This window comes from Siphateles boraxobius, unplaced genomic scaffold (assembly GCF_051911475.1).
Source record: "Siphateles boraxobius isolate OS27281-9 unplaced genomic scaffold, OSU_SipBor_1 1, whole genome shotgun sequence".
NCBI classification, from domain to species: domain Eukaryota; kingdom Metazoa; phylum Chordata; class Actinopteri; order Cypriniformes; family Leuciscidae; genus Siphateles; species Siphateles boraxobius.
Window position 1 is genome coordinate 1,189,446 of NW_027508699.1, and position 72,089 is coordinate 1,261,534.

The following is a 72,089-nucleotide window of genomic DNA, read 5'->3' on the forward strand; positions in this document are numbered from 1 at the left end:
GTTAGAAAGTGTTGATTCTGGTGTTGATTTGAGTGACATCAACACTTGCCGTGTAAATCAGTGGTCGGAGTCAGTGTAATTACAGTGAGTTGACATAATTGACACGGGGGATGAGTTGATCCAATTTCCGGTCATTGCACATCGTTTTATTGGCGGACGACCAAGTGGAGAGGACAGTGTTCAAACAAGTATAATATTTTTAACCACTTAATTCTTCACTTTACATTTCATTCAGAATAATATTTGTACGTTTTTCAACATTGTCGGAGTGCTAACATTATTTTTTAGATTACGGGGCAGGCCCCCGATAGGAGCCACGAGGTCATCTTGCAAATTGAGGCAAGATTTACATAGTTAATGCTGATCAGTTTGCACATTGGACCTGAGTTCTGTTATATATCTTTTTTTAAAGTACACCCCTCTCGCAGCTTCGGATAGTCAGGAATTTACATGAAACACATGCAAGTCAAGTCACCTTCATTTATATAGCTCTTTTAACAATATAGAGTGTTTCAAAGCAGCTTTAGAGTGATAATAGTAAATTAAAGTAACAGATATTATTTTGGCTTTACAACAGCTCTAGAACAAAATTATTGTACAGCTAAATTTAGTCTTTGATTGATTCACTTCCATTGCAAAGATCATTAGTTAACTTGTGGGCTGCTTACACGACACCTTTTCAAACTAAAACAGAAAACTGCTAATGCTTTCCGGCCGCTCATTTGCACGACAACAGTGTTTGGTGGGTCGAAAACGTAAACCGTGAAACAGGTTCCAAGGTTCCAAGGTGCAAGTTTTGAAAAACGTTATCATCTCTTTTTAAACTTCAACACATGCATATCATGTGTTTAGTTTATAGGTATGCGCATTTGAATATGTACACAGGTCCGTAGTCTTCCTTTAGTTATTGACATCGCCAAATTACTTGTCCGGCTTGCATAAAACAGAATTTTTAGTCGTTTCCACATATCATTGCAAGCAGGAATCATTTTGATAATGTTTCATCTTTACAGAGGTAAATAGAAGGGAAGGGAATGAGGCCTTCACAGGGGAGAGACTAGTTGACACTTCAGGGCTGCATTGTTGTCGTGTCCAGGCGCAGGTCCTTCATCAGATCTGGAGACGGCCTGGATAAGGTGGACTACGGCAAATCTCGGGATAAACAGAGAGACTAATATTAGTGTAGATGCCATTCTTCTTATGATGTAACGAGTACATCAGGTGTTAAGGGAAGTGTTCCCGGTTCCGTCTGACCAAGTTTATGTAGCCTAACATTGCATTATAGAAGTTAATAATAAGTTGTGTTTGCTAGGTTAAAGAGATGTGTTTTTAGTCTAGATTTAAACTGACAGAGTGTTTCTGCTTCCCCGACAATGTTAGGAAGACTGTTCCAAAGTTTAGGTGCTAAATAGGAAAAGGATCTACCGCCAGCAGTCGATTTTGATATTCTAGGTATTATCAACTGGCCAGAATTTTGAGATCGCATTAGACGTGAGGGACTATAATGCATTAACAGCTCGCTCAAGTATTGTAAGTACACTGTAAAAACGGATAAGTTAATATAACTCATTAATATAAAATAGTTTAAACTGATTACATCGAAAATTTTAAGTGATACTAACTAAATTTTGTAAGTTAAAGAAACATCCTTTTTTAAAGTAAACGGTACTAGGTAATTTTAACTGATACTAACTTAATATTACAAGTTAATGTAACATTATTAATCAAGTAATTTTACAAGGGAGTTTTTGGGTTCACATAACCTATTAAAATTAATTTAATTTTGTTACAATACAATTTATTTTACCTTCATAAAACATTTTAGTTTTAATTTCTCAGTAATAAATTACTCACTTTATTCATTTTTGTAGGTTTTTAGATTTACGTTATCAAGTAACTAAATTTCTAACTATAATTCTGAAATAAAAAAAACAGGTTAACACAGACAATTTAAATGCAAGTTACTCTTTTATTAAGTAACCACAAAACATCAACAATAAATTGTTTGCCAAAAGGAAATGCTCCAATACAGTGCAAGGCCCTTGAGAAATGGGCTGAGATAACTATCCCCTTTATAAGTGGACAATATGGATATCTGTGTAACGCGCGTGAGTTATCCTCTGCCTTTAGTTCTTACCCAGCGCTGTTCCGTGGGTTCTTGGCCTCGTTCTGTTATCACCACAATAGGGAGGGCACTGACAAGGAGCTCCAGTGACTACAACACTTGTTTATTGAACATCTCAATATCGTGAAAATGGCCGCAGCCGATTACATAGTGCATCTCGTGTCTCTCTCCGAACACAACCCCCCCACTTTTCCTCTTCTCCCGCGATCTTAATCGCGGGGCACCGTTCTCGCGATATTAACCTATTTAAAGTCACAGAACATTATAACCCTTGAATTTCACTTCCTACATAATACTCCCTTACCCAACAAGAAATGTCCTCATTTCTATAACACAGTATAAGGCACAAAACAATTTCAATAAAATGTTTCCCAACATCTTTATCAAAAGGGGGTCGAAATTAACAAAAACATGTTTAGCAATACTGAAACACAAATGAAATAGACCCCTAAAGACATCAGTATATGATCATACTCTAAAGAGAGAGTCACATTGATTCCACTTTGCACATCAAATAAAGAACACATGAGAACAATGAACATTTAGCAAATCAGTAAAGTGCAAAGTCCTTCAAATGGTGAGGCAACCGACGTGGGGGCACATTCCGAGTGGACACCGGAGTGTCAGGAAACTCAGAAACACCTGTTGACGGTCCAGCTTCCGGTGTGCACCGTGTCAGAGGAAACCGTTCAGAGTGCAGGGTAACACGGCTGTCCTGTGCGTTTTGCGTAGCGCTGGAGGGTTGTGGAGTGCCATGTTGTTGGACGTGAGGTTGCAACTGGGGCAATGGTATGGGCTCCAATGGAACCTGGGGTCCAGGAGGAAGTCCCAGAGACACCGGTGTAGTGAGGGGCGGGAGGAGCCCTGATAATGTGGTCAGGTTTAACAGTGGAGGAAGGGGGAGTGAAAGCAAGTGAGTTCTTTGAGTCTGTGATGTAGGGTTTCATGCGATTGTAATGAATGTCGCTTTCGCACACGGTCTGGATACATCACGAACTTCAAAATTAACAGGGGTGGAAATACCTGAGGGGCATATTGGTTGCAAAACCTCATAGGGACCCACCCAACGTGGACACAGTTTATTGTGGCGGCGGGCGGGGTCATTCACTAACACTAAGTCACCCTGGCTATACGGAGTGTACTTTAAGTGACGATCGTAGTTCAGGCATTGCTGATCTTGTGCCCTGTCTCTGTGAGCGGTTGCAAAACGGTAAGCAGAGGTCAATCTTTTCCGCAGCTTGTTAGCATATGCTGCTGGCGTGCCCGCTGTCGCTGGACTGACAGCAGTACTATCCTGGAGCAGGGTGTCCAGGGAAATGCGCGCCTCACGGCCATGAGCCAAAAAGAAGGGTGTCAATCCCGTACTAGTGTGCTTGGTGGTGTTATAAGCCAATGCAACCTGTGGGAGGTGCTCATCCCACTCTGTGCCCGATGCAAAAAGATGTTTAGAAAGTTCATCTTTTAGAGTACGGTTAAAGCGCTCAACAGCCCCGTCACATTGAGCGTGATAAGGGGACGTACGAAGCTTCTTGATTGATAACAATTTACAAAGGTGCTTTATGAGGTTGGATTCAAACTGTCTGCCCTGGTCAGAATGTAGGGCCTCAGGAACACCATGTTGTGGAATATAGTGGTCAAAGATGCAGCCTGCCACTGAGACAGCAGTTTGATCCTTCAATGGGTAGAGATTGACAAACTTAGTGTATAGGTCCATTATTACCAGAACATAACGGTTGCCTATGGTAGAAATAGGTAACTCTGTTATGTCTGCGGCCACTATTTGAAATGGACGGTCAGGAGACATAGGAATGAGTGGTGCCTGAGATCGGGGCACCGGAGAACGCCTAGACTGACAAGCAGCACACTGGGAGCAATGTTTGGCAACGTCTGACGACATGTAAGGACAGTAGAAGGACCGCATGGCTCTGTCCAAAGTTTTGGCCAGCCCATAATGACCCACTGAAGGGTGTCCATGAACGTGATTGAGGACTTCAGGAATCAACAAAGTAGGAATGACAACTTGTAAGGCATTGTCCCCAAAAGAGCTGCGTGAATGTCTGCATAACACTCCATTATGGATAACTGGGCGACTAAACTGTGCCCATAGTTTCCTGAGGTATGATGAAGCGTCACGTAATCTCCATAAGGGTGGTCTACGTCCTGTTTCCATCCAAGAGAGCACAACAACTAAATCTGGGTCTGACCTTTGTTGTCCCATGACGTTCCACTCACTTCGGAATTGCACAAGATTTGATGTTGTGTGGTTTGGAACAATCCCGGGCAAAGGGGCATTCGCGTCCCTAGACAGTGTTTGGGAGTGTGCTGACATCGGTTCAGCCTGCAAAGCTATTGATGTAGTCTGAGTTGCTACAGAGACAATAGACGCGTCACTCTGAAGACACCCGTCTGGTTCCTGAAGAACGGTCTCTGGCCGTCTGGACATGGCGTCTGCATTAAGGTGTTTAGCGCCATTACGGTGAATGACATGCCAGTCATAAAGGTCCAGTTCTATGGCCCAACGAGCCCTTCTACCTGTAGGGTCATGGTCTAACGGAAGTTTCTTGAGACCGACCAGAGGCTTATGATCAGTAATGATGGTGAATGGATGACATGCAAGATAGTGTCGGAAATGACGGACCGACCACACAATGGCATACAATTCCCGATCAAATGTAGACCATTTTCTTTCTAAAGCAGACATCACGTGGCTGGCATATGCAATGACATGCTCTTATCCTTCCACGTGTTGTGAAAGAACAGAGCCCAGTGAATGAATAGAAGCATCAGTGTAAAGGATGAAGGGAATTGAAAAATTTGGAAATGCCATAATTGGTTGTGACGTCAGTTCCTGCTTCAGTACACTGAAAGCTTCATTTGCTTCTGCTGACCAAGAGAATGATACTCCTTTGTGTGTGAGATGGTACAAGGGTTCAGCTGTGCGTGCAAAGTTTCTAATGAATCGACGATAGTATGAGCACAGACCCAGAAAATCCCTGACCTGCGTGGCTGATGTTGGAATTGGCCATGTCTTGACTTTGTCTATGTTAGATGGGTCTGGCTCGACACCGGCACTCGAAACACGGTGGCCCAGGAAAGTAACAGAAGAACATGCCAGATGGCACTTGGACGGCTTAAGTTTGAGTCCAGCAGTACGAAATCGCTGAAAAACTTCACGCAGATGCTGAAGGTGTTGTGTGAAATCAGCACTGTAGACGATAATATCGTCTAAGTAGATCAAACAAATACTCCAGTGCAGACCCCGAAGCACAAGCTCCATTAAGCGCTGGAAACTGGGTGGAGCATTCGAGATCCCCATTGGCATCATACAGAATTGATACAGGCCGGTACCAGTGGAGAAAGCCGTTTTCTCTTTGTCCTCTGGATTGAGTGGTATTTGCCAGTAACCAGCAGTTAAGTCAATTGTGCTAAACACTCTGGCCCCAGAAAGTCTATCAAGGGTATCATCCACCCGCGGAAGAGGGTGTGAGTCTTTGATTGTGACATCATTAAGACGTCTGTAATCTACACAGAACCGGTGTGTGCCATCCTTTTTCCGGACAAGCACAACCGGAGCTGACCACGGACTGTGAGATTCCTCGATGATGTTGTGGTCCAAAAGCCTCGACACCTCTTGTTGTAATACAGCCTGAGTAGCTGGTGACGTTCTATAAGGGCGCAGTTTTATTGGAGCGGCGTCACCCGTGTTGATACTATGTGTAATCAGGTTGGTTTTACCATAATCATACGGATGGGAGCTAAAAATGTTAGAGAACTCTGTCAGCAGGCTTTTGAGCAGTGCCTGTTCTTCAGCGTTTAGGTGTGTGTCCTCCAAATGCACATCAGGCACTGGAGGGACATCTTCTGTGGAAGTAGACACAGCTGAGACTAATGCATACTCATCAAGTGTATTGCCAGTGATAGAGAAAATCTGACCTAATGGGCATCCAGCCTCAAGAGAGACCGTTTCGTTAGTCGGGTTAACAACTCTAACAATGCCCATCCCCTTTTGAACTGATGTCAGTGTTCGAGCGATGCCTAAAGTCACGACTGGAGGGGGCTGAGGTTCCAGTATACCCACATACGTGTCCGTGAAAGGATTCGCTACACCATTATCTTTGACAGAAATTGGGATTGCCATCTCTGACATAGGCGGAACAGTCACCTGAGCGACACTGATAGCAGAACTTTGAACCGGAATCAGTGACTGGGGCGGTGAAAGAGGCACTGACGTGTTGTACAGATGTAAACGTGCATGTGGTATGTCAACAGTGACGGTGTGTTCAATCAAGAAATCCCATCCTATTAGAACAGGATGAGTAGCTGTGCGTACCACATGGAAAACATGAGAAAATTTTACATCTCCAATATGTATGGGCGCTATCACAGAGCCAATTATGTCCAATAACTGTCCCGTTACAGATGATGCTAACACGAATGACTTACTGATAGACTGGGTAGACAAAGCTGGAATCGACCTACGACAGTCATCTGTAATGAGGGACAGACCTGACCCAGTATCGACCAAAGCATGAAGGTCTGTACCCGCCAGTGCAATTTGAATGAACGGTGTAGGTGGGGAAGATTTAAGACTGACTGTACTAGGATGGACCACTATAGGGGATGAAGCTGGCATTTGGTCCCCAATGACAGCTTCTACTCGTTTCCCCGCTGTGGTGAGGAAGGGGCCGTCCCCTTGCGAGATGGGAAGAAATGTACATGTCGTGTGGGTGATCTTGGTGAACTTTGGGAATGGGGGGGTAGTGATGGAGAGCTGTGTCTGTGGTAAGTGGAAGTTCTGTACTGTGGGTTTGGTGAGGGGGAACGAGCATAACGGTCTCTGTATTCATATTCAAAATCAGACCGGCGGTCTCGTGTAGGCGAGCGGCTAGAGCTAGAGCTACCATAATGATGTCTATGGGGGGGGGGGGGGGGGGGGGGGGGGGTATTGGTCATATTGTGTAGTGTGAGGAAGTTGTGACTCACGACCTTGGGAGGAAGGGGAGTAGCTGGAATGTCTTTGGCCGGAGGAGTCATCCTTTGGAAGTGCTCTATCAGTTTCTGCCCGGCCCTGGTAGCGTCGTGGAGGACAACAGTCATCCTCAAAGTGTCGTTGTCGATCTCGCTGTGTGCGTTGTGAAGAACAGCAGCAATCCCGGTGGTAGTGATGATCATTCCGATCAGGCTGGCGATGGCGTGCTGTGATGTCGTAGTGCACGGCTGCGCATGTCTGATGTGGAGAGTGTGTGGAAGACGTCACCTCGTCTTGAAGGCTGGAAATCCGCCTCGAGAGCTGGTCCATGCGTTCATCAGTTCGTCGCAGGTGAGATTGACGTAAGTCATGCAGGTCGGTTCGGAGTTCAGCAATGGCTGCTGCTAATTCAGTGACGTGAGTTGCAGTCACTGAGTTGGCCGATGGTGGTGAATTTACTGTCACAGGCATAACAGCTGAAGGGTTGGCAACACTAATGGCCAACTGAGCACGTTCACACTGTGTGGCCACTTTCAAAGCATTGTCTAAAGTAGCAGCCCCGTGCTCATGAATTTTCAGTTGAAGTGATGGATCTAGGCCAGTCACAAATCTGCGAAAAATTTCACAATTCCGTGCTGCTGTATCGTAATGAGGAAATGCTTCAGTAACTAGATTTGTAAGCTCAGCAGCATAGACTTCAAGAGGTTCTTGTGGTTTACGCGGACGAGCATTCAAAAATGTCTGAAATGTGGCCAAAAAAGTTGTACGTCCAAAAACAGTGCTCAAACTAGCTTTAGTCAACTCATAGTCAGCTTTCACCGCAGGGGAGAGAGACTGCCAGTATGCAAATGCTGAACCAGTAAGCTTTACTGGGAGAAGTTTGGCCTTATCCAGTGGTACAGCTGAGACATTTAGTGCTACCTCAAATCTCTGAATCCATGCACTAAAAGGCTCTTTACCATCTCCAGAAAAAGGAGCAGGGAGGTCAATTTTAAATGGTAGATGTGAACTTGCGTCCTCTGCTGCGTGTCTGTCTCTCTGCATAGGAACTGCGTCATTCTCGTCGTCCGCCATTTTAAGCGAGAGGAAAAAAATTAAAATAAAATGTACGTAATCCGAACTTGCAAAAAGAGCACGTGAAAAAATTAAACAGTATTTAAACGGCTCTGCAGGTTAAAGCGGCGAAATTCACGTCGTTCAATACAGGGGAAAAAACAAGCGTCCCAACAAAACAAGCCAACCAGCGCTGCCACCAGTGTAACGCGCGTGAGTTATCCTCTGCCTTTAGTTCTTACCCAGCGCTGTTCCGTGGGTTCTTGGCCTCGTTCTGTTATCAACACAATAGGGAGGGCACTGACAAGGAGCTCCAGTGACTACAACACTTGTTTATTGAACATCTCAATATCGTGAAAATGGCCGCAGCCGATTACATAGTGCATCTCGTGTCTCACTCCGAACACAACCCCCCCACTTTTCCTCTTCTCCCGCGATCTTAATCGCGGGGCACCGTTCTCGCGGTATTAACCTATTTAAAGTCACAGAACATTATAACCCTTAAATTTCACTTCCTACATCTGGATATCACCCAGCTGTAAACACTTCTGTCAAGTAGGAACACTATTCAAAATTCACGCATAGCAATAACCTTAGAAATATAAAAGTTATACTAGAATACAATATAAAAGAAATTTTTTTTTTAAAGTGTTTTAAATTGTCATCACTATGAGTGGTATATGGAACTTCTACTGTGGTAGTCATTTTTTACATAGTAAATGAACTGAGAAACTGTTCTCCAAATTACATAATAGAAAAATAGTGTAAAAATCCAATATTGCCATAAACATTTTGCTCAATGATTTGCTAAACTGCAAATAATGACGTATGTACTATGTAATGTACTTTGTATTAGCACATCAAAGATATGATTACTAGTAGTGGTTGACCGATATATCTCCACGGCCGATAATTTTTTCTGATTGGGCGATGTGTTGGAAGCGGGACTTTTATTTTGACGGCGCTGCAGACTTTTATTTTGACGGGCGGCGCTGAGAACACCAGCTCCTGAGAAGAGAACGGCAGCGCCTGATCACACAGCGCTCACTCACATTCTCTGTCTTCATTATGATCTCTGTCAGTCAGATCTAATACTTTGTTAGACAGAACCGGTGGCTACAGAACTGGTCAAAGAAAGTAAGTGGTATGCGAAAAAGAAATACGTTTGCTTTTATATTATTTGTAACCGAAAAAGCAAACAATCAGCCTAAAATACTTTCTCATTTACCGTCAACATTCAGCAAATGCGCATCTACATCATTTAAACAAATCTCTGAATATCTAATAAACATTTAATTTCACAAACCTTGCAGATTTAATCGAATCCAGCTGTGATATCTTGTGAAGTGTGCATTTGTAGCCTGCATAAACGTGTTCCTGCGAGTGACGGTCCGTGCGCAGTGAGTGAATGCGAACAGAAGATCAGCTTCAAAGGAGACGCGATCGAAAAACTTTAAATCCTTCATTTTAAAATATGCTGTGCTATATCCAGTTGCCCACTGTGTCATATTCATGTCGTTTTCACTGTGTGCTGTATGTAAAATTAGCGTTACCTTGTCAAAAGTCAAAGTAAAAAAAAAAGTCTTTATTTGAAAAAATATGATTATCAGTGACTACTGATTAATTACCAGATTACTGAGTGCCCTGGTACAGTGTTTACTTCCTTTTTATTCACATATTCATATATTTTTAAACAATTACTTTATTTGTGAAAAATTCTGTAATAGGATTGCAGATTCAAGAAGTTGCCATCTAAAGTATGGGGCCTAAGCATGTTTATTTGAAAGATTTTTAAATATGTATTAAATTTATCAAATTTATCAAATATTGATTTATATAAATATAAAGTGTGTGTGTGTGTGTGTATGTATATATATATATATATATATATATATATATATATATATATATATATATATATCGGCTTTATATCGGCCATCGGCCACCCTGCTCTCTAAGATATCAGCATCGGCCATCAAAAAACCCATATCGGTCGACCACTAATTACTAGAGTGTAAACTGCAATGCACTGCATTGTCTGTCGTACTGTAAGACACATCAATACAGTGCAAACATGCCAACTTGAACAGCAACATGTCACCGGGTGAACAAACCAGGAACCAAAAAAATGTGTTGACTTGTTTCCAGGGGGAAGAAATGCCGGTGTAACACCGGGCCGGCTCTGGGTTTACACATCATGGCTGCCGACCATAATGAGCGCCAGCTGAAGCCAATGATTAGCGCTTCATTGAACCACATGCCCGGGAAAAAGGAGTATAAAGAAAGGGGCTTGAAGCACAGTAGGGGAAGGGAAAACATTTTCTGGCAGTAGGATAACTCCGCACGAGTGCTCGGGTGGATTGCAGCAGTGACAGAGGGCAGCGCCAAGTGAGGAAAGCTGAGGTTTAAGGCCTGATCGTTGTTCCATGTTGGGTCCCCCGAGGCATGCTCATTAAGTGAGTCTTTTAGAAACCATGAACAGCAACGCAACGAAGTAAGTGAGAGGATTATACGGAGGAAGAAAGAGAGGTACTGGCAAAAGAGAGTGCAAACCCGCTGTAGGATTCATGTGATTCACCAAGGGAAAGTTAAGTGCACCCTTTTATGATTTACCTTCTGGAGAAAATCACATGTAAAGATTTACCATCACCAGTGTAGGACTAACCTGTGTTTGTTGGCAGTGTGTTATCCTGTTGACAGAGCAAAGAACCGTAATGGTAACGGCTGGGAAGATCGCTGAATCCATGTTCATCTTCTGAGACCACTATTCCTTGGATCATCCACCCTATGAAGAGAAACGAGTTGATTAATCACTGTGAAGGTAGAGTGAGTTTGCAGTGTCTGAAAGAGTGAAACAAACATGTGTGGAGATTTACAAGAGTGATTTATGCACAAATGTGGTGAGATCATACAACTGTTTTCTCTGAGTCTCTGGCGGATAAAATTGACCCATAACTTTGAAGATTCGTTCAAACTGATCTGTCCCCTCTGCTGTTCTGTGAACAGAGAAATTCTGCCTTCCGCTGCTGCATTCTGCTAATGTTGTCCTGTGGTAAGCGAAGACTCAGTTATTAACTTTTTGGTTCTGTACTCCCCATTGCTGTTCTGGGAACAGAGAGTCTACCGCTGCATTCTGCTATTGCTGCCCTGTGGTAAGCGAAGACTCAATTAACTGTTGGATTCTGTACTCACCATTGCTGTTTTGTGAACAGAGATTCTGCCGTCCGTCGCTGTATACTGCTATTGCTGTCCCGTGAGTCTTCTGACTGCTGTGTTTGATCTGCTGCCGCTCTATGAGCTGATTCCAACGTGTCTGACGACGAGAAAAGCCACTGTTCGTCCCACGAGCTTATTCAACGAGTCTGACGACGAGAAGTCACTGTCTGTCCCACGAGCCCACCCAGAGAGGAATATACTTACCTGAAGAACGGAAAAGTACCTACCAGCACTCCCCTCCCCGTATCTCACCAAAGCTACAGCCACGAACGTCCCTGCCCCTGCTTTTATCCTTTTACTAAATAGTACTCCCCATTGCTGTTCTGGGAACAGAGAGTCTACCGCTGCATTCTGCTATTGCTGCCCTGTGGTAAGCGAAGACTCGATTAACTGTTGGATTCTGTACTCGCATTGCTGTTTTGTGAACAGAGATTCTGCCGTCCGCCGCTGTATACTGCTATTTCTGTCCTGTGAGTCTTTTGACTGCTGTATTTGATCTGCTGCCGCTCTGAGCTGATTCCAACGAGTCTGACGGCGAGAAAAGCCACTGTTCGTCCCACGAGCTTATTCAATGAGTCTGACGACGAGAAAAGCCACTGTCTGTCCACGAGCTTGTTCAACGAGTCTGACGACGAGAAAAGCAACTGTCTGTCCAACGAGCTTGTTCAATGAGTCTGACGACGAGAAAAGCCACTGTCTGTCCCACGAGCTGATTCAACTAGTATACTGCTATTTCTGTCCTGTGAGTCTTCTGACTGCTGTATTTGATCTGCTGCCGCTCTGAGCTGATTCCAACGAGTCTGACGGCGAGAAAAGCCACTGTTCGTCCCACGAGCTTATTCAACGAGTCTGACGACGAGAAAAGCCACTGTCTGTCCCACGAGCTGATTCAACGAGTCTGACGACGAGAAAAGCCACTGTCTGTCCCACGAGCTGATTCAACGAGTCTGATGACTAGAAGTCACTGTCTGTCCCACGAGCCCAACCAGAGAGGAATATACTTGCCTGAAAAACGGAAAAGTACATACCAGCACTCCCTTCCCCGTATCTCACCAAAGCTACAGCCATGAACGTCCCTGCCCCTGCTTTTATCCTTTTACTAAATAAAAACTTGCCTTTTAAATTCACTTTGGTTGTCTGCCTCTTGGTGTCTGCTCCTCCGCAGTGTGGTAAATAACCCTTGGCCTTAACATCGGTAACACATTTAACCTGTTGAACAATCATACTGTACTTTAAAACACATGTAAGCTGTTCTTCAAAAAAATTATTTCCTTGCACTATGGTGTGCATTAAAGTGACAGAAGTGAAATTTTTAATGAAATGTCAAATGAATGAGCACCTTTGTAAACGTTGTTCAAACACTGACTGTGCGTTCACACCGGACGCGAATAGCGCGTCAAATTCGCGTCTACCGCGTCTAGTTTGACGCTTGACCACTTTGTGTTAATTCGCGTGTCAAGAGTGAAACTGACGCGCGTAAAAACAAAAGTTTGAAGCGAAATTTACGCGCGTCAGAATCGAAACCCGTTGGCGGCCATCTTTTTTATGTTGATCGAGCATTCATCGGAGAGTCACCCCTCTGTATTTGCTCTGGAGAGCAGAACGGCGGCGTAGGGGTAATCGTCGCCGTATTTGTGTCCATCAGACCCTTCGAAGGCGAACCCAGTGTGGCGAGTTTCACCATTGGCTCGCTCCAGGAGCTGCGCCTGGATGACGGCGGCTTTCAGCGGTACTTCCGCCTGTCCCGCGCCCAGCTTGATGACCTGTTGTCCCGCATCGGAGCGAAAAGCACCCTCGCCCTCATCCACCTAATCTGTCATTTATTTTTGTTTTGATGATAAATGGAGCCAGCCTCCAAAAGTGATTAATCTGTCCTGTGATTTCTCTCTCTCTCTCGAACAACACTGTCCAGACACGAACTTATGCAGTATGTTGGTTGTCTTTACATTAATAATATTTCATATATCTAGATATGGAATAAATAGCATTCAATACAAAATGAATATGTCTCATATATTGAAATCAAGTTTTATGTGATAAAATATTTGGTTTGTTGTGCATTAGAACCAGTCATATTACAAAATAATTTATTGAAGCCTCCAGATACTTCACCACATGACAGCAGCATGCAGCTAGGCTCCGGATTGGTTAACGCGGCGCGAATTGATGCAGAAGTTCAGATTTTTCAACTCGGGCGGCAGACGCGAATTCGTGTCAAACGCGTGAATGCACAAATAGCACTAACTAAATCATTCGCGCGTATTGCGCTTAACGTGTCAGCCGCTTAATTCGCGCCATTCGCGCGAACTTGACGCGCGAATGAGGCGAATTCGCGTCTACCGCGCCGCAGGAATTTTTTACGCGCGTAACGCGTCTTTGCATTGACTTAACATTGAAATCACTCGCGCCTGACGCGCTATTCGCGTCCGGTGTGAACGCACCATGAGGTTACTCCACTGCAAAAAGCTAATTTTTATGACTCAACACTCTGGGCCTTAGCTTCCCATCCTCCAGACCCATCAAGTCAAATGTGTTGGCCAACTCTTTTGGGTAAGTTAGTCCAAAAAGCATGACAAATGCATCTAATGTGGGAAAATTGATAACCATGTTACCCTGAAGTACAACTGCAATCTTCTGAGCAGAAGAATGTGGCATCTGTTGAATTGCCACTAATGGAGTGGAGACCAAATGGTATGTCATCACTGATACCATTTTTTTCAGAACTGATCTGATACCAAAAATTCTGAGTATCGACAGATACCGATCCGATACAGCGCAGTTTTTTTTTTTTTATCAAGTATAATTTCTATAACAGTGTTGAACTGATAATCACTCTTTTGTGTCTTTAACACAATCTACTTAATACAGACAACTTCGTTATTGAAGCAACACGGAGTCGCAGCGCGTCAAAACACTAAGGCCCGTTACATAGTCAATGCATCAGTACACATACGCCTCCGCAAGGCTACTCATCGTTACGCTTCGGCCGCCATTATGTGTCGATGCGTAGCCAAATGTGTCGTCCTAGTTTTTGATACGCGACGCACCGATGCATGCAATACTATGCGTTGTCGGTGGGGGCGACATTGCAAGTATTGTACATTAATATAGTATATTATGTTTACAGAAGAAGGTTTGAAAACAATGGTGGGCGAAGAGGAAAAATTATGCGAGCTTATACATCCGCATTTATATGACAGTTCGTCGCAATTACATTCCAATAAAATAGCATTGGAAAATACCTGGAGGGAGGTAGCAACCGCGATGGGAAAGACCGTAGATAAGGTGTAAACGGACTGGAAAAGTGCCCGTGAGAAGTTTACTAGGGCACACAAAAAGTGGAAGATGGCGTGCAGAAGTGGTGCGGGGCAGCTAAGTTTCGGCTACCCAAAAGTATTGACTCAACTTAACTGGTTGAGTGAATTCATAAAGTGGGGCTTAACAATGACAGAATAGTATATGCACAATCAGTGCCATCGCAGGTGGGGTGCGAGGCCCTGAGCAAACTTGAAATGCGAGGCCCTGCTCTTTGATGTGGATGCTCAATTGCGCATGAATAACAGTCACACGGACGTAGCTGTTCCAGTGGCTGATGCAGAACGTGGCAGATGGGTGGGCCTGGATTAAGTCGAGGTGGGCCTGAGGGCGTCAGCAAAGAATTTCTAGTCCTTGTATTAGCTTTACTACTTGATGGGTTATATTTATGGAGATGAGAAATAAAAACCACCCTGTAAAGCTATGGTCAGCTGTTCGGCCGAGCTTTCGAAGTTGTTATGGAAAGGCCGAAGCTGACCGGTTGGTTTTTGTCACATGACCTGCGCGTGCTTGCATTATTCTGAAAAGTTGAGATGTTTTCATCTCGCCGCGACATGTAGGTGCACCTGGAAAAACGTGCGTGCTGCCTGCACCACATGCATATGCCAAGCCAAAGTATTCATAAAAGCCTGGTCAGGCGTCTGATTGCATACTGACCCATCAAAAGCATGCAGGTTCTTAACGTGCACTTTGTGGTCACGGAAAACACATGTCAGAAACACTCGGCTTTTGCATCAAAAAAATAATGTATGAAACCTTAATAAACCCATAAATCCGCGCCTGAGCTGTTCTAGTTCTATTGCACGCATAATCTCGCTGCTATGTTTTTATCAAGTACATCCCCAAATCAGAAAAAGTTGGGACATTTTGTAAAATGCAATAAAATCAAGAATCTGTTATTTGTTCATTATTTTTAACCTTTTTTTAACTGACAAAAGTACAAAGAAAAGTTTTCCAATGTTTTCACTGACCTACATAATTGTATTTTGTAAATATGGACAAATTTTGATGGCTGCAACACACCCCAAAAAAGTTGGGACAGAGACATGTTTACCACTGTGTCACTTCACCTTTCCTTTTAATTACACTTTTTAATCATTTGGGAGTTGAGGATACTAATTGTTTGAGTTTTGCTAGTGGAATATTTCCCCAATCTTGTCTGATACAAGGCAGCCGTATTGGCCGCCTGCAGTTTTCCCTTTGTTTTGCCTCCAGCTAGCGCCGTGACGTAACTGTGACGTCGGCTCGAAATTGGTCTATCTGGACTGCAGTAAACAGGCAGGCACATCCCTTCTATGGTGCAGAGTGTCTAGAAACCACTCAGTTTTAGCACGTGCCGAATAAGGCCTGCCATTGTCTTGCTTCCCAGGAAAGATGCCATCTTGATGGCAGTTTATGTCTCTGTACAAACCAAATATATGCCTCCATGTCAATAGTACCTTCACAATAATGCAAGTTACCCATACCGTTTGCAATGATGCACCTCAATACCAGCACAGATGTTTGCTTTTGCACCTTTCGCTGGTGAAAGTCTGGTTGGTCCCTTTCGTCTTTGGGACTGAGAACTCGGTGTCCATTTTCTCCCAAAAACAAGCTGAAACATGGACTCATTTGACCACAGCACACATTTCCACTGTCTTCTAGACCATCTGAGATGAGCTCAGGCCCAGAGAACTCGCCGGCATCTCCACAAAGAACTGATGTAAAGCTTTCTCCTTGCGTAACAGAGATTCAAGTGGCATTTCTTGATGCAGCGTCAGACTGTGTTCAGTGAAAACGGTTTTCCAAATTACTCCTGAGCACATGTGTCTGTATTTAACGGATTAGCATGATGGTATCTTGTACAATGCCATCTGAGGGCTCAAAGGTCACGCACATTCAACAGAGGTCTACTGCCTTACCCAACACAGACTGAGATTTCTCTGGATTCCCTGAATCTTGTGACAATATTATGCATGGAAGATGATGAAAGGCATAAATGCTTTGCAATCATGCATTGAGAAATTAGATTTTTTTAATTGTTTGACAATTCTCTCAAGATATTTGGAACAAAGTGATGAGTCATGACCCATCTTTGCTTAAAAAGACTGAGAAGCACTTTTACACCCAAACACGATCCCCTCAACTATTACCAATTCACCTGCTCATTGTGGACTGTTTCAAAAGAGTTGGATAATCTAATTTGGATAATCTTTTCACTTTTATTTGGTCTCTGTCCCAACTTTTTTGGGGTGTGTTGCAGCCATCAAAATCAAAATTTGTTCATATTTTCAAAAAACAATTATGTTGGTCAGTGAAAACATTTGAAAACGTTTCTTTGTACTTTTGTCAGCTAATAAAAGGTTAAATAGAATGAACAAATCACAGATTCTTGATTTTATTGCATTTTACAAAATGTCCCAACTTTTTCTGATTTGGGGTTGTAGAATAATACAGCATAATCATGTACATAGTCTCAGCTATGACTTTTTGCTATTTATTTCATAGGGAAAAAATCAACTGTGCAACAAGTGGCTTTAGGCTACATCAATTCAGCTCAGTCACTTTATTTTTGTCATCATGACAGTTTAAACAAATAGATTAGGACACTTTTCATTCATAATATACATTAATTCATTACAACTATAATACACAACTAATTATTTAAAACACTGTAACCCTAATAAATGAGATGGACTCGCCATGCGTAAATTACACAGAAACTGATCACGTCAGAGTCACTTTCATTGCCTTCATGGCTGCAAACTCAGAAATAAGATCTTTATAATCCAGCTTTGATGCAATGTCCTTTTCAATGGATAGCAGGGTGAGCCCGCACAGTCTCTCCTGTGACATGGAGGTGCGCAAATAGTTTTTAATTAGTTTTAACTTTGAAAAGGTTTGCTCGCCCGATGCCACTGTTACTGGAAAAGTCAGTAGGATCCTCAGCGCAATCTCACAGTTAGGGAAAGTTCCTTCAATCCCTTTGAGGTAACTAAGTGTTTTTATTGCTGTAGTTGTTCCCTTTGGGATTATCTCTCGTAGTATCCTCAACTCCTGGAAGAGGTCCACTGCATTTATATCCTGAGATTCGGACGTGCTCAGAGCATCACACAGTCTTGTGCAGTGTCTTTGCAGGTCAGTCTCCTCCATTTCACACAGTCTGGTCAGATCAAAAAGAAATCCAAACATGTTGCCAAACTCCTGCATTTGTTTAAAACGGGTATGGAGAGCAGTGAGGGCCTGGTCCACTATCACATTAAAATAGTCCTTTATATATACCTGCTCTGGGTCTGGAGTATATTCATTTTCATTTTCATCACGTTTGCGTGTAACTCGCCGTGTTGCTTTTATTACAGGTTCTCTGTATTTTTGCATGAAGTCAATTAATCCATCTAGCTGCGATAAGGCCACATCAAGCTGCATGTCCTTTGACTGGAGCGTCTTACTGACGGTGTTCATAGCAAACAGAATATCATACCATATCACCATAGACATGATAAATTCAAAGCTTTGCATTTCATTAGTGTTGGGAAGTTTTTCTTCTAAAGTGTAGGATGTCAGAAGCGAAGACCAGGAGACTCGGGGTTGTATCTTTTAAGCAGGATTCTTTATTTGCTGTAGTCTGCTTCGTCCAAAATCTTACCCAAGTCTGACTAAAGGAAACGTTCCCTTGCAATTTATAAACATTTTAGGGGCAGGGCTTAACATTGTGATGAACAAAGCATGTAAATGATGTATACCGGTTTAGGAACCGGCCCTATACATGGAGTGTTACCAATTCCAATCCAATCAGCATAACTATTCAAACAGTGAGACTACCAAAGTTTCAGTAATCTGCTTACAATAGAGAGAAACAGGAATAGCCGGTTAGATAGAGAGAGCAGAATTCTGCCAGATACAGAAAACAAGATTTGCCGGACTCTCTTGCTGGAAAACTGTTTCACAGCAAATATCATCATCATCATAACCTTAAATGCTGAATTCAGTATACGAAACTGTCTCAGTTTATATACTATTGTATTGGAACCTAAATGAAAACATTTTAATAAATTTGTAACACTACATTAGCAAGCGACTTTGCTTCACTTTTAAGTTTGGGATCGCTACAGTCCTCTGACACTTCGAGCAAAGCATCCTTAATATCACTTGATTGATTTTTGAGGTAGCAATGACACAATGACTGGGTGAAATGGGCTGTGATGCATGGGGCACCAGGTAAAATCTTGCCAAGGGCAGCAAATTGGCCAGGGCCGGCCCTGAACATTTGTGTTCTACATCTCAATGTGAGTTGATTTCATGCACAAACTATTCATTGAGCGCTAGCAAAAGTTTTTGTTTTGCAATTGATGGCAGCAATCTTCCACTAAACTATGGCACGTTTCATGTTTTTGTCACAAGGTGACAAATCCAGTGGAACCAATTTCCGCTGGGAGTGTGTTTCCCCCCCGGGACGATTTCACTGACACACCGTGCGGGTTTGCTTGTTGTCAGTTGCCATGACAGTGGCAGCTGATTTAGCTAAGCGGTACCAGGTGCGGGAGTTTGATGTGGGGATTTGTGATTGGGAAACACGGCCTAGAGAAGCAGTTAAAAGGAAAAGGAAAAGGCATTCGGGTGTGGTACTTCCCCGGGAGAAATCGATTCTTTTGGCAGTGGCTTGGATTTGCTGGGATTTTTGGAGCGGCTGTGAGGATCTGACTGGAAAGGGGTGCAACAGTGGTTGTGGGAGTACAAGCTGGAACGTGAATTGGATGTGAAGTGAGTGTACTTTGGAGATTGAGTCAAGATTGGAGAATGTCATCACTCGAGAGAGAAAGATAAGTAATGAAACACCGGATCCGTGTGAATGCATGTTGTGTATTGAACTGAATAAGGAATTGTGAAGTGTATTGACCACAAATATAATTACCATCAAGAGTGTGAACTGATTCATCTGTGAAACCCTGATATCTTCTGCTGAGTGTGAAAGAGTGTTGAAGACGCTGTGTTCCATGCTGTGTGAAGTCCTCTGCATCTCTTCAGCTTCTGAGTATTGATCCAGCGCAACAGTGGAGGGATTGAACAGTGGGTGAGTGCTGGCCTTATTGCACGAAGGTTTGAGAGTGGATTGCAGTGGCCGAATTGAAGTGTCACACAGTATTGGACTTGACGTGAAGTTGCAGTGTGTGGATGTACACATTTACTTAACCGCCAGTACTCTCCAGTCCACGTCCTCGCCCAGTGTTGCGGAGCAAAGCCCTCAGGTTGAATGTGTATGTTCCATTTCGGCCACCAGGTCCTGTGATATGAGAGAGGAGTGTGATTGTCCTGTTTAACTTGTCTTGTCTATTTAAATTGAACGTTCTCCAGCCGCCGCCTTCGTCTGTGCTGCCTGTTTCGGAGGAGAAACACACCCCAGCCTTAGTGTTGCCGTGGGAACCACCCAGCCCAGCCGTAAGCCTGAGTCTCCATTATCCGGAAGGATCATGTTTGCTCTTGTAGCAAATGCTCCGTCTATTTAAGATTCTCCTGCCACCGCCTTCGTGTGTGCTGCCTGGTCGGAGCAGGTACACATCCCAGCCTTAGTGCCTGTGTGGAGCAACCCAGCCCAGCCATTCTCCTGCCACCGCCTTCGTGGGTGCTGCCTGGTCGGACGAGAGACACATCCCAGCCCTAGTGCCTGTGTGAGCAACCCAGTCCAGCCGTAAGCCGATTCTCCATTATACGAAAGGATCATGTTCGTTCTTGTATCAAAGGCTTTGTCTGTTTAAATGGAAGATTCGTCTGCCTCGGCCTTCCTGTTTGCAGTCTGTTCAGAGGAGAGGTATATCCCCGCAGCAACGCTGCTTGTTCAGACCCACCCGCTCCAGCCGTAAGTCCTTACTTCACCGAAATAGAATTGAACCTATAAACTTGTCTCTATCTTGGGTTGGAGGGGACCCTTGTCTCTGGGTGGAGCCGTCAAGGGCGGAAAGGCATCCGGAGGACCTCACACCTGCTGCTCAGTGACGCCACGGAGGAGAGCACCCTACACGGAGAGGATCTGCCTACCCGACTACCTACCTGGCCGGCAGCGAGTCCCCCTCCTGGACTCCATCGCCCCCTGTGCCGGACATCTACCGAATAGTTGACGCTTGGGAAAAACTTACCTGCTACCCACCTGTCCTGTGGAGAGAGTCCCCTCCTGGCCCGTGGCCCCGGCCCTGCTTTGCGCGGGTCGCTGCCCGCCTGTATTACGCCGAAAAGAGTCTACTTACCACGGTACTTACCTGCACGCCGGACGGGCGTTTGACTCCTTCCTTCTCTGTGGAGGCCAGTAACCCGGGCCCTCGCAGTGAACCCCTCGGCCTCCTCCTCCCTGGGAAGAGAGACGAAGCCCGTGTTAAGACTTTTAATTCTTGCTTTTATTTAATAAAGATTGTTACTTTTAGAAATTCTTGTCTGCCTGGTCTCTGGTACGCTCCTCGAGGTGGTCCTGGGTTTGAGGGGTGGGTGCAGTCTGGCTTGGCCCCCCCACCTGTGACAGATTCACCATGAATGAAACTGCGAAATGTCTTCTTTAATGTTAATTTTACATAAAACGTTGCTACTTTTAATAAACCTGTAGCCTATAAATATCATTAATAATTTAAAACATGCCATATATCCCCTTCAAAACTGCACAACTGTAGAGTAAAACATTAATTATTAAAAGTGATAGTGAATGCGTCTAAAAAAACTGACGTGATTGTTACAAATCACACTGTCTGGGGCCTCTGGAGAACTCGGAACAACTGTTAGCATAAAGTTTAAAGGTGCCATCTGGAATGTCTGCCAAAAAATAAATTCATACTCCACATTCCATACCAGATGGGGGCAGTATACCTCCAGAAAGTGAGTTGGTCTACTCTAACGTAACAAACGAGAAATGGCATAGTCTCTATGCTCCGCCCTTACAGTCTATGGCTTCGCCCCTACCTTCACGCCGTAGCAGAAGCCGAGCCAACTCCTATTATAGGACGATTTGACTCCAGACTCCAGAGGAACGTTAGTTGATGTCAAGTGATTTTTAAATGACAACTTCAAGCTACTCCCCTTCACCTTTACCAGTGAATATGTTCATATTAGTTTTGTTTATATTACATATTTATTGTTAGTTTGAATTACATTTATTTGACAGACAGCATTCGCTGATTTAGACCAAGCTTGCGCCATTCAGAGCTACTAACTCGCAATTGACACTTTTCACACGCTCTCACGCCACACATAAATTTTCTGACGCACAGAAAAATCGCAAAGCAAAGAGGACACGTAGACCGACAGATTAGACAGAGCAGGTTAGATATGATATATAAAAAACTAAGTTCTCAGATTCTGTCAATTTTATTACGCAATTCAAATAATATGTTTTTTGGCGCTTGTAGAAGTTAAATGAGAGATCCCTAGCGCACTTGAACCGATCATCTCTACTAACGTTAGCTAATAGTAAAAAAACACGAAGACTGTTAAAAAATACAGTAGCCTATGCTACAACTTACCTAAATGTATTCCTCATACATAATATCCATCCAATCCTTTTTTTAATCAGTGTACAGAAGGCAACAACATAGCTGGAGAACAAATATGTCAGATTTACCTCAGGAAATACATTTAATAAAGATAATATAAGCCACGTAGTTAGCAAGAAAAAAAGAGTTATAGTGTATTTTGCTATATATGTGTAGGCCTACTACATATTTATTATAATTTTACTTATATCATTAAATAAAGTTGTTATAATAAAAAGAATGCATTAGATTTAATTTTAACAGCTGATAGGGCTCTCTGTATGTTTACAGCATTAGGTCAGTTGTTTTTTTTGTTTTTAGAAAAAATAAGGCCTACCTCGATTACCAAATATTTATCCAAATGAGTCAATATTAAATAAAATCACAATAATTGAAATTATTTTAAATAATAAAAAATCATAGCGTACCAGAAATTGTACCATGTAAACATTGTAAAATTGTCACTAAACCTAATAAAATTCAGTTTTTTTGTTTTTTAAGAAAAAATAAGGCCTACCTCGATTACTAAATATTTATCCAAATTAGTCAATATTAAATAAAATCACAATAATTGAAATTATTTTAAATAATACAAAATCATAGCTTACCAGAAATTGTACCATGTAAACATTGTAACATTGTCACTAAAACTAATAAAATTCAGTTTAGTTATAAAATGTTAGTGAAAATCACAATACAATTATTGTGATTAATTTTTTTTTTAAATAGTTTTTGTCTGTTATGGCAGAGTGATGATGATGATTACACCCCAGTGTCCAGCCATACACAGCCTAGTCAGAGCAGACTGACCAGAAAGAAAAGGGGAGATTCTGTACAAAGAGGTAGTGGTAGAGGCAGAGGCACACGAGCAAATAGGGCAGTAGAAGCCAGGGCTGAAGAGGACAGAAGAGTCGAGGAACGTCGCCTTGAGAGAATGTCCGCAACTCAGGTTAGGCTACTTGGACGTGGTGTCTCTGAAACTAAACTTTATTTTTGTCCACCCAGTTTGTAGTATTTCAAGTGGATTTCACTGGCCACACATGACATCCTGGACAGTTAGCTTATTTGAGGAGATAACCATTGAATGTTATGAGTAGTAAATGTTCCACATTATGCGGTGATGATTTGCACATAATTAACCTACAAATTATGGCCTTGCAGAACCTCCTGCAAGATTTGAGCTTTGAGGATCTGAGGTCCTTCACAATTGATATTCTACAGTGGCAACCAGGCTTGGTGTTTGACGTCCTAGCATTACGGCAGAATAATGCCCCCCCTCCATCAGCTGGTTTACCAGGGGTGCCATGGTGCACCTGTCAGAACTGCAGGGACATGCCCACCGACAGGGAGAGAAAATGCTGCCGCCAGACACCAAACAACTGCATTAGCAACCTACCACTCTTTAGGGATTACTGCCTGGATGGAGGCTTCCTGCGTATTCACCGCCAGTATAGGGAAGACGTTACAGCGCTCGGCCGTGCCAGAGAACCAGGGTCAGAGAGCCGAGAGTTTCGTTATGCCGCCTATAGACATTACATTTACTGGCAGCATGGGTCCCTGGGAGCTGGGAAAAGACTGGTAATCCCGAGTTGTTGTGTCTGTAAAATCAGGGACACATTTCCAGATCCTCAGGGCCAATACACAGGTTTTATTCCTGGCTTTTAGTTTACCTTTTTGTTCATAACTTTTAGTCTGCATAACTATTTAAATTTCACTTTCATAACTTTTAGTTTACATAACTATTTAAATTACACTTTCATAAGGTTTACTGTAAATTGTGTTGTTACATTACTTTCCTTTGAGTTAACCAATTTGTTCAAACTGGAAAAACTGACTAAATTCAGTGTGTAAAGTGTTCTTTTTACCACATGTTAGTATAACCGTAACACGTACAACTGCAAAATTTGGTGACAGCATTTAAATTTTTTTTGTGGAGTTTATAATGTATACGTAATAAACCTTTATGTCCGTCGTTGACAATCAAATTGAGGAGAAGAATTAGAATTAAAGAAGTAGAATAATTGTTGCCAGTCTGGAACAAATTACTCTATAACGATCAGGACAAACAATATGTTGCAGGGTTTCAGTCTGTGTTATAGACTGAAACAACTGTGGTAAATCATGAAACGATCGTGATAATAGGTTGGGTCCGATGTTTTATTTACAAAACATGCAAACAATCACACATTTTTAGTCACCCTGTAAAAAACATTACAGGAATTCAAATTAAATCGTAGACAAAGTAATAAGGTGAACTACAAATTCAAATGTACTCATATTTGAATGGACAATGTGAATGTTGGCAGGTGTGCCATTGGTCTCAATCCTTCTCTCTGCCGGAGGCTTGTCCTGCGAAATGAACAGTTGTAAGAATTTGCAAAAGGCAATGACAATATGATTGAAATACATTTTACATGTCAGACAAAAATGTAGCAAACTGACAGAGTGCATTTCACTCACCTATGCGTACACTGGATGCTGCAATTCTGGCTTCACTGGGGAGAACTCGACTGCAAATCAGTTCCTAAAACATACAAAAAATGTCCTTGAAATTATGCTTTATTGATTGGTCAAACAGGAAAACCTGACACTACTTATCTTCCTCAGACCAAAATCAGGTTATACTCAGTGTCAGGATCCACAAGATCCGACAATTTTGCATTCATTTACTACACATGTCATTGAGGTACATATGTTATGCCAGTTTTAACATTGCTATCTTAAAGAGAAGGACATTCATTCAACTACAGCCATTAACCAGTGGTATGTTTGCTTGTACACACCCAAACACGAAACAGGAGCTAATTTTTGCATACCTAGTCCTCTCCTGACTTGTCTTTGTACAAGCTCTGCCGTTGGTGGGGGTGGTACAGGTGGAAGTAAACCAAGCCTTCGTGGGTCATCTGGCCTTAAGGTTCTTGTCCTTGGGATTCCAGAGCCACTCTCCAGCCTACATCTCACCACCAGCGTCTGTAGTTCCCCAATGTAGCTGTAGCTTTTGGGAGTCTTGCGCGCATAGACACTGTACTGTTTGGCATTCTTCTTGTACACTCGTCTGTACCTGAAAATAGGGGGACAATATTGTTGATAAAGGAAAAAATGGAGACAAGTAAAAAGAAAGATTTCAGTAGTTCGCGTGATAATTACATCTCTGTACCATCTGCCCTCTTCTGAATTGGTCGATCCAGATGGTAGTTGTAGTCCAGGGCTGCCAGGAGGACTCGGGCTTCGTACACCGGTGGACTGAAGGCAAAGCGCTTGCTGGCATACATTAATATATGGTTTTGAAAGGATTCAAGGTCTGCCGTTGATCTGCATTGAAATTAAAAAATAACAAATTGTGACAGCTAAGCAGAACTGAGCAGTTGTAGGTCAAATGAACAGTTTCACCACAATTCCCACACATACCTAAAGCGCAGGTATTTGTGCACATCCTTCAACCATCGTTTCTTGAGGATTATCTCCACAAGAGCCTTTGAATCCATTGTTTCTCCGAGTCTGCCAGCTGCCCATGTTTACAGCTGCCCATATGCTCATTGCAGACATGATGTAAAAGGCCGGCCCACAGTGTCTACAATTTTAATACACAAGATAAAAAGAAACAATTACAGTGGGTACCACTTGGAATTGTCCGGTTTCACGCATGATTCTCACGGGACCTCACACGTCTTTTATTTAGCTTTCCCCAGTGAAGCTGCATTGACCCAAACAACCACAAATAATATGTTGTAAGTAGTATCTTATACGTTGTAATACGTTATTAGTTTTAATAAATTTGCCACACCTGCATAAATCTTGGAAAGCGTGAATGAAGTGGGCACTTCACAATGGAACCCACTGTATCAGTGGGCAGTTCACAAGTGCAATTGCTTATTTATAAGGTTAAATTACAATAAGATTTGGGAAATTAAAAGGGAGAAATCACAAAACTTACCAGGAACTCATCATAGGAGTCGGCTGTTTTGCAACACCACCAGAAGTGATTTACGATATCTTTCAGCCAAAGTAGTAAGACAGACAGTTCTTTTACCTGGGCTGCCTGGGTATAAGGATTTAAACCATTATTAATAGCATTGCACAACAATGACAACATGATAATGGACAGGAGTGCAATTAAACTACTACTATGGACACTCACAGCCGCAATCTTCTTTGCCAAATTCTTTGCACCATGCCACATATCTAAACTGTGATGAATCCTATGGTCCTTGTACCTCCCCTTTACAGGATCTAAAAAGCATGTACATGCAGAGATGGAAATAAGTCAAATGTTGATTACATGTCAAGTAACAGCTAGGATGTGCGGATATGAACTCACCCATCAGGGCACCAATCTGTGAGTGGGCATCTGTGCAGATCTCGACAAGTTTAAGTTCAGTGACTAGTTGATCCATAGTCAAGATGAAGGCCTCCTTCTCCATCATTGCAGACCGTCTGTCAGTCTACTGTGACTACACTGATGATCTCCAATGTGTCATTATCAATTGTAGTGTAACTACAGTACTGCGCACAGTGACCCGGAGTATCGTTTCTGCCATCAGCTAGATGTGTAGGACAAGAGAGTTTGTGTTAGATAAAAATACTGCAACTTAATTTTTTTTTAAATAAACTGTATATGTATCACTAACCAAGGACAACAACATCTTTGTCCTGAAGTCTTGCAATCACATCTGCCCTTTTTTCCATCCAGTACTTTTTAATTGAGTCAACACAGTACGTGTCTTGGATGGAGAAAAAAGTGTTTGGGTCAACAATGCCCATGTTCATAAATCTAAATAGCAGTGCAATTTTAGCGTAGTTGTTTCCTGATAGCAAGATGTTGGTGCTCAGCATAAAGTCTCCAGACTGGAGTCCGTACTTCATCAAAGGCTGTGAAACCCATCGCCACACAATGTGGTGGAGGGTTAACTGCCCAGTCAATACTGATGAGACAAAACAGTCAATAACATAATATACACTGAGATAACATTCTTGAGTGACAACATCACCTCCGCTGATCAAAATACACACGTGCTATTCCTCAAGTCATTGATGGCTTGTTCATACAGATGTTCCTCCTCACCAATGCTCATTTCACCAAGGCTTAGGAAAAGCATTAGATAAGATAGATTATTAAAATAACACAATTTCAGAAAGAAGTAACACTGAAAAACTATTAGAAGAACCTGCAATCACAGTGCACATTATGATCTACCTGCACTCAAGCCTGGCCAATTCTTCCACACCTCCTGAGCCCTTGCTGGCTTTTTCTGAGGTATGCTTGTCTCTGTAACAGGTTGAACACAAAAAAAAATGAGTGGAACTAAGAATAAAAATGTAATGTGACATTACAGTCTGTGGCAGAAATGTGAATTTTACAATTAGTCATGATAATGACTTCTAGTTCACAGTAAAACATGCTTGTGAGGATACATGAGCAAAGTAGGACCTGAAACAAGACAGGCACACTCACTTATCAGAGTCACTTGACCCGATGCTCGTTACAGTGAGATCTGTCAGTACTGGCCGTTTTTTCATGGGAGTGGATGACAGTGGTCCTTCATACCTAAAAAAAAATTACAAAACAGCAGGTAAATGTTATGCCTCTCAGATCCCAAAATCAGTCAAATTATGAATTAATCTTAGCTGCACATATACAAGCGAAACTAGGGACAACATCTATTTAACGTTAGAGTGTTACATATGCTGCCCGCGGTTGATGCTAATTTAGCAGCATATATCAAGTTTGATTTCATTATCAACACCTCTTCTTCTAGTGTTATTATTAGTCCCCAGAAAACATTTGGTCTCATTAAGTTACGTTTCGTGCGTCCATTTGGGGTTCATTATCACCGAAGACATTTCAAGCTTCTTAGCTAATGATACATTTTATCATCTGTTTGGTTGAGACGGCTGGTAGATAACAGGTGAAAACCGGATCGGATCTGTGGATAACGTTAGAGCTAACTATCAAACGCTAATAGATAACAGTTAATGTTACGGTTAAGTTAGCCATCACATTAGCACTTTAATCAAACATCCTTCGATACATTTCTATAACGTCCCGAAAAAATTACACAAACATATAAAACAAACTTCTAGTGAAATACTAACAGCATCTTACTTACCGATCCAAAAGAAATGTTGCAAGTTCAGAGTCGAACTTCATTTCTTTCTTGTCCATTAAAAGTCTCCAGCGATGGAAAGCAGTGCCTATATTGACTCTGGTTCTGCTCCTTTTTTTGTCCGATTTTTTTTGAGCATCTGTGCGAGGTTTTTTCCCTGCAGCGGGTGGTTGTGGTGTGGCTAAGGCTCTCTTGCCAAGGGCTTCAGCCATTTTTCCGCTCTCGTCTCTTCCCTGAACTGAAAGTAATGGGCTGTACTTTTCACATGATTGACATCAGGGGTGCTTCTCAATATCCCTCCTCGTCTCCTCGCTCCTCCTTCCTCCATCCTATGACCCGGAAACCCATCGAGCTCAGCCATCTTGAAGGACATCTCAATTCTCTAATTGCTCCGCGAGGAGGCGAGGATCGAGGAGTGAGGAGGCTTTCAGAGAAGTCATGAGCGAGGATACACGGGTGTATCCTATGCGGAGAGTTTTATCGACTAAACGTGACGCACGTATCAATTTTCCTCCCCCTTCACATCGGTCACAATTGTTTTAATTTATACTTTACCTTTGCAGTTTATATAAACCACACATCTCACATATTTCAACAGGGTATCTTGCTTTATTATTATTTATTATGGAATTTCTTAAATAAACAAACTTCAACAACATAAGGACAGATCCTTTGAGCGCAGCTGATGACGCTATGAAGTGACACTTGAGTGATCAAGTATTCCAATGTATAAAAAAAACTTTCATTCGATTCCTCCGTCCTCCTTTACTTTCCTTGCGTCCTTCCCTCGCATCCTACAGGGGGAGGAGCTGAGGCGCGAGGAAAGGAAACGAGGAAAGGAAACGAGGATGCACAAATAAGAAATGAGAAGCACCCCAGGTTCAAGTACGCCCACAAGACGTGCGAGTTATTCGTGTATTACAGTTTGAATGGTGGTTATGTTCCCCGCATACCGCCTCCCATGGCCGAAACTGATATTACGACACCAGTCGGGCCGGCGCTAGTAATTTAGCATGCTAATTTAGGTTTATATCTTGGCAGCACTATAACTTGTCAATTTTTTAATGACATCATTGCACTTATTTCTTCTCATTCTTTTGATGCGTGTAGCTAATTTTTTGGATAATTTTACCTCAATTTCTACATAGGGCAAATTTAAGGTAAAAATAACTGACATTAAATTTTTTTTTAATTATTATTTTTTTTTTTTTATTGAACAATTATTCATGTACAAACAATAAGGCAACAATAACAATTATTTGCATTAAACAGACAGATTAATGCATACAGACAGGTGCACTACTATGCAATAAGATAAACTGTTCATTCATTACATTACCTCTGTCTTTATCCCCTTTTATCCTCTTCTCTTCCGTTTGGCACTGTATCTATTGCAGACTATAATGCTAATCTAAAATATGTCATGTAAATTTGGCCATCCGTCACAATCAGGTAACTTTCACCATGTCTAGACCTTTTTTCTATGTACATTTCCGAAATGCACTTTCTGTAAAGCTGCTTTGAGACAATGTGTATTGTGAAAAGCGCTATACAAATAAATTTGAATTGAATTGAATAGACCTGGCGCGAGCTGCCAGGCCCGTTTCTACGGGGCGCTTGAGTGTGTTAAAGGGATACTCCACCAGTTTTTCTTATTAAACTATGTTATTCCCTTAACTAAGACGAGTTGATACATACCTCTCTCGTCTCAGTGCGTGCACTATATCGCTCTGTATTGCCGCAAAACTATGTTAGCACTTAGCTTAGCCCATGCATTAAATATGGGCCAAGCAGAGAAGCGACCAAACACTTCCACGTTTTCCCTATGTAAACACAGTTACTCGAGTAGTGTAACTTGACCTGGGCTGGTGACACAAAATAAACGTTGTGCTTTCCTAAGCGTTTAAAATTGATGACTATATTGTATGGCGGAATACCATAACAAGTGCTTTTGAGCACTTCGACTTGGCGCAATAATATCTTCACTCGTGAAAAGTCCTCTTACCGGCTCCCGCTTCCTCTCCCTCTGACATTTCCGTCAATACAACGAGAGGAAGCGGGAGAAAAAAAAATTCACTCGTTTACTCATTTTGGCGCCCCTATTGAGTGGCGCCCCTAGCATTTGCCTATTCCGCCTATGCCACGGGCCGGCCCTGCAAATGTTCCTCAACAGGGTTTTCCAAATGAAAGCATGGACAGAGCATGTGCTCTCAGCTAACAGGTATATCTAATTCACACTTCCCTCTTCCTTTTACTCTCTGGCCTGAAGAGATCTCCCGGATAATGGCTCCCTAGTGCCCTCTACTGGCCGGGAGTGAAATTGCAACTTGCAGTTAAAATAGGAGACAGGAAACAGTTTACTAGAACTGTTACAGAGGTATGCATCGCCTTTTATGTCAAATTCTAACATTCAAATTAATTGTTACGAGTTAAATCAAAAAATTAAATCAAAATCAATCTTTGCAGTGCAGAGGTGACAAAGAAGCAGCATCAGAACTGGCGTTATTTACACTCCATTTACAATTGCATAAAGCAATTTACCAAAGTTTTTTTTTATTCAATATTTAAATATGAACTGATTTCTACTTGTAACATTTTAATTAAAGGGTACTTTAAATATGAAACTAAAACCGCCAGTAGGTGGCGGCAAGTCACTGTCTTAGGGAGTCATTCATTCAACCGATTTGTTCAAATGGCTGGTTCATTCAGGAAAAATTGTTCATTGAATTGTTAAAATGATTTGTTCAAAACGCAGATTTTAGTCAAAAAAAATCATCGCTGTCTGTTGCATTGAGACTCTGCTACGGTTTCATTTTGAAATTCTCGTTGGCGAAATACAGGGAAAACAAACAATATTGACAATATTGTTATATGTAACTCACAATGTTCATTTATTGTTCATTTAACTGTTATATAAAATAAATTGCTATTGTGCATGGGAAAACAGCCCTCTTGCTGATGTGATATTGTATGATAACAACATAATATGATATAAATATAAGACAACAAATAATTTAGGGATAACTAACTAACTAACTAACCTATAACTGCACTGACAGGTCATGCAGTGAAAGCTAGCATGAGAGACAGATGCGATGTCAGTTCGCTGTGCCAATGAGTAAAATATCATAATAGACAACATATCGCACACCACTTCGAACATAAAGAATTAACTTACAAATGAACTGAAATTAACCAACTTGCTTCTCCTTCTCTCCTGCTGTTTCATCCGCAGTGAATGTGACGCGAAATGTCACGTGAACGAGAACGAATAATAAATAAAAAAGTACGCTAATAAGATAGTTTTAATTTGGAAAACATTTAGATATGTCTAAGTCAAATTGCCATCAAAAATTTAAGACGGTTCATAAGTAAAAATAAGACTTTTTATGGCCTTAAATTTAAAATAAATCAAATTTAAGACTTTTTAAGGATCCGCGGGAACCCTGTGGGCACAAGCCTTATTATAAAATATGTCAACCACAGATATTTATCCTCGTCATCCCTCACCTTGGACTTCACTGTCATCCTCAGTGCCCACGTTCCCGTCCTGCTGTTGATGAAGCCCGCTAGGCTCTGCCACAGTGTCGGCGTGTGTTATGCAGATGCTAGCTGTTGCCACTGCATCTCTGGAATAAATTTAGAATAATAAAGAATTTAAATTTATCCAGCAATCCCCACAGTGACTTATGAAAGTCTTCCTTCTTTTTTCTTTTCTCAGAACCTGAGTCATGCTTGCGAAATCGGTCGTGTTCTCTTGCAGCTGACACGTTGGCTTTCACTCGCTTTAGCTTTCCCGCTCTCTGGTCTTCAGTGAGGACGCATTACGTAGCGACAATAAAAACCCCGCTTAATTTGTTGGATTTTTATAAATTTATTTTAATTTTTTTATGTCACCTTAGCCCCTTTCACACAGAGAATTCCGGAAAATACACGGATAAAGTGACCCGGGATTTGACCTGTGTTCGTTTGATTTTGGTTAATTCACACTGCCAGTGATTTTCCCAACCCAGGCTCATGGGAAATACGTTACTCTGCCTACATTTTTGCAAAACCTGAAATACGTACCTCCAGGTACGTTTCCCTGCACTTTTCGGGTGAAAAGTCCACTAGAGCCGCTAAGTGGTATCATTTTTTCTCCGTTCCAGATGGTTAAATAAAGTTGATAAAAACAATAATATGAGTAATGTACAGACTTCTCAGTAAGCCTATACACTCATTTTAATATAAATTAGGAATTTTTCCCACGCTTCTGAGGTGCCACACAGCCCAGTCTCACGGCAGTTCGTGATATGGTCACGTCATTTAATCTACTGGTTCGTGATACGGACACGTTTATTTCGTTATTTTTGTGATATCAGCATTTTTATTTATTTATTTAATTTATTTATTTGTTTACTAATGTAATGCACGATTATTTCTGCCAGTCGGGCAGCTGTTTAATCGACATTTATTCACGATATCTTATCATGTTTATGTATTTATTTTAATGTTATCATTTCGGTCTTATTGCCAGGGAAGCTGGACTGCTTTGCTGTTTATTGATTTAAAAAAAAAAAGTATAAACGACTACACGAATTTTATCAGTAGGAAATCGCGTTGAAGAAGTCTCCTTCCGAACACATCGCGATATTTGGCATCAGTTCATGTGTGCCAGATGTTGGTGAGTAGCAAAATACACTGTCCTAATAATGTTTGATATATTGTCTTTTCTGATGGTCGAAATGAATCAGATTAGCTCATGTTCAGTCACTGCATTATCTGTCATCTCCACGGAGGTTTTGCGTTTCATTGCTTTCTAATTCAAAACAGGGTGATTAAACACTATCTGTCACGTGACGTGCTACAGGCCTAGACCTTCTATCAGTTAATCATATTCATATTAGGTTTAAAGTAAGTTAGTACAATTAGTTCCAAAGTGGTATTTGTAGTAGAATCACAGTAAAAACAACACTTACCTTGCTTTTACCACAGTAGCCTTAGTTTTACTGTGATAGATGTGGTAAAAGGACAGTAACCACAAAACTTACCACACTTTTACCACATTATTTGTAGTTTTAATGTGATATTTTTTGTAAATGCATATTAACCACAACACTTACCATGCTTTTACCACATTATTTGTAGTTTTAATGTGATATTTGTTGTAAATGCACACAACACTTACCATGCTTTTACCACATTATTTGTAGTTTTAATGTGATATTTGTTGTAAATGCATATTAACCACAACACTTACCATGCTTTTACCACATTATTTGTAGTTTTAATGTGATATTTGTTGTAAATGCACAGTAACCACAACACTTACCATGCTTTTACCACAGTAACCTTAGTTTTACTGTGATAGGTGTGGTAAAAGGACAGTAACCACAAAACTGTCCGTGCTTTTACCTCAGTATTGGTAGTTTTAAAGTGATATTTGTTGTAAATTCATATTAATCACAACACTTATCATGCTTTTAATGCCAAATAATGTAACAAGAAATATTTGTAAGGTAAATCAGTAATTTTTCCATTAAATAATCCAATATATTTTACATAATGATATTTTCTTTTCTCTTTTTTTTTCAGCTGAAAAGACCAAAAGGGCCTTTCGGACTCAGTCAGCTCATTATTGTTTGAGGAGAAGTAAACGGGAGACGAAAAGCTACAAAGGCAAATATTCGCAATGGTAGTATGTGTTGGTTTTAACCCTAAATCAAACATTTTATCTATTATTTATTTTTATTTATTTTATTTATTATTTGTTGTTTCTTAAACCTTTTCTTACAAAACCCATAGCCCAATCAGTACAAACATAGTCTCAAAGTCTTAATGCTTTATGATTAAGATGCTTGTTTTCATAGAAATGACCACATATCAGTGAGCTTATTACATAAATGCATTTAACATTTAATTATGTAATACTCCTTACAGAAAAATATCCCACAGTTATGGATAAACTCACAACATCATCAAGTCCTGTGCTGGGCACATTGGGCAACAAGTGTTCTCCAACGTATTCGATCCGTGGCCAAGTTCTCCACATCTTCCCATGGGACACTGACATTCTTCTGGTCTTCATGAAACATCTGTCTCCATGTCTTCCTTGGTCTTCGCTGTCTCCTGCATCCACCTAGTGGTGTCCACTTCATAACTGTCTTTGGGTGGTGTGGTTTGGGCATGTGTAGGATGTGTCCAGCGAGGTGCTCCCTTTGCTCTGTCACAGTTTCTGAAAGTCTTTATGTGGAGTCCCACTCTTATGATCTCTGATATATGCAGAACCATTATTTAAGTTTTGGTAAAGGACATATTCATTGACATCCATTAGTTCTAGTCATGCAGCGACTTCATGACAATAGTCAAATGTATATTTCGGCAAGTGTATATAGCAGGTGTTTGTCCGAACAATTGAAGATAGTGAGAGTGTTCAGGAAAACCTTTTAAAACAAAATAATATTCATGGAGTTCTGTTTGGTGCTGAAAGAGTATTACAGAAATGACACTTGACAACTGGACATTATTCTGTGAGTTTGTTACCTTTACATTTAGATGGACTTAATGTCTTACATTTAGCTTCATTAAACCTTCGATTACAGTGGTCACTATTTATCCACCATAACTACATCTATGTTATCATTATATGACTACCTGTTTAATGTAATTGCAATACAGGCCTACCTGTGAATGTATTTTATTGAAGCATTTTCTTGCTGACATTTATAATAATTAACTATTTTAGGTTTCCTTTCATTTAGTTACAATAAAAGTGACCAATAATCACAAGGATATAGAATTAAAGTTGAGAATGTAAAATGTTGTGCTTAAGTTTTCACCTATTTGTTCTTTAAAGGGAAGAAACAAATATATTTTCACATAACAAAGTTGAATCTCATCTTGTGGTTTGTAAAAATATAACTTCATCAGCGATTTTTTTTAAATAACTGTATGTGTCACTATAATTGATTGCCCCTGTATCTGGATTTTATGTTTTGTTTACAATTATCTGATTTTTATTCTGTTGTGCATTAGTTTTGATACTACATTTGTCTTTAAACAGTTTGACATTAAATATTGGAATTTGCTTTAAAAATTGTGTGCATTCATTATGCTTTTGTTACATTTTGTTATATAATATACTGGATATACTATACATACATTGTAAATGTTAGTAGCACTTTAGTACATGCAATTATCTTTAATTAAAAAAACTGCAAACTAACCTGCCATTGTGCCATTGCTTAGAAAAAAGGTTTCTCTTTCATATGTATGCATCAGTCTAATCAAATAAGCAAATTTGTGTCATGATCATATGAATACAACGTTTTTGGATGGTAACCACACAAAGGAGTCTTTTTGTTTTTAAATGTGAGTTTTATAATTTAATTAGAAACAATACATATTTAACAGCCCAAATATTAAATATTTAAGGAATCTATCCCTGCAGCCGGAACTGGAAGAGATCTGTCATCATTTACCATAATTGGGCAAGTAAGTGTGACGCATCTGTTCAGCTGGGTTGTTATTGGCTGTGACTTTATCGCAGAATTCGCTGTGATTGGACTATCTTTTAACCCATATAAAACGGCGCTTCATGTTACAAAGTATGTTTTGGTGTTATTATTACGTTAGTTATACCTTAAGGTAACTAGAAAGTGTCTCTATGTTGTGAGAAATTTCTCTTTTACCGAGATCCCAACCCTAACCCTAAGCATGTCTGCACATTTCAATGAACTACAGCACAAGGCTTCCTGTTCCATTGATATAATGACAGAGATATGTGGGTAATGTAGTTTAAAACGTTTAGTAATGAAACAGTAAATGTTAAATAAATAATATCTTTAATGGGCAACTGGATATCTAAATTTGTTAATTGTGCAAACATTTATGATATATATGAGGGATAGGTTGCAATTTGATATTTTACTGCGAGCACTTTTAAAATAACCTTTATGCCAGCTTGCCATATATGTCTGAAAACTGTGCCCAACATTATTTAGTAAACATAGCATAAGCAGTTGTCCTTCATATTGTCTCTTTGATACACTAACCGGACTTTGAGTTACAGCCATTTGAAATGTGCATTCTTTTGCTCTTCTGGGGGCCGTTGCTGGGCCCCTGGGGGTGGATGGGCAGTACAGTCTACACTGATTTTAGATATTGAACTATTACTATATCACAAGGATAATGCACCGTTCAGTAAAACAACAAAACAGTGCCAAAATATCCTTTTCACCCCATCTGACTGCTGATTATTTGCCTGACATCAGTAATGTCTATGCTTTCATTTTAAATGCAGTAGTAGATGTACTAGAATGATCAACATGGATCATCTTCAATTATACTTAAAGTGTTTGTAGCAAGATAGCCCACTGCAGCCTCTTGTTATTCACACACCTTCTCTTTATTTCACTGAAAACTGGCATACATGCAAGTATGTGCAACTTTTGCTGCATTGTTGTCCCAAATAAGATTAACCACAACAAAATGTTTATGTCCTAAGTACAATAATTATGGTAATTAATTATATTTAGTTGTTTTTAAATTATGAACTAAGCTAAATAAGAAATTCAAATTTCTCAAATAAAATTCTGTCCCAAACACCACTTTCAATACACAATATTCACCATACTTTATTACACAACACTTTATTTGAGGACACAACATAAAGTTGATAAAGTAGCATAAAGACAAATGAGATTCAAGATAAATAACAATGAGCCTTCAAAAATACATTAACATCAAATTAATCCATTCACAACTGCTGAAGCCACACAAATGAGTGCCAGAGAATCATATTCAGTCACCTATGATACAGAAAACAGATTTTATATTGTGTTGGAAAAAATTAATTCAATATCACAGCTAAACTGGTTTCTTGCTCTTCCCTGTACGTCTCTATCGTGTTCGTGTTCTTCAGTTTGTTCGTGAAAACAGTTTGTTCAGTTGTGCCCTACAGTACAACTGATGAGCAGAAGATGTGATTACTGATGTGGTGTAGCTTTTTCTCAGAGGAAGAAGTCTCAACATCCCATCGTCAGGCGTTCTCCAGTCCTGCTCTGAAAGTTAAACAAAAAACACAAACAATTCAAATTAAACTGTTTAATGGACAGTCAGGTCAGCTTATGTTCTGTGTTATTTAAAGCTACATTGTGTAAGATTTTCTCCCATATAGCGGTGAAATTGTATAAGACTACCAACTGAATATTACTTTCCAGCCCCTCCCATTACGAGGGCGTTTTAACTCCTACGGTGGCCGTATTATTATGAGTAATCTCCCCCTCGCATTCGTCACGGTGCCACTAAGTAAAGGCTCGAAAGGCGAAGCTTGAATTTCCAGGTATGTCCCTCTTTGGCTAATGTATTTTCAAGATGGAGGCGCAACATGGCTGCCGCCATTCGAGCGACTCGCTCATATGTATTCTGAATGGCAGATTCTACACTTACGAGAGTACTTGATTAATTGGTGGAAGTAATTACACATGAATGAGCACATATAATTTTGAAAGAACAAAGTGTTTTTTTTGCAAAGAATCAACATAAAAAATTACACAGTGTAGCTTTATTTAAAGCAGTGATGGGCTACTCTGGCCCTCAGGGTCCACTGTCCTGCAGATTTAGCTCCAACCTCAAACCCTCCTGCCTATTGTCTACAAGTAAACCTGAAGACTTTAGTTAAAATTTTCAGATGTGCTCAATTAGGGTTGGAGGTAAACTCTCCACCTCAAAAAGGAGAACGCAAAAGGGCCAGAGTTGCCTGTTCCTTATTTAAATTTACAAAGCAGCAGTCAGTACATTATATAATACACATTGAAGTATTATATATATATAATATTGCAGCACATAATATAAGCTAAGTACTGAAGAAAAACAGTTTAACCCATATAAAAATCGAGTGATAATCTGTACAATGGAAAATTGTCAAGATCAAATTATGTAATACACAGCATTGTTTTAATACAAGACATACCAATGGACTTGCGCACCTTTCTGGAACATCAACAGACAGAAACAAATGACTTATTCGATTAGCTTGCGTTGATATAAGGACTGGTCTTCCTTCTCTGCTGTAAAACAAGAAAGTCTCCACTTACTCTATGTGCAATTACTATTGTTCTTGAAACATACCAATTAACACAGTTATAATTAAGTTAATTTACCATACGATTCAGGGGAGAACATTTGATAAGTAAATACTGATTGAAATATTGTAGAAACTTTACCTGGTAAGGGCTGATCACGGCAAGATTTGCTGCGACTCACTAGTAGATCTTGTGAGGGTTGGTACCTAAAAGAGCTGTTGAGTTTGATATTGTAGAGCTTTAAAAAAGATAATCCTGCAAAACAGAAAGGAAGGTCATTTCAATACATTACTTGCAAGTAGTCAGTTTATATATAACTTTAGGATTTATTTATGTAAGGAGTGTTGCATAATTATATATTAAAAGCATTTTTATGTAATAAGTTCACTGATATGTGAGCATTTCTATGAATAAAAATATGTCTTTAATAGCATGCAATAATCATATGAACTTAAAAAAGTGATTATGATAACATGACATAATATGTTACATGATAACATGTAAAAAAACAACAACATGATTTACATGCAAGCGGGACAGTTATTGTCACAGTGTCTGGTTTGTGTTCCCTGGGTTGCCACTAGAGGTCCTCGTTCTCACGGTGTCTTTCACGTTTGACTTCATTTCCCAGCATTCTGTCTGTCACTCATCAGTTCATTGTACTCAGCTGTTTCCCATCACCTTGTTAGTTTGAGTGTATATATACCCTGTCTGTTTTAGTGTTTGTCACGGAGTCGTTGTTATTCGTCACGTCACTTTTGAGGTCTGTTCTGCTTTGTGCTAGTTTGTTTATTGTTTTATGTTTTTGGATTGCTACGTTGGTTTTGACCCCTGCCTGGACTGGATTTATGTTTTTGGATTACCCTAATAAATACTGCATTTGGATCTACCTGTTTTCCCGTGTGTTCCCGTGACAGTTATCAGCAGTGTAACTGATATGATTACGACAAAATAATCGAGTATCTGATGTCATGTGACAAGTCAGATTAGCTTTTGCACTCTTGCAAACAGAGGAAGGTTATGAGTTGTGGAGAGACATCATGTATCATTGGAACATCAACAGACAGGGTCCAATTTGTAATAATTATAATGAATTCAATGCTATTAATATAAACTTTTCTGACAGTGTATGGGACATCCGACTACTTTCCAAGAAGGTGCGCAACTGATTTACAAATATGGAGATAAATATGTACAGGAATTGAGGCACTAGCCATTGACAGCACAAGAAGTAAAAGCTGCATGATTATGTACAAGTATTGTACGAATTTGACAACTTGTTAAATCTTGTGAATTATTAAGACTTTGAGACTATGTTTGTACTGATTGGGCTATGGGTTTTGTAAGAAAAGGTTTAAGAAACAACAAATGATTGATAAAATGTTTGATTTAGGCTTAAAACCAACACATACTACCATTGCGAATATTTGCCTTTGTAGCTTTTCGTCTCCCGTTTACTTCTCCTCAAACAATAATGAGCTGACTGAGTCCGAAAGGCCCTTTTGGTCTTTTCAGCTAAAAAGAGAGAAAAGAAAATAGCATTATATATAATATATCGGATTATTTAATGGAAAAATTACTGATTTACCTTACAAATATTTGTTGTTTCATTATTAGAAATTAAAAGCATGATAAGTGTTGTGATTAATATGCATTTACAACAAATATCACTTTAAAACTACCGATACTGAGGTAAAAGCACGGACAGTTTTGTGGTTACTGTCCTTTTACCACACCTATCACAGTAAAACTAAGGTTACTGTGGTAAAAGCATGGTAAGTGTTGTGGTTACTGTGCATTTACAACAAATATCACATTAAAACTACAAATAATGTGGTAAAAGCATGGTAAGTGTTGTGGTTAATATGCATTTACAACGAACATCACATTAAAACTACAAATAATGTGGTAAAAGTGTGGTAAGTTTTGTGGTTACTGTCCTTTTACCACACATATCACAGTAAAACTAAGGCTACTGTGGTAAAAGCAAGGTTAGTGTTGTTTTTACTGTGATTCTACAACAAATACCACTTTGGAACTAATTGTACTAACTTACTTTAAACCTAATATGAATATTATTAACTGATAGAAGGTCTAGGCCTGTAGCACGTGTCGTGACAGATAGTGTTTAATCACCCTGTTTTGAATTAGAAAGCAATGAAACGCAAAGCCTCCGTGGAGATGACAGATAATGCAGTGACTGAACATGAGCTAATCTGATTCATTTCGACCATCAGAAAATACATTATATCACGCATTATTAGGACAGTGTATTTCGACTACTTACCAACATCTGGCACACATGAACTGATGCCAAATATCGCGATGTGTTCGGAAGGAGACTTCTTCAACGCGATTTCCTACTGATACAATTCGCGTAGTCGTTTATACTTTTTTTTTTTTTTTAAATCAACAGCAAAACAGTCCAGCTTCCCTGGCAATAAGACCGAAATAATAACATTAAAATAAATACAAATATAAACATGATCAGATATCGTAAATAAATGTCGATTAAACAGCTTTCTCTGCTGCAGCACGCCTGGCAGAAAGAATCGTGCATTACATTACTAAAAAAATAAATAGGCTAAATAAAAATGCTGATATCACGAAAATAATGAAATAAACGTGTCAGTATCACGAACCAGTAGATTAAATGACGTGACCATATCACGAACTGCCGTGAGACTGGGCTGTGTGGCACCTCAAAAGCGTGGGAAAAATTCCTAATTTATATTAAAATGAGTGTATAGGCTTACTGAGAAGTCTGTACATTACTCATATTATTGTTTTTATAAACTTTATTTAACCATCTGGAATGGAGAAAAAATGATACCACTTAGCGCCTCTAGTGGACTTTTCACTCGAAAAGTGCAGGGAAACGTACCTGGAGGTACGTATTTCAGGTTTTGCAAAAATGTAGGCAGAGTAACGTATTTCCCATGAGCCTGGGTTGGATTTTCCGGAATCAGAGAGTGCGTTCACACACAACCCGTAAAAATCCCGTAAAGACTCGTGACATCGATGTGACATGTAATGTCTCAGCAGCGTCTATAGTTTGCTTATGAGCTGCGATTTCTATTCGATTTCGAAACCAGGCTTGTGCATTTTTTTCTCTGATTCAATCATAAACTAGTGCATTACGTACCATTTCACTAGCCTGCTTTCACTTCAGCGTCATCATTACGACAAGGCATTGATTACGGCTTTTGTTCAAACAGCACGCGTTCCGGGACTGATCCCGGCAATGTTACTAGGTCCCCAACCCAGCATCGATCCCGGCATCAATCCCGGGTCGTGTTTGCGTTCACACGCAATTTTGCGCTCACACCTTCTGGCAATTTCCCGGCAATTTCCCGGGATCAACGTGCTGTGTGAAAGGGTAAAAAATATAAAAACACAAAAAAATTAAAAAACAGCAGGATTGCGAGGCCCCCTAGTGGTGCGAGGCCCTGTGCGGTTGCACAGTTCGCACAGTCTATGCGACAGCTCTGCGCACATTATCGGCTTTGGATCGGCCTAGTCTAACCGATACCCGATCCTGCCAAGAATTTGCAGTATCGGATCGGTGCATCCCAGAGAACATTACTCTAAACAGAAGAAGGACTGCTAATAAGTGACATTTACATCTATTTCAAACCATTCTATCCCATACAGTAACTCTAATTAATATATTAAAAACATGGAACTAGAACCAGGATAACATCTGAATGGCAAGTGAGATTGTTGGTAATCAAATACTTACATCCCATGTCTTGAGAAAGTTAGTGTCATCCTCTTGCAGATAGGTGGAGGCAGCACGGAGGACGGCAGCTCATCATACATGGAGAGAATTAGAGTGTGAGAATTAGAGACTATAGAGTATGATAATCTTGATTTAACATGGAATATAATCCGCACAGCCACACAATACTATGCACCTACCTCTCAAATGTCTGTAAATATAACCGAAATATTTGAAAATCCACTCCAGTTTATTTATCAGCCATCAAGAAGTATAACCAACTGACCTGGAGGTCATATTTCCTGAAGAGCTGACTCAGTACTTCAGACACTTTCCCTGTGTGAGCAGCTTTCTTTCTGAACAAGCTCTGAAGATGGCATAAAAGTGGTTCTTCAAGTTGACGTTTATAATTTTATGAAACTCGGAACAGATCTGCACAAATGAATAAGTGGTTAAGCACAGTTTGTACTCAGTTTACATTTGTGATCCTGTAGAAAAAAAGAAGAAAAAAAAACGTGCTGCAAAATAACATTTTGAACTCCGACAACTTTGTTAGAAAAAAGAGGATATAGAGAACACATTATAACATTATTAGCAGGAAAACGAGAGTCTGGAGCTCAAGATTTCTGTGTCACAAGTATTAATTTTGTATTGCTTGTTTATGTATTTTGACTCACAAAGTGACAGCACCCATTGATTTGCATTGTATGAGTCACCAAGGACCATGAGTTAAGCTAAAAATCATCGTTAGTGTTATACTGAAGAAAGAACGTCGCCTACATCTTGCATGGCCAGAGAGAGAGTAAATTAACAGCAAGTGATAATTTCTGGGTCAACTATTCCTTAAAGGGGTGGTAAAGTATGATTTCACTTTTCTAACTTTAGCTAGTGTGAAATGTTGCTGTTTGAGCATAAACAACATCTGCAAAGTTACAACGCTCAAAGTTCAAAGCAAAGGGAGATATTTGCTTTTAAAGAAAAGGACTACAACAAATGGCTGGTAGGGACTAGACGACATTTCTCCTGGGTTAGTGACATCAGCAACCCTAAAATGTACATAAACCCCGCCCCCGGGAACACGCAGTCCATGTTGAGAAGAGGAAAAGTTGTTGTATAAGAGTGTATTTGTGAGTCAGCTCAAACTTTAGCATTCTTCTTTTCACATGCAATAGAAAGTCACTCTGTGTGCATCTCACAACAGTTCCTATACGAGCGATTTATAGATTAACATGACAGAATATCCTAATTAAAGATAGTTAACTCCACATCAGCAACATAAATTCATCAACTAACCATTCAGAGACGTCCTGTTGCATTCTACGTGTTGTCACTTCCTCTTGAGTCTCTCCATCCTCGTCTGACTCCGTTTTAATATTAAAGGCAGAACAGTGCATTTTAGTCTGTCATTTTAGTGTGTCTGCGTGAGGTAATCGCTCTGCTAACACACAAGAGTTCTTGAAACCCCGCCCTCTGCAGCAGCTCATTTGCATTTAAAGGGCCAGGCACAAAACGGTGCGTTTTTGCAAAGCCTCAAAATGTGACAACTTTAACATGCTATATAAAAATATCTGTGGGGTATTTTCTGCTAAAACTTCACACACACACTCTGGGGACATCAGAGATTTATATTTATATCTTGTGAAAGATATGAAAGATTTAGATTTATATCTTGTGCCATTTTACCACCCCTTTAAATATAACACATTTTCAAGCGTACTAAGAATTTTTTTTTATACCTGTGATTTTAAAGGCAGGCCAGCGTTCCAGGATATCACCAACAGGTAGGTTTTCAGTGATGACCACTTTGCGTCTCAGGGCAAAGGTCGTCTACATTAACTTCGTAATCAGGACAAGATTTTTGTCACTATTCTTAACTTCTTCTACAATTTGTAGTCTAAGTTGTTCCAGGCTTGCCGTGTCTTCGCCTATTGGGAAGTTAGGGAGGAAATTCACTTCTGCCCTCTTGGGGCATTTGATATTTGTGTGAGGAGCTTGCTTGTCCGTGTTGTTTCTACTCCCCTTTCCACAATTTACAGCAATCTCGTGAAATCCTGCTCGACTCAATTTAGTGCGGTAATTTCCCCATTTTAAACTTCAGACTGTTTTTCCAACCATACCACCCTGTCTGAGATCCTGGCTCTTTTAGACAAGGATGCTTGGTGACAAGTTCTTCTGCAATCATTGAAATATCATTCGGGTATGCATTTTGGCTGCAAAGGTCTCAAGAATGTCATGCTTTTGTCCCCTGGATAACTTGAGAGTCTTCACTGTTTTCTCACATGTATCATTTCCCTCACCAAGTATGAGTTCTACCTCATAAGAAAAAGTGGGCACTGGAAAAACATAAGGCCATCTCTCAGTCCTGTCTGGAGTCACAGCAATCTTATTGTGTCATCTGATGCTACTGAACTTGCATTAATCTCAGATTGTACAGGTTTTAGTACAGCCTTTTGTGGAAGTTCCTCAATGTCTACAAGGGAACATAGCTGCCTGTCAAAATGTGGATCTTCGTAAGATCGGTTAAAGTCAAAGTCTAGCTTAAAATTTTCTTTTATCATTGTTATTAAATCATTCACAGATTCTGGACGTGAAGACACACTCAAAAAATGGTTTTGTGGCACTGTTCTTTTTACACAAATATTTTTTGTTAAAATAACACACATATATTTATTTTACCACCAAAACACTATTGTATTGCGTTTCATTAACTTAACCTGTATAATTTTCCACTATATTTAATTATCAATTGTTAAACGATAAAAGATAAACGATAAACGATAAAGGGTTTAATTGCGCGATTAAAAAAAACCCGGATGTGACGATTTCCAACGTATTGAATGAAGACGGCGCGCGAAGAAGGTGGCAATGTGCATGGCGTCAAAGCTACAAGTATCAGCCAGGTAAGAAAATATAAAGTTAATCTAAAGGCAAAGTCTTTCATTTCTGTTAGTGTTTCGGAAAGTCTGTTCTGTGATGCTTTTAATATATTGTTTATTATCGAGTATTGTGTGAAATGTGTTTATTGCGCCATTATTGGATGATTTTCTGTATCGTATAGCACTTAATATGTAGGCTATGTGTGCTCGTGGAACAAATTATTTGGCAATATATTAAAATTCAAAATGTTTTTCAGTCGAAGCAATGACATAAGCAGTTAACAGACATTTTTAAAACGCTTAATGTGAAAGACATTTAAAGTGGTTTTATAGTATTACAGTAGTACATTAAGCCAAACTCAGTAACGTTAAACACCATACAAATAAAGCATATAGAAATATGAACGCAAGGCGTTTAATTATACGTAAAAGTGTTTTCCTCACATGTTATAAAGAAAATGCTTACTGCCTTCACGTGCTATTGGAAATTTAGTAATTCCCACTTCTGAAGTCGTGGTTATGAGTTGTTGCGTTGAAGTGATCGACTTCAAAGAGTGTTTGTGTGCAATTTTTAACTAGGAAACTCATATTTACCTTACTCGTATTCACGTGAAGGTAGCATTAATGTACTGAGACAGTGATATCTAAAAATCAAACCCAGTAACGTACACACCTTATTACATTAATTTATTTAGCTGATGCTTTTATCCAAAGCGACTCACAATTGCTATGTCAGAGGTCGCATGCCTCTGGAGCAACTAGGGGTTAAGTGTCTTGCTCAGGGACGCATTGGTGTCTCACAGTGGATTCGAACCCGGGTCTCTCACAGCAAAGGCATGTGTCTTATCCATTGCACCATCACCACCCCATACTTATTAATAAACCATATTATTTGCAAATAAGCAGATTCATCCAACAAGAGTTTAGTTACACGTTAAGAGTTGCATTCATATTCTGGGTTAATCTGCTTATCTGCACATATAGCCTGTGGTTTATTAATAAGTTGTATATGATCTTGTAATATATAACTGGGAGGAAAATGCTTAGAAATAGCGCCACATTCGCCTGTTGCAGACACATATATTTTGTAATTTTATCTGATATATATATATATATATATATATATATATATATATATATATATATATATGTATATATATATATATTAGGCTACAGTATATATTTTTAATGACAGTATGTTTTCCGTCATGGTTTTTTCAGTTCTTCACTGCCTATGGTGAAATTAAGAAATGCCACTACTTCATTGACAGAGAGCAACGTTTTGGCTAAGGTAACTTTAAGTGAAGCACTCTTGCCTTTTTAAGATTTATAAAAAGTAGTAATAATTTTGCCGACTTTTGTTACAATCCACGGCTCTGCACAATGTCAGTATTTTAAGTTATACGAATTCTGCTTGCTGCCATAGTCTGTGTTGCAATATTTTGTTGATGTTGTTATTTGCATCTTTAGACTGATGACATTGAAGTGAAGAAAGAATGCATAATCAAATCTCTCTGGCTCTACCTGAATGAAGACCCTAGCATTCTGATTTGGGAGTATATGGTGAGTATATGTGCTTTTAAAATTGTTGCTGCATTTTCCTGGATGCTAAATGCCCTCTAGGATGCCGACGTTGCCAGCACTCAGGAGGCGATCCAGAAGACTCTGATGGGGATTTATGTCATAAGACTTGAAGGTGCAGACATAGAAGACAGCCCAGCAGATGTCGGAGTGGTGTTAGAGGGTCAAAAAGTTCTTCAGGACCTTAGCAGTGTCCCATATGCAACAGCCATGTTGCTGGGATTGATATATGGACTGAACTTGAGCTACCCTCCTGAACTCAGGTACACATTCTAGGTACTGCAAAAGCTAATTCTGGAGCTAGATGGCAACAAGTTATACAATAAAGTGCAAACACTGAAGACCAAGCTCTTCTCTGATATATTTGTGTAAGGACTGTTCCTGGAATGCCAAAATGTTAAAGGACAAGTTAGGTATTTTACACTTAAAGCCCTGTTTTAAGATCGCTTCTGATGAAATAGAACGGTTAAGATTGAAATTTGGACAAATGCTGCTGTCCCATGAATTTTCGGTTTCTGTGGTACGAATAGTAAAACACCTGTTGGAAAGCATCATTTGCAGCGATTTTTGTGTGAGAATATCAGTGAACACCCCAGACCACTCGGTGAGTTTCACGTCTTTGTAAACAGAATGGGTGCAGAAACCAAAAATGCTCGGGCCAGCAGCATTTGTCTAAATGTCTATCTAAACCGTTCTATTTCATCAGAAACGATCTTAAAACAGGGCTTTAAAGGGATAGTTCACCCAAAAATGAAAATTCTGTCAGTATTTACTCGCCCTCATGTTGTTCCAGCCCCAGACCTTCGTTCATCTTCGGAACACAAATTAAGATATTTTTGATTAAATCTGAGAGCTGGATCACTCCTCCATAGGCTTCTTCAGGGATTGAAACTTGCCAGCCCCGAAAAGTTATTAAAGATATCGTTAAAATAGTCCAAGTTTATCAAGCGACGAGAATACTTTTTGTGCGCAAACAAAACAAAAATAACGACTTTATTTCAACTTTTCATTTCCTTCTCTGTGGGCCTCTATTCAGTTACTAGTGTGATAGCGTAGAGCTACGTGACACGTAGACTCACTATTGGCCGACGCTGGTCATGTGTGATGCGTGTGACGTACAACAACAGAAGCGCTGCGCTGTTACACTAGTGAACTGACTCGAGGCCCACAGATAAGGAAATGAATAGTTGAAATAAACTCTTTATTTTTTGGGGGGTTTTGCGCACAAAAAGTATTCTCGCCGCTTGATAAACTTAAGATTGAGCCACTGTAGTCACTTGGACTATTTTAACGATGTCTTTAATAACTTTTCGGGGCTGGCAAGTTTCAATCCCTGAAGAAGCCTATGGAGGAGTGATCCAGCTCTCAGATTTAATAAAAAATATCTTAATTCGTGTGCTGAAGATGAACGAAGGTCTTACGGGGTTGGAACAACATGAGGGTGAGTAAATACTGACAGAATTTTCATTTTTGGGTGAACTATCCCTTTAAGTGTAAAATACCAAACTTGCCCTTTAATGTTTTAAAAATGGCAGTATTCATTTTTCTATTGGTTACTCTTGTTTTTGTATTTATCCATGTTCATAATTGTTAAAGAGTTACAGCACGCATGGAGATGAAAAGGGTATGTATGTGTAACGGGTAAAAGAAATTTGTAATGAATTATGCCAACATGTTTGTTCATGTTCTATAATATTCCTTAAATATTCATTAAATATAATGTATCAAGTGCATCTAAAAGAAAGGGATATGGAGACACCTACAGGCGACTAGAGTAAACTATCAGTGCAATCGGACATTTTCTCTTCAGTTTTATGCAAGCTGTTGAGGAGAATTGTAGGTGGAAAATCTCTCTCCGGTCGAACAGAATAAAATGTTGTCAGGGATGATTTTATTTCTCTTTAAGATCAGAATTGTTCTTTTAAAAGTATTTATTTCATAATTGAGTCATAAGAGATAGAAAAGTTGATGAATAATTTATCTTATACCGAAACTCATTGTCGAGCACATGGTTTTCATTGTATTTCTCGTTGTTTATTTTCACATGTAACTTACTTCGTGTTTATTTTTGACAGTTATATGACCGGATGAGCTGTATTTCATGTTTGTGTGGTGTCATTTCACATATCCCCAGGTATGATGTACTAATGTTTGTATGATGTTACGTTTTCTGTGTTCAGAGAAAAAAAGAGAAGAAACTGAGCTTTTAATAACGAATTGACTAAAGAGTTTTATGCAAGCTGTTGAGGAGAATGTTATATGACCGGATGAGCTGTATTTCATGTTTGTGTGGTGTCATTTCACATATTCCCAGTAAACACGTGATGGGTGTTAAACCGTCTTGACTTCGTCTCTGTGTGGTCCTTTCTGGGAAGGTCGAAAGAACGAACCATTGAGGGGGTTACATATGGACTTATCTAACTCTGGGGGATACGGTGAATAAGCTAAAGTCGCAAAAAGTTGGCGTGTTTCTTTAAACTCAGTTGCAAGCTGCCTATTTGGTGCTCAGTCTGTTATTTTCTGTAAAAGAGGTCTAGCATTTTAGCAGTGATATGTCATGTTAATTGTTAGACATATCGTTAGGCACACTGCCATCTGGACATTTTGGTTGCATATAGGATTTATTTTCTATTATTATTATTATTGAATTGTGTACACATGTAAAAAAAAAAAAAAAAAAAAAAAAAAATATATATATATATATATATATATATATATATATATATATATATATATATATATATATATATATATATATTTAATTATATTCATCTTTTACCAAGTTTGCAGAAGAGTGAGACTTGACTCTTAAAAGTATGTTGTTGTAAAAGTAATTTTAGCCAAAGTTTAAAGACTCTTGAATTTTAATGACTGAGATGGCTGTTTAAAATACTGTTTATTGTAACTGTTTAACAAATACTGTTTGATCATTTGTTGAATATCTTGCCTTTTTATGACTCTACAAGACAATCACACAAAAACAAATGCTACTTTGAAGTGCATGACTTTAAATAGAAACAACTGTGTTAAAGTAACAAGAACGAATTGGATGGAACCACTGTCCATAATTTAAATGAGAAATTTGAGACAAATCTCCTTGTGTTGGTTGAGCAAAACATAATTAGCCAGTTTTAAATTAACTAAAGCATGTTCACTAAACTTAACTGGTTTAAGTTACACGGAAGCAATTCCATTGATTTGGTTGGACATTACTATTTCACATTGATTCTTTCTCATTCAGTTGTGTTGTCACAACACAATGAGCTTACATAGATTCAAAAAATGTCATTAATGTTAATAAAAAATAATTTGCTTGTGTGGAACCACTGTCCATAATTAAATTAAGTAAGTTTAAAGAATCATTTTTTTGAGTGCAGAGTCCTCTTCCTCACAATGTCTGATGAGATATGGACATGAAGCAGGACGTTCTGAGCTGACATTCTTACTGTTTAAAAAAAAATAAAGAATGCATTATTGAGTTTAAATAGAATGTTCACCAAAAATACTAGATGTATATGAGACTCTTTCTTTCTTTACAAAGACAAATTAAGATTTTTTGAAAAATAATCAATTTCTGTGAGTCCATATAATACAAGTGAATGGGTTTTGAAAAGTTAACACTTCAAACAGCACATACAGCAATAATGATGCTATCCGTACAATGACAGTAGATGAATCAATGTCTTCTGGAGTAAAATTATTTATTAAAATAAGAATTTTTTAATAAATGTAACTTTTTTTTTTTTACTTGAAAGCATCGCTTTCAGTCAACCATAACACGCATGTTTGAACATGTTGTGAACCGTGATGTAACAGAGAAGCTTGCCCAAAAATGAATATCCTTGTGCGCTTCTGACGTGAGGTACACAACATGCTTGCATCATTCATCACAACATGCTTATTACATCAAGCATGAACTTGACGCTCTCATGAACACATGATAATAGATTAAAAATATATTAAAATATTAGAATGTTACTGACACACACCTATTGTTTTGCTCCAGAAGACATTGATTCATCCACTGAGGTTTTATGGATTACTGTCATTATTGCTATATGTGCTTTTTGAACTTTCAATTTTTTGGAACTCATTCACTTGTGTTATATGAACTCATCGAAATGGTATATTTTTTCCTAAAAAATCATCCGTTTTGTTCATTTGAAGAAATAAAGTCATATACATATGGGATTGCACGAGGTGTGTAAATAAGAGTTTTAATTTTTGGTATCCCTTTAACACTATTCTGACCATAAACTGTTCTAGGTGACTGTATATTTTCACATTTCCAAATGTGTTTAATTCTCTAAATCTCTGATCAAAATAGATCTTTTCTGCGTTAAAAACAAAATCCCATTGATAGTGTATGCTGCGAGACTTACTGTGTCATTCAGTTCTGAAAGTTGATGCACAGAGAAGATGTCCAATGATGTCAGCACAAATAATCTTAAATTACAAGATTCTCTATACCAGGACTCGTAGTTCCTGCAAAGAAAAGAAGCAGAGTTGTTCACAAGCAATATATTTTCAATCCTGCTGAATTTTGGAAGTCCTCCTGCCTGCCCTGCAGAAACAAACATTCATTTGCATACTCTGTGCCATCAAAAGAGAAATTTGATGTACTGTATATGTTTTGGCTGTCTGTCTTTGCCTCAAGTGGCAAGAGACTTCATAGAGAACGAGTAGTGACTTGGACATTAGTAACACTTGAGACCTGTATGTGGGGTTGAAAGAAAATGGTCCATTGAGGTGATACGCCATCATGTGCTGATGCCTGGTAGCCAGTGGTTTCAAGACATTCTTGAAATTCTTTGTGACATGCATCACCCTTTTGAAAAAGCGGTGTTTTCCCTCAAATCTTATGGTCCACAGATGAACCAGAGCCCCAAAACACTTTGTCAGTTCTGGGTAGTGTTCGATATAATGATGCTTGGGTCGGAGTTTAAAGTCTGGAAACACTGCTTTAAGAACCTGTCTGCTTTAAGAACACTTATTTTAGTTTGCATATGTACTGGATGGACTCTTTTGTGAAAGATGGAGACAACGCTAGCTGCACAATTTCTTTAATGCTTTATCTCCTTGAGGGACTTTACTTCCTTCCATAAGTGGTAATAACCTCAGCGGAGTGGAATTTTCATCCCCATTCCCACCAATGTTTCATTTGGCAGCAAAATTTTGGGGGATTTGCTGAGGTTTATCAAGCCTATCAGCGTTCTGATATGGAAATGTGAAAAAAAAATTGTTTACATCTTGAAGGGTGAAATACTTCTTTCGAATAATGTCACTGATGCACAAGGCAAACTCAACAGGCACAATACCCTCAAACAAATCATGCAGAATGTCAGGTGAGAATCCAGTAATGGGATGAAAATGCTGCAGTGCCTTGCCGAGAGCACACTCACCTGTAACACCAAAATGGGTTACATTTTCTCCTAGCACAAATTTTGCACATGAAGATCATGGAAGGCCTTCGTTCTCATACTAAACTCTCCTTCAGAAACTTCACTTGACTTCACTTCACTTAACTTTGATCTGCAGTACAGCAACAACATCTACAGAAATAACGTCCTCGGAAAGACTGCACAAAGCCTGCAAGACCATGAGCAGCCAAATTATCAGCTGCCACAGACAACACAGTGCCGCTGATGCACTGACTGAGACTTTCAATGAAAACACCATCTTTCTCAAGAGTTTGCAAGTCTTTCAAAACAGGTGACAGAACACTTTCATAACTACACTTCTGCACGTCTAGTACTTTGCATAGCAGAGCTAGCTGTATGACATGTAGGCTGGATCTATACTTGCTGGGTAAATTGGAAAGTAACCAATACACTGCACAAAGCTTGTGGATCTTTCTAGCTGTGCCTAAAGGATTTGCTAGTTCAAGGTCATCCACATACAGAATCAGTGACAATTTCAGCTCCCCTACTTCTGAAAATACCTAATTTTGTTTGAAATACATTCCGTCTTCATAAGACATGTACGTTCCAGGTGGCGATGGTTTGGCTTCTTGAATTTTCTCACCCTTTACAACACAGGGTTAGAAAGAAAAAATAAAACTTATATCTGTAAGAAGGATCAGCCCGGTTAGGTCCTCTCCAAAGTGTGCCAGTGGTGTGCCATGGATAGTGTACTCAGGTAAGGGATAGTAATCTAGCAGATTCTCCTGATTAATACAACAGAAGCTTCTCTGCATCAGTGTGAGGCTGTAAACACCCATGTCAGGAATAAGCAGGGCATGATACTTTTCAGCAATAAAATATACTGCTGAACGAGAACCACTTTGATTTTTCCAGTAAAAAGCCCCTCATCATCATCATCATCAATCACAATGAGCATGTTATTTCTGTATTTTGTCCCCTTCACAGTCACTTCATTGGCTATCAGAGTGTTTGTGGACTCAAAATTGTGATGTGCAACTGCTTCTATGATTACATCATTGTAGTCATCTAAAAAAAAAAAAAAAAAAAAGCTGTGTGCCCCTCTCCACTGAAACACCTGGAGGGAAGAAGGTACCAGCGCTCAGAAAGGCCTGCAGAAGCTGATGTCTCTCGGCAAGAGTAGAACATGAATTCTTAAAGTTGTGCAATTTTCTCAAGCACTGCTTAAAATATGTGTGTTTGCTCTTGAATCTTAAAGTCCATAGGCAAATAAGTGACCCAAACTGGATAGTGAGCTCAGGATAATGACTGACATAAATATGTTTGGGTTGTCAGTGTATTCGGCAATGCAAATATTCATCGATCAGAACTGTAGCGTCTGGACCAATCACACACACACAAATTATTCATTATATTTAATGAAGAGTCCGGCAAACCCACTCTCCCAATAAAGATCTGTGTAACTTCCCCCGAAGCTAACACCACTGGCAGAACTCGGACACTTACAGTGTCCTGTTACATAGATACAAACCTTTTTTTACGACCCCAAAAGGAAATTCCTGAGAGCTGACTCTCACTTAATTCTTACTGAGAAGGAGAAATAAACCCTGCTAATCCTATATATTCCATTTGTATAACCACTTGAGAAATGTATGAACATGTATGTAATTTTCCCATCTCATGATTTTCCTTTTATGTTGTTTTTTTCTTGTAAACTCTAATGGGTTAACGTTTCAGACTTTATGGAAACCAAAATCATATGTGTGGCATATTTGGTCTCTATAAACTCCAATCTTCATCCCCCATTTGTTAATTTACATTACATTTTGCTAACTTTGTGACGCATGGGTATTATAAGAATCTTGAAGATTCTTTTTCTTAAAAGCCCAATGAAATTACAGATTTAAATGCCTTGCTCGAACACAAAGAGTCGTAAAATCTCCCTCCAAAGGGACAACTTCTTATTGGCTCACATCAAGATCAGTCTCTCTCTTTTGACCCTCTGGACCCACTTGACTCTCTGAGCTTCTCTTAGCTCTCTCTCTCTTTCTCTTGGTCCTTCCTGAGAAGTCCTGATGTGAAGATGATGCTAAACTTGAAGTGTTCTAAGGACCCCCCCTTCCCCCCAAGCTTGTGCCAGGCTGCGGCCTTGGCTTTCCATTCACCAAAGATCTTCTGACTTCAACTGGTTCTCTCTCATCAAAACAACATCAGCAAAGATCAACTGGAGCCTCAACAAATTGCATCAGGACAGTTTAATTCAAATGGGTGAGACATGCAAGCATCAAACTTAGTCTCATTATTTGATATATTATGTATCCTTACACCTTTTAGGTGAACGTGTTAAGGACGTGTTAGAACTAAACTGATGGTTTGCTCAAGGCTGTTGATCTGGTGAATTTCAAACAATGCTACAACTTCTTGCTTTCCTGTATTCTTATTCAGCTCTCTTTCCCTTGGTAAACTGTATGCATGTATGTATGTGTATGTTAGAGTAGTTTAAATGTTTAGTCTAGTTAATAATGTCTTGTTCATATCACACGTAAAGTTGTCCGTGTCTCAAGCTCACATTCGGAGTCACTAATCATATAAGATCTTAACTACTTGCTCTTAGTAGTACTTAGTAAGAAAAACATTTCCCATGCCCCGGAAATGTACATTTCTATTATTTAATTAATAACCAATATTGAGGGTTCACAGGATTAATTGAGTAATTGGTTGTAATGTTAATGTAGCTGCATCAAGTTAACCCGATTAACTGACACAAATATTCATAATTATAACAAGTTATGATTGGTTATTAATATTTCATAGAGCTAATTCGCTACAGAACTCTTAGGTAGGCTATCTGGCCATTTGAAATTGCGGGTGCACAACTGAGGTCCACAACTTCTCTAAGTTGCAAAACCAACTGCCATACTTTGTTGTCACCTGGATTTTTTACTTAGTCTCCAATCAAAACGGGCAACATTGTCAGCAAACACCAATTCTGCACAGCATGTCCCCAAAGTTTTCCACCCTCTGGATTAACCTCACATGGTTTGTCATTAGCATCCCTACCGAGATACTTGAACTGATTTATTCGTTGATTCAACTCAAGATAGCTAAACATTTTATCCACCTTAAAGATGGTTAATGTACAGTGCCAGATCAGAGGATACAATACCTTCAAAAAGAACGTGGCCAAGACATGGAGGCAACTCTGGCTGACATACATGGAATTATTTGAGCGTATTAAGCACAATCAAATTTAACACCTCCATTGGATGTACACTGTCCTTCACTTCTCTGAACATGACCACTGTATGACTGCAATGTGCATTTTGTGCCCTGGATAAGAGGATCTGCATGGAATGCTTCTCTGCTGATATCACAATATCTGCAGAAGAGTGAACTCCTGCTAAAGTTCTCCACAAAGCCTCCTATGTTATGTGAGCTAGGTTGTCGCCTGCAATGACACACAAAGTTCCCTTATAGACCTTTCCATCAGACAGGGTAACACCACTGAGCTCAAGATCTTTAAGGTCATTGATGAGGGTGCCCATAACCAAGTCTTGACCAAAATACTTAAAATCATGTTCTTTACAGAGAAGAACAAGTTGCATTTGATCAGTGCTGGATCTGTTGTGTGCTATTAAATCTGCAAGAGTTAGATACACTGCAAGTATCTTATGTTTTTTTCTTTCCAGATCCCAGTGGGTTTACCACTTCAAATGCATCTTGATACAGGATCCAGCTCTGTGATAATCAACTTCTCTTTTAGTTTGAAAAGCAAATGTGACTGGCTTATATCATGTATTTCCTGAAAATGTTCAATAATTGTTTGGATGACAGAGAAGAGAAGCAAACACTTTGCTTGCAATTTCAAATAAAAAGGGGCTACATTTTTAAAGAACTGTGATTCATCAGCAATTTCTGGGTAAATCTCTTGTTCATCAACTGCATCACTGGGAGGATCAATCTGCATATCAGACTGATCTTGTGGCACAGTTATGACAACAGATCTGACAGGGGAACATTTTGTTACTGCCCGATGGTAGTTCCTTTTCATCAACAAACATGCATTAGTCTTGTTTATGGCTGCTGGCTGCTTTTTAGTGACACTGTATCAGTCTTAACGCAGAAATGTTTAACCGTAGCCTAGTTGCAATGTTAAGATTGTGACAGAAAAGCCATAGATGATGCAAAACGGTTTGACAAAGCCTATACTCTAAAACAGTTGTGAGAAGTAGGCTGTGTGAGATGTGCAGCGTCTAAATAAACAAAATTCATTCACAAAGAGTTCAGAAAGGCAATATTTTCACACCAATTTTCTGTTTAAACAGAAAACTGCAAAGTCTTAGTGTCTCTTTAACCGAACTACAATTAGCTTAATTTTCTTGTTAACTGTTTGTAAAACACACTTCATTAAAAGTCGACACAAACAAAATAAAACTCACCAAAACCATCTCGGTTAGCCAATGCTCCAATAATCCTATGGTTTGTTTGAAATAAATCCTTAATCACCGGGCAAGATGTAGGCTAATTATTCCAGTATCCTAATGCTATTTTCTTCAGATCCTCCATCTGCTGATTGGCCCCTCTTACCGGTTAACAAGTGTTGTTCCTCGGATGCAGACATCCGGCTAATGTTAGGCTACCAAAATTAAACAAAAAAGCACCCAAAAGTAATATGTTTTTGGCTATTCAAATCTAGCCTCACTGATAAATGAGTGACATGTTCAAATCCCTAACAAGACAAGCTCCTGAGCATCAGTTTGATATCAAACATTCTTGGCCATATGAATAAGATTTGAATTACTGTTTAATTTGTAGATGCAAGACCCGATGGATGTCCTCTTCTGGAAAATCTCCTATCCAAATGACGCTTCCTACAGTCCCTCTAGGAATTGATGGCAAATTATTTCTGTATTTTTTTAAAGAAAATTGACCAAAAGCAGTAGCCTCAATTTAAAAGACTAACATTGTATCAAACCTCTGAGCGTGCTCCAAATTTCCCAGTCAACACTCAGTTTCCAGAAGGAAGGGGGAGAAGGAAAAAAAACCCCGCCAAAATCATGGGTTCGATTCCCAGGGAAAGCAAGAACTGATAAGAATGTAAAATGTGTTCCTTGAAATGCACTGTAAGTCGCTTTGGATAAAAGTGTCTGCCAAATGCATAAATGTAAATGTCAAAAAAATTAAATAAATGATCGAAAAGTCAATATTTAGACCCATGTTAGACCTAATTTACTCTATCACAAAACAATTTTGTTCATACTGTGTGCGTACATCTTAAAAGTAAGAAGTGAAATACTCTTTTATGTAAATATTGGTAGATTTGCTGCTATGTTATATTGCAATCCTAAAAGTTTGTTTATTCCTTTGAGGTAGTCAATGCATACGTAAGCTCGATCGCACATTGATTTCAGCATAAAACAAACTGAATTAGACTTTGAACGTTACTCTTTGAATATTATGTGAAAATGTTGAATTCTATTTCATCTGATAGTTTATTCAAAGTGAATATGTGTATAAACCTGAGGAAATTTACAGCTGCTAAATATGTCCTTATCTTTATGCTATTGCATTACTTTTATATTGTTGCAGTTATTACTGTTTCTACCTCATTGTATCTATATTCATTATTGTTATAATTGTTCACTTATAGAACCACACCCATACTGATGTATGAATCAAAAAACAACAGTCAAGAACTCACCTAGTTTAAGATCCACACCTCAACAACTTTCATGCAAAATTTGGTCCTTCTTGCCGGATCAGACAGCTACTACAGCATCACCATGTTCAGAACAGAAGGACAGGCTACGCCAGATTTACCAGTGGTTCGACCACATCGACAGGTCGTCCCAACAAGATACTTAGATGACTTCTATGTTGATTACACAGTGCCACGTCAGTTACTTCATTCTGATGAGCAGCCCACAAATGGTGCCACTGGACCTGAACCAGGTAAAAGGCCTGCATTTAAAGAGTTCCACGTAGTGAAAGTGGACCAGAACCAACGAAAAGTACGAGCACTGGATCAAGTGAAAGGAGCTCATTTGTGGAGACATATCTAGGTTTGACGCAACCACTGCCACAGCCAAGGCCCCGTACTTGGATTTCTTCAAGGCAAATAATTGATGCAGATCAGAGTGTTCTCTCCTCAAGTCCATATACAGCAGCCACTGAGGGCAGGCCAGTTCTGCTTAGAGATCAAGATGATCTTCCTTAGCCCATGAGGGCACTGCCGATAGATTCACGAGGAGACCCTCTGCATTCTCATTCAGTCAGTCACAAAGAGATTGATAATCTCACTGGCAACCAAGTAGAACTGAGACTACCAGGCTCTGCAAATAGGCTAACTTCAAGTCATCCCTTCTCTCCTTATGAACCAACTCAATTCCAGCACAAGCTAGCTCATCAAGAAGATGCTACATATCCTCAACTTGGTATCATGCAAAAAGACAGACCATGTGGTTAATACAACATGGACCACAGAGGTCATAACTATCTGTCCACTGACCAAAAAGAGCTCAGCCAATCTCCTGCAGTTGTTCAGTTTATGCCTCACGACTACAGGCCAAGAGACAGCAGCTACTTAGGGGACTTATAAAGATCATAGTCTGAACTGTAGACCTGTCAGTTATTTCTCTTCCACTGAACCACACGGTTATCAGCAACCTCATCATGGTTATTCAGCTACAAGTCCAGTCTATCAAGAGAGAGAGACTTACTCCAAAGGATACATTAGCTCATCATGCATACCATGAGAGACACTCAGACTGCTATGGGCAATCAGCTCCTACTCCTGCAGACAAATCAAGATTCTTGACCCCACGACAGTACGCAGATTACGCTCAGTCTGAGACATCAGCCATATCAGAAATACCACCTAGTGCGTCCTCCATCTCATCCATATCCTCATGTAGAGCCAACCTACAGAGGTCCCATTCCCACCATTCATAATTTTTGCAGTGAGGATCCCAGAGAGTTTGCACGAATCAAAATTGCATTAGAGAATTTGGTACCTGTTGAAGCTACAGAATGTTTCAAGTACCAAATATTCATTGATCATCTGAAACAGGATAATGCCTTGCTCATTGCAGACTAGTATGTCAACAGCAGGTACTCATACACAAACACCGTGAGGTCTCTAACTGCCCTTTATGGTCAACCACATCAACTCGCACTTCAAAGAATTGCAGAATTGATGGATGACCCAAAAATCAGGAGTGGCGACATTAAATCTTTTAGAATGTTTGCCCTCAAAGTGCGTGCATTAGTTGGAATGCTGGACCAGCTTGGAGCTAAAGGATGGACAGAACTCAAATGTGGTTCACATGTTTCACGTCTTCTTGCCAAACTACCTCATTATCTTAAAGCAAACTTCAGAAGGTTTGTTAACCCCATTCAAATCATCAGCCACAGAGAGACCAGCAAAGGACCTTCAAGCCAGTTCAACGATTTGCTACTGTCTTGCATGGTGGTGAACAGAGTAAACTGGCAAGTGCTACAGCAGTCAAGAAGCAGAAACCGACAAAGTACTGCCCCTTTTGCAACACTGTGCAGCATTACTTTAACCAGTGCGCTAATTTCAAACTGCTGAATCAAGATCAAGTGGAGTCCTGGCTTAAGTCAAATCAGAAGTGCTTTAAGTGTGGCCGTGATCACCAGATCTCACAATATAATCTTAAAGCCAAATGCAAGAAATGTGAAAAGAGACATTTAGAAATACTGCACAACTTCAATACCAAAGTTAAACATGAAACAAAAGCTTGTTACTGTATGAAGCAGCACAGCAACTTGATCTTCAAGGACTTCCTGAAGATATAGCCCTCCGTACTGTGAGACAAGATATACGGGTCGTTAATGGGGCGGCTGTTTCATTCTCAGTAGCTTCTGTATTTCAGGCAAACAAACCCTTTACCATTGAAAGAGCTTTCACAGCCAAAGAACTGAGCCTCACAAAACACACATACCTTGTTAAGTTGCTGCAGAAGAAATACAGACATCTACAAGGTCTCCCTATTCCCCCACTGCAGCAGGCTCAACCACTCTTGGCCATTAGCTCAGATTACCTGCATTTAATCACAGCCACAGAGCCAGTACGTCTCGGACCTCCTGGTGGTCCAGCTGCTGTGAAAACCAGACTTGGGTGGACTCTGCAGGGCCCCTCAAAATTCCTTTCCAGTCAGCTCTAACCACAGCAGTGTCTATTAACCTCCACTTTGTCACCAGAAGCCGAACTGTTCAATAATGTAAAGAAATTGTGGCAAATACACTTCCGTATAGGAGTGAGAAACTGATCACAAGATCAAGGCAAGACACAGAAACAGTGCAAATTCTTGAGGAGAAAACAATCAGGGTGGCAGTCGGAGACATTCAAAGGTATGCAACACTCCTCCTCTGGAAAATAAATCTTCCACCTCATTTAGCTCAACAGCTCATTTAAGAAGCTTGCATCAGTGTACATTAAAGAAGTGTAGAAACTTGAAAATGTGGGCTATATCTCGAAGCTGATTCCAGAGGAGAACGATAAAAGCCACCGCGCATGGTACAGTACATACCACACCACATTGTTCAACACAATAAAAAGCACAGAATCATCTTCAACTGCTCATTTAAGCACAAAGGAACAAGCTTAAATGACCATCTCCTGCCTGGCCCTACACTTGGACCAACCCTCTTAGGAGTACTTCTGCGCTTCAGAGAAAATGCTGTCGCTATTAGCAGCGATGTAAAAGGAATGTTCCACCAGGTGGGCCTGCTGCCGGAGGACAAACCTTTTCTCTGTTTCTTTTGGAGAAACTTGGATCAGCATAGAGTCCCCACTGTTTATGAGTGGCAGGTATTGCCTTTTGGGACAGTTTGTAGCCCCTGTTGTGCAACCTTCGCTGTGCAGAAACACGTTTATGACCACAGCACTTTAGAAGAAGATGTACATGCCTCAGTAGAGCACAACTTTTATGTAGACAACTGGCTACAAAGTTTCCCATCAGTAGATGAAGCACAGACTCTTGTAACTAAGATGCAGAAACTTCTATCAGAAGGTGGCTTTGAATTGAGGCAGTGGGCCACTAACACTCCATCAGTCATCACTCATTTCCCGGATGAGCTGAAATCTGAAAACAGTCACCTTTGGTTCACACAAAGTGGAGCAGACCCACAAGAGATGACTCTGGGCTAACGCTGGCAGTGCTCTTTAGATGTTATTGATTACAGATACAAACAACAGGAAAATTCTGTACCAACATTGAGGAACATTTAGAAAACCCTTGCAAGCCAATATGACCCTTTAGGCTTCCTAACTCCATTCACAACAAGACCCACAATTATTATACAGCGCTTATGCGACAAGAAACGTGAATGGGACGGCCCAGATCTTCCCAAAGATCTACTTCAGGCTTGGTTGACCTGGCAGAGTGAGCTGACACAACTACCACATGTCACATTCCCAAGATGTTACACCAAAACAAATACTGAACTATCAGTTATCAAACGAACCATGCATGTAGTCTGTGATCCATCAGAACTTGCATATAGATCAGTTGCATATATCAGTACAAGAGATAAACATGGTGAAACTCAGGTTCATTTGTTGCTGCGAGATCGAGAGTAGCACCAAAACGACAACAGTCTATACCGCGACTCGAACTCTGTGCTGTCTTCATTGGTGCTCAGCTGGCTGCTACTTTGAGAAAAGAACTGACCATCAAGATTGATCAAGAACTATACTGGACTGACTCCACAACTGTATTGACTTGGCTTTAATCAGACTCTTGCAACTATAAGGTGTTTGTCGGAACGCGTGTGGCTGAGATACAGGACCTTACAGACTCAAAAGCCTGGCGTTATGTCAATTCAGAGTTGAATCCAGCAGACGACATTACCAGCCCAGCCAACATTGATATGTGGGCCCCATATGGGTTATATCCAGGCAGCATGGGTTCCTTGTGGGCATGGGCTGAACATGGGCAATTGATGTGGGTCCCATGTGGGTTTGACAATGTGGGTTATGTATGCCCATCTTGGATGATAATCAGTCCTTCCAGAAAAACACAGAGTTTTTTTTATGATTGTTGCGGGCAAATATACTTGATTATGCGGCCCGTTTTCTTTAAAAATGTGATGGAATATGCGGGATATTTATGCAATTTTATGCGATGAAATTGCGGGAACTTGCAAAAATTGCGGGAACTTGCTAAAACTGCGGTTTGATGAAAAAGAGAAAAAAAAGTGATTCCCCCAACACCCTGTTCTCACTTGGCTACTACCTTAATGTAAAGAGTCATTTCTTATTACTTCCTTTGATAAGCAAGCATACTACATCATAGAAAGTGCTGGGAATATTTCATTTCTAATCTTGTTTTATTTCAGACTGTAACGAGTGTAAATAAGGTGTGGCCCCTTTAGGAGCTGCGCGCTCCGTGTTGAACTGTCTGCAGTAGAGGGGGGGGGGTCGATCTAAATATCGATAGTATCGATGCCAACACTGGTATTGGTATCAGATCGATACAATTGTAATTTAATCGATATTTTAATTTAAATATCTCTACTCTACGTTCACTATACTTTGCTCGTGTCTTCTACCTCTACAATCCTGAGCAAACGCTGCTTTCACATTCATTTGCTCCTCCTCCCCCTCCTCCTGCTCTTCTGTGATTCGTTGTTGTCGCGTCACGTGACTCACTAACACAACGCGCCGAGGAGCAGCGAGGGCTGATAATAGCACATTGAATGAGAGATCAGGATGGCCGAGGGGAACAGAAGAGGGGCTCAGGGAATGTAATTGCACAGGTTTATTTGTTCTTTGTTTGTTCTTCAGTAATAATTGTGTGCACTTTATTTCACTTTATTTAATTTGCTTTTAAAACCAGAAAAAGGGAGAGATTTTTGTTATCCTTTATTTTTATTTATTTTTTAAAAAAGGCTGTAAAGCATTCATTCTACAGTGCCTTATAACTAATAATTGTGTGCACTTCAATACATTAATAAACAATATTGCCAAAAGAATTGATCATTCATTCACCTCAGAAATAATGACATACTGCTCCCCCCTACACAAAATTATTTTTAAGTAAAAAGTATCGTATTGGTATCGGTATCGGCAATACTGACCCTATATGTATTTGTTATCGGATCGATACCAAATTTTGCAGTATCGCCCACCACTAGTCTGTAGTGTTATATTGTATGTGCGCCTCGAACACCCCATGTGTGCGGGTAATTTCTGTTTGATGCTACTTCTTTTATCTTATTTTGTTTATTAAGTAACGATGTGACGGTAGAACATGTGACAGACAGTTATACGAGTTCGATTTGGGAATAAAGAGCGAGTTGTGAGATGCCAATCGCCTCCGTGAGTCTGTCTGGCCTCTGCAATAACTTCAGCAGTGAGGACAAACCCCGTCGCGTAATTGCATCACTTCATAACGTTCCCATGGAAACGGGGAAATGGCTGCTCTTGTGTGAAGCAAACGCAACATTTTTCAACTTTCTGCTAAGATAAATGTGACTTTTTTGTAACGAAAATGCAAGGATTATGAAATCATGCAAGCCCCGCATATTTTGCACGGAAATCGGCAATTTATGCGGAGAAAGTGCGGCGTATTTGAAAAAATGTGGCCCCCGCATGAATATGCGGACTTTGGCTGATTATGCACTAAATCATGCGATCGCATAATCACGTTTTTCTGGAGGGACTGGATAATATGGGAGCTTCATAGGACCTATTCATGCTTAAAGTATATATATATATATATATATATATATATATATATTTATATATTTAACATTGAAATCATAACATTTGGTTGATAGTCACCTTTATACAAATAACAAATAATATCATAGATAGGATCTGATCAGTATAACAACTTTTTAAATAAAAATGCATTATTTTCTATTGTGACATTTTGTTTTGTTTGAATTATCATTATTACAACGTTCACCTGCCTATGAATTTATCAAACATGTATTTTATTTCCAATTTGCAAAGCTGGGAATGAGAGAAATTAAGAAATGTCAGAAATGAAGTGGGTCCAATATGGGACCTACGGGTTCAACATGACCTAGTCACTGACTGACGACACATTACGCTCGACAAAGTAGTCCTGCTTCGAATGTTTTTAATTACACATTTTTTTCACATATCATTATATCATATGTCATATAATATTTGCTGAAAATAATAGGAAATTTAAAATATAACTATAAATATTTTAAATATTCAAACTACAAGAATTCCCACCCAAACGTAGAGCGCTGGCGCCGGCGCAGCGAGCAACGTCATAATCGTTTCTGGATATTTCCTATGGATATTTCGACGAGGTTGTGGATAAAGAAATAAGTAGGTAAAATGAGTATTTTCTAAACATGTCTGTATTATCTGTGTTTTTAGCCATAGGGAACTTTGTTTTGGTAACTGAAATGATCTTTAAACAAATTTAGCCCCTTAAGTTCTCTTTTTTTTTAGGCACTTAACAGTAAATTAGGCCTATTATGTTTATGGGGCTTAAAATTGAGGTCATTTCTGTTGACAGTAAGGTGTACTTTTGTTTTTGCATGTCATTAATCAAGTCACATTCTCATTTTTATAGATTTTATGCTTTAATGATGCTTTTTGTGGCGGTATAGCTGCATTCACCTGAGGTAAGGTAACGTAACGTAAAAGTTACCACAGCAGCCGATGATAACACCAATTTATAATAACAACTTTTAATGGCATAATTCTGAATTGTTTAGGTATTTTTAAGGTATCCTACATAAGATGAGTGTCCTAACACGGAAGAATGCTGCTTTTGAAGGCAAAGGCTAACGTTAAAAAAGGTTGCCTTTAATTTAAAGAGGACCTATAATGCCCTATTATGCACAAGATGTAAAAATAAGTCTCTGATGTCCCCAGAGTGTGTATGTGAAATTTCAGCTCAAAATACCCAACAGATAATTTTTTACAGTATGTTTAAATTGTCACTTTTTGTGTCTCAGAAAAACGCACCGTTTTAGTGTGTATCCCTTTAAATGCAAATGAGCAGCTGCTGCCAGCCCAGAGGGCGGAGCCTCATGAGCTCGCGCTCAGTCAGGACAATCTCATCTCACGGAATGATAATATCAAACCATAAACTCACAGTGCAGTGTTCATTTCAATTCAATTCAATTCAAATTTATTTGTATAGCGCTTTTCACAATACATATTGTTTCAAAGCAGCTTTACAAAAAGTGCATTTCAGAAATGTACATAGAAAAATACAGTTAGTTAATCATGTATTTATTTAGGTCATAACATATCGCCGGCGTTGAGGCGTCTCTTCACAGGCGTCGAGTCGTCTCTTCACAGGCGTTTAGTCAGGTCGTGGGGCATCTGAAGTCTCCGTGAGAGGCTGGATACAAACTGGAGCTGACGAACACTATTTACCTCGGGACTAGCGTCCCGAGATAACAGTGAAGAGCAGATGGGAGATAATTAGCATAGCTGCTGGTCATAATATTAATGCATTTGATCTGATTCAACAGTAATATAAAAGGTAAGCATTATGTAAATGCTTGGCTAAAGAGATGCATCTTTAATCTAGTTTTAAACTGGGACAGCGAGTCTGGGCCTCGAACAATATCAGGAAGGCTATTCCAGAGTTTAGGAGCAAAATGTGAGAACACCCTCCCTCCTTTAGTTGACTTAGATATCCTAGGAATGACCAGAAGCCTCGATTTTAGTGATCTTAAAGAACGCGATGTAGGGCGATAGAAGGTCCATTAAATACACAGGAGCTAAACCATTTCGGGCTTTATAGGTCAGTAGTAATACTTTGTAAATGATACGGAACTTAATAGGTAACCAGTGTAGAGATTATAAAATTGGTGTTATATGATCATATTTTCTTGACCTAGTAGGAACTCTAGCAGCTGTATTTTGCACTGACTGTAGCTTGTTTATTGAGGATGCTGGACAGCCAGCTAATAAACTATTACAGTAATCTATTCTCGATGTCATGAATGCATGAACTAACTTTTCTGCATCAGAAACAGATAGCATGTTACGTAACTTAGCAATGTTTCTAAGGTGGAAAAAGGCTGTTCTTGTAACATATGAAATATGATTTTCAAAAGACAAGCTGTGGTCTAGTATAACACCCAGGTCTTTTCCTGTAGTGGATAAAGTAACAGGACATCCTATTAAAGTTGTATTGTACGAGGTTTTGTGGGTAGTTTTTTTGACCAATAAGTAAACCTTCCGTTTTATCTGAATTTAATAGCAGGAAATTACACGTCATCCAGCATTTTATATCTTTAAGACACTCTGTCAATTTAGATAAGTTAGTGTTTTCTTCTGGATGTGATGAAATATATAATTGAGTGTCATCAGCATAACAGTGGAAATTGATTCCACATTTATGTCCAAACACCATGCAAAAGTGAATTTTGCATAATAGGTACTCTTTAAGTTACTTAATGCAGCTAGGCAACAGTCCCGCTCAAGTATTAAACGTCTGCAGTGAGAATGTCGTGGCTTTAAAGCCATTAAAACGTTTATTTAGATCTGCTCACGTTGTAGTAGATGTATTTTTATGCATTTTTGTTGTGATTAGTTTTATAACTAATCACACTTCATGTTGCGGTTAGCAATGGCCAATCAGAGATGTTTATGATTAAGGTTAACCTACCGTTGATGCGTCACGTTTTTTCTCTCAAGTGTATGCACCATAGACTGTAAGGTATGCACGTTCTGCTCTCTTGTGATCTCTTTGGACTATGATCTCATCATAGTCCAAAAATGATGCAAGATTCCTTTCAGTGTAGACAGATCCAGTGATCAGAGATTCAAAGATTTTGCATAAGTGCGTAACTCATGCTAACGTAGCCTTTATTTAAATTATTTCCAAACTGAAATTTGTTTTTCATGCAACTAAAACAATCAGTAGGTGGTCTTGATTTGATAAATAAAACTAATTCATAAACCTTTTAGCTTGTTTTGTCTGTGTAGCAAGAATATGACATACATATATATACATATGGAATGACCAATCATAATTTAGAAATTGTTTGAGATCAGAAAAAGTATTCTTAAGTACATACAGTATCTTAAAGGGGACATCGCACTAAACAAAACCAAATAACTAGCAACAAAACTGGCAAAAGCAACGGATGAGCTCCCACTTTGTTATGACTGACTCAGGGCCATAACAAAAGATAGGAGACATTGTGTACCGAAAAGAAATTTAAACAACAGAACCAACAATGGCGTGTGAGTGTCAGTGTCAGTTATGTAAAGCAGGTGTATGGATGTGTTGTGTGTGTAGGTGCAAGTGCTGAGTGTAAAAATAAAATAAATAAACTTAAATGTGCATCTGTGTGAGGTCCTGGCATCCCGAGCGAGGCGTGGACCCGGACAGGTTAACAGACCAGCGTTCGAGCCTTCAGCCCCCAGCCCAGAACAGGAAGAGAGTGAATTCAGCTGAGGAGCTCCCATTTAAACACCAGCTTCCCAGGTGCCAGCAATTAGGCCTGAAAGAGAGAAGGAGGGGCAGGAGAGCGACCAGAAACAGGCCAAGGGTACAGGCCGTAACAATTACACACAGACTGATATATTTCAACTGTTCATTCCTCTTAATTTTGATGATTATAACTGACAACTAATGAAAATCCCAAAATCAGTATCTCAGAAAATTAGAATATTGTGAAAAGGTTCAATATTGAAGACACCTGGTGCCACACTCTTATCAGCTAATTAACCCAAAACACCTGCAAAGGCCTTTAAATGGTCTCTCAGTCTAATTCTGTAGGCTACACAATCATGGGGAACACTGCTGACTTGACAGCTGACCAAAAGACGACCATTGACATCTTGCACAAGGAGGGCAAGACACAAAAGGTCATTGCTAAAGAGGCTGGCTGTTCACAGAGCTCTGTGTCCAAGCACATTAATAGAGAGGCGAAGGGAAGGAAAAGATGTGGTAGAAAAAAGCAATAGGGATAACCGCACCCTGGAGAGGATTGTGAAACAAAAAACGTTCAAAAATGTGGGAAGATTCACAAAGAGTGGACTGCAGCTGGAGTCAGTGCTTCAAGAACCACCACGCACAGACGTATGCAAGACATGGGTTTCAGCTGTCGCATTCCTTGTGTCAAGCCACTCTTGAACAAGACACAGCGTCAGAAGCGTCTCGCCTGGGCTAAAGACAAAAAGGACTGGACTGCTGCTGAGTGGTCCAAAGTTATGTTCTCTGATGAAAGTAAATTTTTTGCGTTGCCTTTGGAAATCAAGGTCCCAGAGTCTGGAAGAAGAGAGGAGAGGCACAGAATCCACATTGCTTGAAGTACAGTGTAAAATTTCCACAGTCAGTGATGGTTTGGGGTGCCATGTCATCTGCTGGTGTTGATCCACTGTGTTGTCTGAGGTCCAAGGTCAACGCAGCCATCTACCAGGAAGTTTTAGAGCACTTCATGCTTTTTGCTGCTGACCAACTTTATGGAGATGCAGATTTCATTTTCCAACAGGACTTGGCACCTGCACACAGAAGCTACCAGTACCTGGTTTAAGGACCATGGTATCCCTGTTCTTAATTGGCCAGCAAACTCGCCTGACCTTAACCCTATAGAAAATCTATGGGGTATTGTGAAAAGGAAGATGCGATACGCCAGACCCAACAATGCAGAAGAGCTGAAGGCCACTGTCATGGACTATGTTCCATTCAGCTTAAACACTCCCAAAAAACTCCAGGACACCGCTGATTAATTTCCATAAAGTTTACTGGGAATTTTGTGAAACTGCAATACAGAACAATTATTAATCAAACACAAATACACAGTAACAGTGTAAATAGCACCGCTTAGCTAACATAACAATGTAGCCTATATGTACACAATCAAGCCAGTAAAAACAACAAGCAGCAATAAACATAAAGCTAGCTTAGCTGTCTCAATAATCTTACAAATTAAAATAAGCAGTAACCTAATGTTACACGATCATTAACACTTACAGACGTTGCTTTAGCAGAGGAGGAGAAGGAAAGCGATCGACTCAGAAACTGATGACTGATAGAGCCCGCGTATTACTGCAGCTGATTACCGCGTTCAATTTTCTTCCTGTTTCCTAACATGCGCTGATACTACGTTACTATGGAAACAAAATAAACAAACCACACAAACCGCTAAAACAAAATAGAAATACATTTTCAAGTGGCATGACAGCCACTATCAGAGTAACCTGGGCTCTCATAACACCTGAGCAGTGCCACAGAATGATCGACTCCATGCCACGCCGCATTACTGCAGTTATTCAGGCAAAAGGAGCCCCAACTAAGTATTGAGTGCTGTACATGCTCATACTTTTCATGTTCATACTTTTCAGTTGGCCAACATTTCTAAAAAATCTTTTTTTGTATTGGTCTTAAGTAATACTCTACTTTTCGGAGATACAGAATTTGGGATTTTCATTAGTGGTCAGTTTTAAAGGGTAACTAAACACTAAAACAACTTTTTTTTAGTTAATGATCTGTAATAATGGAGCTTCATAAATGCTTTTCATTGATTCCAGTAAATTTTTTGACATTTGGGTTTAAAGTGTTTTAATTCTACAATATATGGTTTAAAAACGTCTGAGTGCTTCCCTCTTCAGGTTGAACGGTGGCTACTGCAGTTGAATTTTCCTATTGGTGGTTGCGGTGGTTCGTGACGCAGCGGTTGTTGGTGACGTTGGCAGGTTCCATACAAAGAGATGCGTCTCAAGCACACGCCCCCCTCCGCTGGCTCTGCCCACTTTTCCAGCATTTTTCAAATATTGCCAGTGGGTGGAGTCAGGCTCTGACCAGGGGTTTAGTTACCCTTTAATCATCACAATTAAATTAAATAAACATGTGAAATATATCAGTCTGTGTGTAATGAATGAATATAATATCCAAATTTCAATTTATGAATGGAATTACTGAAATAAATAAATTTTTTGATGATATTCTAATTATATGACCCGCACCTGTATATATATACATATACTTTTTAACTACAATTGTTCGGATTGAGCTGATCTGCAACGCGCCGGGAACTACGTCATCACGTTGAAAGGTCACGCTTAAACACCCAGGATACGCACACGTAAGGACCATTTTAAACAATAATATGACACAAAGATATGTCATTCAACATACAATACAATTGGAACTATCCTCCTTCGCAAGTTCGCTTTTTAAACAGTGGGGCGGTACTTCCGCCGGCGCTATAGGCCACATAGGCCTAGATACCTTTATATATATATATTTTTTTTTTTTTTTTTTTTTTTTCACGAGATAAGACTCTCCTTCTCAGCTGCGATCGTGCACAGTCTGCTGAAGCACTTCAAAGACCTTTGAAACTGCATTGATTTGGACTTCAAAGTGTTGGCTGCCATTGAAGTCCATTATTCGAAGAAAAATCCAGAAAGGTTTTTCTCAAAAAACTTATTTTCTCTTCCACGGAGGAAAGAAAGACATGGATATCTTGGATGGCATTTGGGTGAGTAAATTATTAGGAAATTTTCATTTTGAGGTTAACTAATCCTTTAAAAGGAACACGCCGACTTTTGGGGACTTTAGCTCTTTCACCGTATTCCCCAGAGTTAGATAAGTCCATACATACCCTTTTCATCTCCGTGCTTGCCGTAAATCTGTCTGACACACCCACCGCTAGCCTAGCTTAGCACAAAGACTGGAGGTAAACGGCTCCAGCTAGCATACTGCTCCCAATAAGTGACAAAATAACGCCAACATTTTCCTATTTACATGTTGTGATGTGTATTGTCACAGCGTGTACAAATAACAAGGTCACATGCAGGGACGTGCACAGGGGGGTTGCTCAGGTTGCCCGGGCAACTGCCCATATGCCCTTCTCGACTCAAGTTGCCCTTCCGAGGAAAAAAAAAAATCGTACAACGGCTGCAGAATTTCACATAGGCCTAGATACATTTTTTATTTTTATTTTTTTAAATCGCAAAGCCTCATTCACTTCCATTCGTGCACCGAACTTGAAAGTCAGTAAGGGAAGGGCAAACTGTTTACGTGGCTGCAGCGCTGCACGCGACCGGTGCGTAAGACCCCACAAATTACTTAAGGCCCCGCCTCCATCTCGTGTCATAGCGTGTCAATTAATGTGTACAACATCCATGACAAAATGAAGCGAAACTATCCTTCTGGTCACGAAAAGAGGAAGAAGAAAAAACCCATGAGAGTGAATTGCGGGAACAACAATCAGGTAAACTTGTGTTCTCTCCTCTCTAAGTTTGATATCAGCAAAGTTTGATGTTTTTCGGTCTTGCTAACCTAGCTGGGCAGGCAGTGCATCTCTTGCATCACTTTGTGCCTGACAAAAGTGAGAGTAAAATAAAAAAATTTATTACGTTTGTTTTTGATAAACGACAAAGTGCAACGGTGTTTGTTTACTGCAGCTCGGAAAACATAACCGCGTCGCGTGTGTTATCGTGCGTTCATATGTGCGTGCACGAAATGAAACTCGCATTTTTCAAGCAGAAATATGTGGAGACCAGACATACTGTACAATATATGCACGTGAATGATGGCACTCCCAATCAAAGTCACATTTATAAAACAAGAAACTGATTATCTAGTCTCAGTGTAGTTAAAAACTCTAAACAACTGCACTAATTATGCAAGATAGAAAGCAATGTATTGACAATTTGACATTGATTGACTATTGATTTATAGGCTATATTGAATTTAAAATGTTGATTAGCTGGACATACTGGTCAATATGGATGCACATCCCTCGGTAAATAATAACCATAAATCAAGAATTGCTTCAACATGCATAATAATAAATAAATAAAAATCATACTGATGCAGAAAATACCCAGGCTGTAGAGAGAACCAAAGTTAATCCCAAAAGCCAAAGCTCAGGGTTATAATTTATTATTTTCTTCTTATTTATGTTTACGTTAATATTCACTAGTTATGTTAACATTCTATAGAAAATACTCTATTCAATAAATATTGTTTGTTTGAACCTCATTCTGTTCTATATTGTTGTACTTATTCTTTGACTGTTTTGTTTAAAGGAGGGAGGATTGTATTGAGAGCACTGAAGTGTCAGGGGTGATTGTGTGGCAATGGCAAATGGTTTACATAGCTCACGGCGTCACAGGTCAGGTAGAGGGCCCCTTTTGCTTAGGGCCCCAGGGGGAGTTCAGGATCGGCCCTGGTTTTAGCAGTCGATTCTGTTGCCTACCGGAATT

General features: G+C 39.7%; 1 protein-coding gene and 5 long non-coding RNA genes across 6 annotated transcripts; 1 reads left to right on the forward strand and 5 right to left on the reverse strand.

Annotated features, from left to right (window-relative positions):
• Nucleotides 1–24,371: 24,371 nt before the first annotated feature.
• Nucleotides 24,372–25,650, reverse strand: LOC143744606 (uncharacterized). The gene is made up of 5 exons (XM_077236293.1): nt 25,574–25,650; nt 25,313–25,477; nt 24,982–25,226; nt 24,626–24,689; nt 24,372–24,508 (listed from the first exon to the last, which is right to left on the reverse strand). The coding sequence occupies exons 1-4, from the start codon at nt 25,648–25,650 to the stop codon at nt 24,658–24,660; spliced, it is 519 nt and encodes a 172-aa protein (XP_077092408.1). The 3' UTR covers nt 24,372–24,508; nt 24,626–24,657.
• Nucleotides 25,651–25,694: 44 nt separating this feature from the next.
• Nucleotides 25,695–26,607, reverse strand: LOC143756899 (uncharacterized). Its single transcript, XR_013210423.1, has 4 exons — nt 26,484–26,607; nt 26,304–26,395; nt 26,100–26,204; nt 25,695–25,736 (listed from the first exon to the last, which is right to left on the reverse strand). It is a non-coding gene; the product is annotated as an uncharacterized LOC143756899 (long non-coding RNA).
• Nucleotides 26,606–27,051, reverse strand: LOC143757383 (uncharacterized). Its single transcript, XR_013210928.1, has 2 exons — nt 26,794–27,051; nt 26,606–26,706 (listed from the first exon to the last, which is right to left on the reverse strand). It is a non-coding gene; the product is annotated as an uncharacterized LOC143757383 (long non-coding RNA).
• A 10-nt stretch (nt 27,052–27,061) lies between these two features.
• LOC143758379 (uncharacterized) lies at nt 27,062–27,689 on the reverse strand. Its single transcript, XR_013211931.1, has 3 exons — nt 27,360–27,689; nt 27,176–27,247; nt 27,062–27,087 (listed from the first exon to the last, which is right to left on the reverse strand). It is a non-coding gene; the product is annotated as an uncharacterized LOC143758379 (long non-coding RNA).
• A 5,138-nt stretch (nt 27,690–32,827) lies between these two features.
• On the forward strand, nt 32,828–34,583 carry LOC143696689 (uncharacterized). Its single transcript, XR_013186079.1, has 3 exons — nt 32,828–32,932; nt 33,844–33,943; nt 34,189–34,583. It is a non-coding gene; the product is annotated as an uncharacterized LOC143696689 (long non-coding RNA).
• A 5,165-nt stretch (nt 34,584–39,748) lies between these two features.
• Nucleotides 39,749–40,687, reverse strand: LOC143697168 (uncharacterized). Its single transcript, XR_013186690.1, has 2 exons — nt 40,621–40,687; nt 39,749–39,848 (listed from the first exon to the last, which is right to left on the reverse strand). It is a non-coding gene; the product is annotated as an uncharacterized LOC143697168 (long non-coding RNA).
• Between the last annotated feature and the right edge of the window lie 31,402 nt (nt 40,688–72,089).

Bases quoted from the DNA above. Each gene is read 5' to 3' on its own strand.
- LOC143744606 (XM_077236293.1), bottom strand. From the start codon at position 25,650: ATGGATTCAAAGGCTCTTGTGGAGATAATCCTCAAGAAACGATGGTTG. The intron at 25,478-25,573 runs GTATGTGTGGGA...ATTTCAATGCAG, and splicing joins CACAAATACCTGCGCTTTAG to ATCAACGGCAGACCTTGAAT. The intron at 24,690-24,981 runs GTATGCAAAAAT...TGTATGTTTTAG, and splicing joins ACAAGTCAGGAGAGGACTAG to GAACTGATTTGCAGTCGAGT.